The 52,685-nt window shown below is 28.5% G+C and overlaps 1 protein-coding gene across 2 annotated transcripts; it reads right to left on the reverse strand.

Annotated features, from left to right (window-relative positions):
* Positions 1 to 5,334: 5,334 nt before the first annotated feature.
* Positions 5,335 to 43,883, reverse strand: LOC107457336 (glutamate rich 3). Of its 2 annotated transcripts, XM_043056551.2 has the most exons (12): positions 43,743 to 43,883; positions 41,188 to 41,314; positions 37,736 to 37,829; positions 34,039 to 34,236; positions 30,727 to 30,939; positions 26,332 to 26,508; positions 24,655 to 24,826; positions 23,377 to 23,563; positions 20,211 to 20,305; positions 17,143 to 17,180; positions 11,723 to 11,897; positions 5,335 to 5,549 (listed from the first exon to the last, which is right to left on the reverse strand). In XM_043056551.2, exons 2-12 carry the CDS (start codon positions 41,223 to 41,225, stop codon positions 5,377 to 5,379), a joined length of 1,560 nt encoding a protein of 519 aa, XP_042912485.1. In that variant the 5' UTR covers positions 41,226 to 41,314; positions 43,743 to 43,883; the 3' UTR covers positions 5,335 to 5,376. The 2 variants fall into 2 exon arrangements, with proteins under 2 accessions (XP_042912485.1, XP_071044185.1); XM_071188084.1 differs by lacking the exon at positions 37,736 to 37,829 and having other exon boundaries at positions 43,743 to 43,853.
* Positions 43,884 to 52,685: the final 8,802 nt, after the last annotated feature.

Consider the following 52,685-nt stretch of genomic DNA (forward strand, 5'->3'; position numbering starts at 1 on the left):
GGTAAGTATACTTACCACCACGTTTTACCACTTTTAATTTAGGTTTCCATTTTTCAATAACTTCAGCTTTCTTGAAGTGAGTTTGAATAAAATTGGTAACCATTTGTCACTTTTAAAAAACGTATAAAAGTTATAAAATACATAATTCCTTTTGAAGTTTGTAGCATTTAAGGAATTTATTTTATAAATAAAGAAAAATAAAAGTCAGTAAGTTCCTAATACGTCATGTTAAATATATTTACCACCAAAAAAATGGCATTTTTATAAACTAAATCAGTTTTTTTTTTTATATCAATTACTGTTCTTAAAACAATTTCAATTCCAAAAATACTTTAATTTACCTTTACTAGAAATAAAGGGCCCGTTAAAGGGTTAATTACTGATCGGTAAGCTTAAAATTTGAAGAAGAAAAAAAGTAAAATTGTCGCCAAACCTAGTGTTAACCACCATCAGTCTATGACGAGCAGCCAAATACAATTGAAGCGGTCAATGTTAAAGGGGGTATATTACAAATCTGCACTTTCGAGAAAAACCAAAAAAAATTGTGTCAATTGTGAAAATATTGTTTTAATTGCTTCCAAATTAATGGATTCTCTTCTTTAGATAGTCCAGAAAATTACTCGGTATTTGATAATCGGTGATTGATATTCCAAAACCAACAAAAAACTTATTTTCGTAAAAAAGTTACATACCTCCTTTTAAAATTGACCGACAAAAAAGTTGCATACCTCCTTTTAAAATTTACTAAAGTACATAAACATTATGAGGGATATTGAAAAGTCAAATCACATTCAAAAAGTAACATTTTAACCAAGACCAAATAGTTCGAGTAGGGATGACGCTAATCTCATTTGCCTTATTTCTCTACTTTTAGGAATAGTGTAATTATTGTTCTATTTTTTAAAAATTCTGCACTATAAGAACAGAGTCGACAAAGTAAAGTGGCGACTTTAATTTAATAAGCAACCGGTAACTTTTCCCAATGCCGAACGGCCTGTGTAGGGGCAATGGAACTGCCCTTGCATCAGAAAGGTTCTGGGTTCGAATCCCGGGCAATGTATGTATGTTCTTTCCTTCTCTGTACTATCTGTTCTAACTGTGGGAGCAACGTTGGTCCACCTAATATGGTGCCCCTAAAAGAGTGACCATCAACAAATCTGCAATTCAGATTCCCAGGTGGGTCATGCTAAAAAGGTGGGCATTGGAAAAAGAAAAAAATTTCCAATCGTTTATTTTATTTATTTTTTTATGGTTAAACCCACTGGCGGTTTAGCAAATGGGTGAAATTAGGAGAATGTTTCTAACCAATACACTATTTCCCAATCTTATAACATTGAAAAACCATTTTATCTATGCGGAGGAGACAGCAAGTTAAAATATGTCTTTTTGCATGCAGTACCGTCAATGGGTTAATGATAAAAGTACATCAATGCAGAAAGATTATCAAAAACAGAATTTTCATTAAAATGTATCCAATATTTTGACCCTTCAGAAGCCATCGTGATGTTTTTAAACAATTTATATATTTCAAAGTAGTAATGTATACATTAAATGTATTTTGCCAACCCAAATATTTTTAATAAAAGTTCTTCAAAATCAGTATGTTTAGCTAAATTTTGTCACATATTTATATTATTTTTATTGTTGAATTAGCTTTGTATAGCTGTAGATTATGTCTAATATGATTTTCTTTAAAACATAAAATTTATTTCAAGCAAAAAAGTGTCCCGCAGTGGATTGATCGTTAAGACACAGTTCCCAACAAATCACCGAAGTCAAGCATCGCTGGCTGCTGTCCGTGTGCGGGTGGGTGACCACTTGGATCAGTCTGCGTAGGGACCGAGGGTGTGCGGTATGGGTCCTCGTTAAACTGTTTTACCGTAAAGTGCTCGACTTCGCGTGCAGGTCGTTGGGCTACCGAAACGGGGATGCCATCCCCTCTGCAGAGGATCAAAATTGTGATGGCATGTCTTCGAATCATCTTCAGGGATGTTTCCCAGACCGTCGCCAATAGCCCATTGCGCAGCTCTAGTGCGACGTAAATGAATTATAACAACAATTACAACAACCAAGTAAAAAAGTTTTCAAAAAGTAGCTATTAAATGAAGAAGGCTAATCGATATCGATTTCCGAATTATTTGGTTTGAGGGAAAAAGGAATTTACCTGTAGCCACGCCCGGTTTTTGATGAACGAAAATTTTCTTTTTTCAAAAGTTTTTCTTTTTTTTTCTAATGATAGGGTAATGCCATTTAAATTGAGAACTAGCTATCAAACTAACGTGATATTATAAAAATAGTATTAATAATTTACAATTTTCAAAATTATCAATTTCAAGAACAGTTTGTTTCCTTATTGTATAAAACTTACCAAACCTGTATTTCTATCCCATTTCCGATGTCATGTGATCGTGAAGTTTGAATATCACGGTTGCAAACTCCGAAGTTTTGTGACAATTTCAACATTTTAGTACAGTGTGAAAAACTTGCCTCTTTATTTCTCGCCTCACGTAAAAAGAACAATGTCACCGAAAAATTGCGCTCTAAGTTCAGAAATGCACAAAACTCATTCAGCAAATTTTTCAACATTTTGAAAAATTACCTGATTTCAGATGGAATAGTTATGACTAGAGCGGGGCATAAAGTGATCCTCCAAATGTTTATTCGAAATTCACGGATAGTTATAGTATCTTAACTTCAGACAACTATGAATTTCTGTAATTATATGTAATTATTTTCGTTCGCAATTTATTACCAATCTCTCGCATCTTCGAAAACTTGAAACTTTATTGATAAGTATAAGAAATCAGATGACCTATACACCTCTAAAGTTATAAAATAATCCTTTTAGTGTTTCTAGAGAAATTTGAAAACATGAAAAACTGAAATCGCTCTCATTATTCCAGAGTAGTGTGTATATATACATACATACACATGCAAGAAAAAGTTCTCACTTTAGTGCTTATCACAAATTATAAAAAAAAACCAGCAAGCATTTAATTTTAAGCAGAAATAAGTTCTAATAAAGTGTTTGGAATTCAATATTTTACTATACTTTAGATTATGAAAGTCAATGTTTAATCTCAAGGCAGGAAAATCCTGCGTTAAGCATTGAATGCATTAGCAGATTTATCAAAACATCTTAGATAAAAATAAATAATAAATCAGTAATGATCCAATATTTAATGATTTTTTTATCTATAACAACTTTTTCCAAACTCTCCCCCCTCCCAAAAAATGTAAAGAAATACAAACTTCCTTTATCATAGAAAGAAAAAATTACTTTATGATATCTATTTATTGCAAACATATGAAATTCAGTTACCCTAAAACATAAGAAAGTGAAATGAAAAAATCCAGATTTCAATTATTTTTATCAAATTAAAATAAACGTTAAAAGTAAAACAAAAATAGTTTAGCACAGAATATTATACAATGGTGGACAAAATTAAGAGATGGAAGACATTTTCCCAAATATCTCAAAAAATACTGAATATAAATAAAGGAAATTTGGTACGGATATAGCTTATTCCATGATAATAAAGTATGCAAAACAAAAATGAAAGTACCATTCAAGAAAGTCAAGAAAGTACCATTCAAGCAAGACCTATTGCCAATAAATCCAATGTAGTCTGAACTTAAGGATAAAAGATGACAGTAAAAGTGAAGCTTGTACAGTGTGTGTTGCCTCTAGTATGGTGTACGGTCACCCCTGACAGACAGACAAAATGCACAACGAGTATGCATGCTGTTAATAAGGGAGTTAAGGAGGACTTGTGGAAGACCCTCCTATTCCTCCACCAGAGCAATTTTTAACTCCAGAATGGTTCTGGGGGGGAGGTTGGCGCATCGCAATAGCTCTCCCAAGAGCATCCCAAGCATGTTCAATAGGATTCAGGTCAGGGGATTTGGCTGGCCAATCCATTCGTTGAATATCCTCGCTTTCCAGATACTCATCAACCATGAGAGCCCTATGTGGTCGCGCATTGTCGTCCATAAAAATGAACTCAGGGCCAACAGCGCCCCTGAAAAGACGCACATAGGGCTCTAGGACCTCCTGCCTGTACCTCTGGGCATTCACGGAACCATTGTCAAACACATGGAGCGGTGTGCGGGTATCTTGCATGATCCCTGCCCAAACCATGAGTCCTTCACCAGCATAATGGTCCCTTTCGATAATGTTGCTGGGATGGTATCGGGTTCCAGGTTCCCCCCATATTAATAACCGTCCAGAATCAGGACTCATCGGTGAAGAGAACATTAGTCCATTCAATATGTGTCCAATTCTGATGTTGTCTGCACCATTCTGCACACGCTCTTTTGTGGGAGGGAGTGAGTGGGATGAAAATAACGGGATTCCTGGCATACAGCCCTCTTTCATGGAGTCTCCTGAAAACTGTCTTACTCGAAATTGGTGTTCCTGTAGCAGCCGCGAGGCCCCTAGACAACTGAGTGGCTGTAGCCGTCCTCTGGCGCTTAGCTGAAAGGAACAAATACCGGTCTTCATTGGCCGTTGTAGCCCTCGAGCGACCTTGTCCTGGTCGTCTGCATACTGTCCCACTAGTTTTAAATTGACTTCACAAATTGGAAATGACGCTTGGTGTTATATCCAATTCCCTGGCAATCTGAGCTTGGGACTGGCCTGCCTCAAGTCTACCCACAATTCTCCACCTCATACCTTCGTCTGAACGATGATGTTCACTCATTTCACCAAAAAACCAGCAAGAAACAACAAGATTATTAAAAAAATGCACTAAAATCTGCAACTGAAGAGTGGAATGAGATGAACAGTTCGATGCGGACTTTTATACCTCCTGCTGGCTTAGTAACGTCCACAAGAATATGTCAACTTATCTCAGGGCCAATAGCTCTACAGTGACCATATATGGCAATCAACTGTCCAGGTTTTGTGCGGTATTTTTAGAGAAATGTGCAAAAATGCTTTCCATCTCTTAATTTTGTCCAACAGTGTATATGATTAAGAAAGATTTTAATGTTAACCAAAATCTAATGCTTCCATTAATTCATTCTTTCGTTATTTAATTAAACGTGAAATGAAAGAAATTCCTATCCTATGTAACACAAGTTTTCAAAAAATTTAAATAGCACAATGCAATGAGAGGTTAAAATTTATAAAGCCGTAATATCTTTGAAAGATAATAAACTGGGCTTTACTGCAAAAACTTTTCAAATTTTTATTTCGTAAAAAATATAATCTATAATCAAAAAATTAATTTAAAGGCCTTATTGTATTACATAAGATACGCAATCTTCATGACAGTAAATTATGAAGAAATATTTCATAATTCATTGCAAATAAAATTCATTTTCAAGAAATTAGTTTAAAGGCTTTATTGTATCACATATGTTACCCCATTTTCATATGGGTAAATTATGAACAGATGCCAAAATTACATGTTCTTTTCCATTTTCATCTTCTGAAGAATTCTCTGATTGATAACTATTTGTTTTAAAATTTCCTTGCTTAATATCATCAGAAGCAGAGTCTTCTGATGAAATAATGGATGGTTCTGAGTCAGAATTTGATTCCTCTATAAAATTAAACAAAAATGAGCCATTAGGTTAGATTCATTTAATATATCATATAAAAGAAATTAGATGATTAAAAAAAAGTAAAACACGCCATTCAATAAGTAGTCGCAATACCGTCAAGTTGCAATACCCTTATCAGGATTTAGTATATGATCTTGGTGGGTTTTGTGTAGGAAAACAAAAAAGCTTATTGATATAACAATTCTAGATGATTGATATAACAATTTATAATTATTCAACAGTAATGCATTTTAATATTTTCAAAAGTGAAGAAAGTTGAATTTGCTGTTATCAAAATAGTTTTATCTATTTATTTTTTAAAAGCTTTTCAGAAAAAAAAATTACAATCCTAATTATAAAAAAACATTATGGTTAAAAAAAAAATTATTTTACCAAATGTAATTTCCCTCTCCACCACAGTCCCAATAAAGTTCCTATGTCATAACAAGTAGAATCTAGGATTTGTGCAAAAAAAATTGTCTCATTTCTATAAATAGAAAATGTGTACTATCTCTAGTAAATAGAAGAAGTTTAAAGTTCAGTTCTTCTTCCTAAGTTATTTTGAAAATTTTTCGGTTTTGACAATGCTAAGAATTTTTCTAGTTTAATCATTCCATTTAGAAGGAGCTTCAATTAATATTTTTCGAAAATGGTGGTAGAAATTTGGTATGTATGTTCGCACAATACATTAATGCATATAGCATGGTCTTTAATGCAGAACACAAGAAATCACAAAACATTTTTACTTGTCTTGTTGTGCATGTTAGTTTACAAAATAGAAGTCAGAATTAAACTTTACATGCCCAAATACACTTTTCATGAATTATTAATAAATTAAAATACATGAATTATTAATCTGCTTAAGAGAAATAACATAACAGTATCATATTTATAAGTATTAATCATAAATATTAGGCATTATTAACAACAGAGTATTAACAAAGGAACATTAATTTTAGAACTATTAAGTATTAAGGCCAAGTTTTTGACTTTCAAAACGTTATTTTAAAATGATGTTATAAAAAGCATACCGCTCTCCCATTTGCTTTTATGATACATCAATTTTATGTATCTTATTTCCGTATGAACAGTGATAAACACAAAAAAAATAATAATAAGCATGAAAGGAGAATGAAAAAGGATAAACTACCTTAGTGATAAAAATTTTTATGTAAATTTAAAAAATTTAAGTCGTTGGAAATTCCATAAATTTTTTTCTTCACTCTATTTGGAGCTGTTTTTTGCTTCATCTGCTATCTTGGCAAAATTTGAAGGTTCATCAATCAGTAGGTATTTTAATTTAATGCTTACATCATATACCAGGCATGTATGGGTAAAAAATACATGCTTGATCAAGGAATCACAATTTTTCCATGGGTCAGGTATATTGCACAATATAATTTTCAAACTTAGCATTAATGTATATTAAGAACCTTTTAAAAAATGAAGTCAAGAAACTAGCACAACAGGAGCCATATATTAATTAAGGGAGAAAAAAAACAAAAACATTTCCTGACTATAACCATTCATTAGTAAGGAGTGAAAGTGAGATTAAAATTTATCAAAAAGTAGTCTTCGTTCAGTAGAAGTAGTTTATTTTTTACCAGTCTGTTTGCTTAGTGCTCAACTTTTCAGGAGCTGCCATTAAATTTCATTTTAAAATATACTGGCTTTAGATCATTTTAAATCCTCCTTTGCCCGCTTATTAATATGTTAGTTACCATAATGTTGGAAAAAAATGAGTTTCCTCAGCTAAATTGTTTTTTTCTGCTAATATTACTTGTAATTGTGAAATGAAATAAAGTGTAACTAGAAAATAGAGTTTTGTGTGTCTCATTGCCAGAATGGCATTGGTAATCAAGGAAGCAGTGTGACTCATATGTTGTGTCTCAACAAAATGCAGGTGTAGCTCAAAACTGTCTAAAACAACATCTGTTCAAAGCCGACTGTTATAGAATTTTCTAACAACAATCATTATATTTTTTTCAGTTTAGAGTAAATATTCAAGATGGGCGATGATGAAAAAGAAATAGGTTACTTTCTGCGGAAAAAAAAAGAACAGGCATACACATTCTGGCCCCCTACCGTCTAATTTCTAAATATTAATGCCGCAATGGTCAGCAAGACCAGTATGGCAGCACAAATAGCTGTTTTCGCTGTTTCTTACTTTATTTTGAGATGAGTACAGTTTTTTTTTTGTTACAATGACAAAAAATATATATTAAGGCTGGTCATTAAGCATCCTGTATCAAAATAATTTGAATCTAATTGTTAGACAGAGGAGCCATTTTTTTTTCCTGAGCAAAAAGAAATTATTTATTACTTTCTATAATAACATGATCATGGCAACATCATAGAACAGCTTTCAGCATTTTACAGAATTGTCCAGACATTTGAACAAATAGAGTGATTGGTCCCTGTTTGATTTTAATGTAAAGGTCTGAATTACATACTGTTTGAGGCCAGAATATATTTAGATTATTTCTGAAAACATCTCTTTTGTCAATTGTTTAGCTTTTTTTCTGTAGTTTTGTTAGTTTTTCCTGTTTCTGACCCAGATAATAATACAAACCTTACCATTGTATTAAAAATATTAATTTAGTTTTTAGCATTAAATTATTTATTGTCAAACCTAAGTCAACTTTTTGAAGCAATACTATGCTTTTAAAATTCTTACTGCTATTTTTGCATCTGTTCCTCCTTTCCTATTACAATCAACAATTACCAAGGTATGTAAATTTTTAACATTTTCTATTTCTTCACTATCAATTTTAATTCCATGCTCAGTTTTACCATTTATTCTCATAGTTTTGGTTTAATTTTGTTTACTTTCAATTCAACGTTTACAGCACAGTTTTCAAAATTAGTAGGTTATGATTGCAAATCTTAAAATTTGCTGGCAAATAAAACAATGTCATCAGCAAAATCTTAGTATTCTTATACAATTTTAAAGTTGTAAAATTCCATCTTATTCCTTTTCTTGCAACTAGGAATACATTTTTCATTATCCAATCAATTATAATTATGAATAATAACCCTGACATCACCCTATAGTTCATAAATAGTTCAGTACATTCCACATGAATAGTTTAGTTTTAATTTTAATAATTTTTTAGGGAATCAATACTTTTTTAGGGAATCATATTTTGAAAATAATGATAAAGTCTGGTTTGAAAATTGAAAGAGTTTCAAGAAAATTTTTAAGTAGTTTTTGTACTTCTTTAAAAAGAATTCAGAATGATAGGGGGTTTTCAACAAATTTCATTTGTACCATAAGACAAAATTTAATAACAAATGATTATACTGTATAATAATCATTTAAAAATGAAACAGAGATGGTATAAGGAAAGGAGAGAGGCAATATGGGGCATGATCCCCCACAATGCTGGTGTCATTTTTAATAAATCTTGTTTAATAGTAGAAAATGAAAATTTTTGGAAAATCCCTTATCATTTTGAACTTTCTTTTAAAAAGTACAAAATATTATATTATATACAATAAATATTATATATTACATTATAAATATTCAAATTAGACTTATTTCATTAGTTGCAAAATAGAATACACTAAAAAATTACGCAAATTATTTTTTTGAAATTTTCCACGCAAGTGCAGAATAAAAGAACTACTTTAAATAGTTATATTTTGTGTAGTTTTCAATGATTTTTCTAAAAAATTAAAAAAAGAATTATAATAAATTTTTAATTGCTCTAAAAATTTTGTTTCATATTAAATGTTTTTGAAGGTATAACAAGAAAAACATAAGAATTTTTTTTTTCTTTACTATAAATGTCTGTATCTCCATAAATATTTAAGCCAGGTTTATGAAATATTATGCAGTTATTGCAAATAACAGCCAAAGTAATCAATATAAATTACAAGCTAATTTCTTAATTTTCCAGCATAAGGAGTTTAAAAATACTTGTTTTCTCTTGCAATTTATTGTTGGTTTCTAAAACCTCTGAAAGTTTTAAACCTTATTGAAGTATGAAAAATTGCATAAACTAATTACTTCTTAAATTGATAAAATAATCCTCTAAGTATTTTTTGAGAAATTTAAAAAAATTTCCAAAAATGAAAGTGTCTTTTCCATTATTGAAGGGTAATGTATATAGTTCACTCACTTAAAAGAAGATTTTAGCTTTAAAATAAAATTTAAGGAACTAAGCATTTTTGTCTATTTAGAGTTCTAAAAAACCAGAATTTACATTAAATTTAGCAAAATTTGAGTTTTGGCTTACAACCCACCTGCCCAGCTACAACATAAGTATTAAAATTGGCCAAACTCAAATTTAAAAATGTGATGCCCGTCACCTTACGTTGTGTTTTAAAGTACACTGTCTGTTCTAATGCCTTAAAAACCTAACAGTTTTTGTTCCTGTCTCATTTTGGGTAAATATGGCAGAAAATCTGTCTTCTTCGAGAATTTTATTTTTTGGAGATGGCCAGTTTTGCAGCTAAACAACAAAATGGTTCTATCTTTTAAAAAAAATATTGCTAAAATTTTATTGCACATGGTTTCAACTTTTATTGAGCTATATATACAAGTGACACAGATCTACAAAGTTTCTGTTAGCTAATCCTGGGTGTATTAAAGATGACAGACCTGCTGATTTCTCTAGCTTTTAAATGAAGAATTTTTCCCAAATATTTAAAGTAGTAGCAAACATTACGCTTTTTACATTCTGTTTAAATAATTTATTCAACTTGTTATTTCAATTTTAAAACAAAAATACAAATAAAAGTCTTGTGTCTTGTTTTTCAAGCTCCAAATAATATATGATGTTATTAGGGGTTAATGAAAATTGAAAACATTTTGCTTGTTAAAGTATTATTTCACAGCCATTTTTAATGTTACAGGACTTTCAGGTTGGTATCCTCTTGAATGATTTAGTTATAAAAATATGCACATGAAAATATTTTTAGACAAGAATGTAATAAGCAGAAATTAAAAAAGTTGATTTTATTTATTATAACAATAACCCTAAAATATTCATTTTTCTCAAAAATATACGATTTCTGTAAAATTGTGTATAAAATAAGTTAAACTGACAAAGTATTTATATGGGCATATTGGAATTATTACACTACCAAAAATTAACATTTAAAACAGGGCTGTTAATCAAAAAGGAAAAACAAAATATTAAAACTTCTTAATACAATGTTTTGCACAAATTTTACATCAATACAAAATAATGCCAGTAAAGATTGAATTAGTAAAAGATTAAATTATAATAATTAAATGCATCCTGACATTTTAGATACAAAGGGTGAAAATGTTATCTGTTTTGAGTTGTATAGTGAGCCCACTAAGATTTTGCTAGTAGGTAAAGTTAAACAAAAATGTATGACTTTAAAATGTTATTACCATAGATCCCGGTATATAAGTCAACTATACAAAGTGCCAAAATTTTTACAAAAATAGAGGTTCAACATATACACCAATAGTAAAAACAGACATTGGTTGATTGTGAAATATTGATACATTATAAACAATGAGATAGATATGAACAAAAAGAACATTTCTTTAAACTTAAAGATTCTTTTTAGAAACAATACTTCAAGTTAGATTCAGAAATAAAATGAAAATAAGACAAGTTATGATAATTAATTCAAGTGTACTTAAAAAGAATATTCTACAACACAATGAAAACTTTTAAAACATTCCACAAAGCTACAAAGTCAAAAATTCCAGAGCGTCATCTGTGTTGGATTCAATAACGTAACAGTGATGTCATATGGATCCCACTCTGCAACGGATTCTAATTCAACATCATCTTTTACACTTTTTCTACGATTTTACAATAACATTTGAATTTACATTTCCCCACCTGTCTATTATCATTTATCATTTGCTCCATCTATTACCATTTATCACTTGATGCGTCTAGTATCATTATTTGAGAGGATGCCTTATAGCAAATTTATTTGAGGGCAAATGTATCATATCCAAAGAGAATAATGTGAAATATTTTTAACTTGAGAAAATTTTGTAGAGTTAACAATATTTTATATTTTTAATTTTAGAAATTTGCATACCTGATTTATTTTTAGTTGTAACTTAAACACCCAAAGAAAAAAAACCCTCAGAAATTTGCTATCTCGTGATCGAAAATAGGAGATTGACTGATACACCGGGATATATAGTAATTAATATTTTATCCCAACTTACCAGCAACACTAACATCAGTTTCTTTTACTTCATGCTCTTCAGGAATCAGGGCTTCTGACACAGAGTTCTGTATGTCAGATCTTACAGACAAATTTTCTTCAATATCTTCATCAAATTTAACACTAGTTTCTGACCTTATTGAGATATTAGAGCCATCTAACTGTGATGAACTATTCTATATAAGAAAGGACGTAAACATTTATTTATTGAGGAAAGGGCAATAAAAAAATTAGGAAATTGAAGCATTTTTTAGAGAAAAAAATATCATTTTTAATTAACTTATTAACATAATCACATTGTTTATCATTGTTTTTTATACTAAATTAGAAGAAAGCAGTGTAGTGCTACAAGTAGAGCAAAAGCATTAAGTTAGTTCTCTTCCCAGGATGAAAAAAATAAAAATTAATCATGTTTTTCTTCTTTACATCAAATTATTGAATGGGTATCAATAGTTTTAGATATGTAAAGAAAGGTTACAATTTTCCAGATTTTTATGATATACAATTTTAACATTATCTGTATACTTATGACATGTGTATATTTATTATAGATCAATTCTTCATTTCTTAACTACTTCATAAGAGGGTGAAAGTTTGTAGTAAGTTAAATTGACAGCAGGTTTCATGTAGTTTTAAGAGCAAGTTAAAACTCTAGACGTTTTATGAAAAGAAGAAAAATAGATTGGCAAATTTTACACCTCAAGTTACAAAGGAAGAAATACTATAAGCAGTGGCATTGTTAGAAAAATTCTCAACAGAGTCTTAATATAAATAGGTATAAAATCCATAAATTTTCAATAAAATACAATAAATAATAAGTTTAAATAAGAAAACTTTTAAATTATAAACGACAGTAAAGCCTCCTAACACTATGCCAATGTTACCGGTGTTAAAAGGCGGCCACTATTCAAAGTTTGTTATTCAAAAAAGAAAGAAAAAACGATATCAAACAACAAAAAGGTTTAAAAAAAAGCATTATGACGTAAAAAGGAACTTGAATAGTAAATTTAACTATATCTTATTACTTTATAGTCAACATTTACAAAAAATCAGTTATTTGTAGCTATTTTTTTATTTTTAAAAACACATGTTTTTCCTTCAAATTACTGACAATGTCAATAGTTTTATCTTACAGTTCATTACCATTATTGAGAGCAAAAGTCTGAATGTGGCTAGAATTTTTCAGTACAGTGAGTCAAAAAGGTTTCTGTACACTATGAGGTTCTAAAAAAAATAACATTAAAAATATTCTTAATTTACGGAAATAATTTTTCTACTGAAATTTAGGTTTTGTCAAGTTATAACAATATTGAAACACATTTATATTTCTTAAAATTCATGTTAGACAATATCAAACAACAGTAAAATAATTTTATTTATTCAAGTTCTTGCTCTGAAATGGGTATCTATACGCTCGTGTCTCAGTATAAACTTATAAATACATTATGAGTTAATCAAGGTTGTCAAGACTTGAATTTTTATGGTAAACAACATTTCAAGGAAATTTAAAGTTATTTCTATGTTGTTCAAAGTTGTCGTAACTAGTTGAAACTTGCATTTCAATGAAAAATAATGTTTCAAGGCAGTAAAAAAGTTTTATAACATGAATATAAATACCGAGAAAAATTTTCATATTGTTTAAGGTCGTTGTACCTTGTTCAAACTAGTCAAAAGCTGCATGTTGAAATTTAAAGATATTTTAATATTGTACACGGTTGTTGTAACTTGTCAAAATGTGAATTTTTATAGAAAATAATGTTGTAAAGTTATTTTAGCTTTTCAAAGCAGGAAATCGAATAAATAAAGTTATTTCACTGCTGTTTAAGATTGTCTAACATGAATTTTAAAAAATATAAATGTCTTTCAATATTGTTGTAACTTGCTAAAACTTAAATTTTAATAGAAAAATTATTTTAGGGAGCTGAAAAATTTACAAATTGATTTCTTTTAATTTATTCAGTTCATTAATTTCTTCTGCTTTCTTTTTCATATGGCCGCTAGCTCCTTTTGCCTCTGCTTTGTTTTCAATCAATTCTTTTATTGTGTCATACATAGAAAAAAATGTATCAACATATACAAAATCACTAAGAAGCATATGTTTGACTCCAACTGATGTAAATATTTGAGTTCTTCTTTGTCTTCCTCACTTCCAGTTATTTCACTCAGCGATTAGATCTCAGAGGAAATTTTGAATCCTGCTTTAAAAAAGGGTTTCTGAACAATTTCAAGTTTCACTTTTTTGATGGCCATACTAATTCACTTCACTGCATCCAAGACATTTAACTATATAGTAAATCCAACTACAGATGCAGATTTTGGCTAAAAAGAAACAAATTTTCTGATTTGCATCTTGCTTTATAGTATCTTAAAGGCCTGGATTATACCTTGATTTAGTGGTTGATAATGGGTGCTTGTAGGCAGAAACACAGCTTTAACATCACTGAAAATTTTATCTGCTGGATATTTAGCATTATCCAAAAAAAGAAAAACATATTTCTTTTTTTCTTTCTTTAGTTGCTTATTTAGTTCCAAAAGTCATTTGGTCATAATCAACTGTATTATCTAAGACTTGCAATTACTTCAACAGATGACAAGAAGTTTAAATAAACTTGTTTTTGAAACATCACGGTTTGGCTGCTTTTCCAATAACGAGTGTCTTTTGGAAATCTTCAGCCATACTGCAGCATAAGAGAACAATCAAGCATTCGTTTTTGAATATTTCTCATCTTCACATAAATCACAACGTTTTGTCCAAAATAGTCTGAAAAAGCAATCCCTTCTTGTCACAATTTTAGACGTTTTGAGCATCAAAATCAGCAATTATCTGCTGAAAAGTTTTACTCCAGCAATTTGCTTTTTCTATAGCATTAACTACTGCTTCTTCATTTAGAATATGGTAGACGATGTTGTGTCTTAATCTAAATTTTTCCAGCCATCTCAAATTTTTCCATTTGATGCTTTAAACTTTTCTATCCCTAACTTTATTGCAATTTGCAGAGCATTTTCAAGTAAAATTGGTCCAGAAATTGACAAATCTTTTGTAGGGCAATTAGTTAACCAATCAAGCAGAATTCCATCCAGAATTTTGCTGCCTGTCTTACGCAGCTTGATTTTTTAATCCAATTTAATCCACTAAAATACTGATCACTTCTTTTTAAAGATGCCGCTGATTTGCGCTTTTTCACAGCCATTTAGTCCAGGTAACTTTTGCGTGCTTATTCAATTTTTAACTATACTCAATAACTTTAATTTTATCCTTTCATGTAAAACATTTTTATTTGAGATTAACATTCATATTTTCATTATTCACATATTAAAGTTCAAACTCAGACTACCACTCTTAAAGTCTTTAAAATATGAATAAACAAAATGATATCGCTCAACAAATATTGGTCAGGTGTATGCACACATTGCTTCTTTCATGCACGAGCTAGCACTTTCTACAAACTGCTTAAATTGAAAACTGACCAATGAAACATCAAGAATAAAGACTCATATTGTATGTTAGAACAAGATACCTGTGATTCCTACAGACCACCCATGAAAGATGCACCTTATCTGTAGTAGACTGAATTGAACTGTCAAATATATGATTAACTATTGTAGAGATACCTAAAAACTGTTTACAATGACATGAATGAGATGATCAATGGAAAAAATAATCAGTTAAAATTATTATTGTAGACAAGAGATGAAAAAAGTTGACTAAGTTACACCCTGATACAAAATTTATGCCAACAATGAGTGGTCTGGTCATTGTTCAGAAATCGCTGTTCAGAGGTTTCTCATTATGTAAAACTTGTAATATGTGGTACCATAAACATATGATTATTCTTCAGGAGTTACTATTGTTTAAAGGTGATCCTTAAAGGAAGTTTTACTGCATTTATAACTTTAATCACTGAATTATTTATATCTATTAACCAAGGCTAAAAACAATTGTGTCATATGCAAAATATTTTATAGAGTGGTAGACAATTAAAAACTAAAGCTTTTAGAACTTTTGCCAACATTTTGAAAGCCTAACCACAAAAGATCTGGAACGCATTTAATATGTAATGTTGAATGATTTTTATGCAGTAGTTTGGAAAATAACTATAAATCAAATATATATAAAACAAAGAATTATGTGTCAAAACAAAGTTAGCTACCTCTAGTAGAAATATTACCGAAAAGCAAAGAAAGCAGGCAACCCTTTTATAAACTGACAAGTAAGGGAGAAAGGGTTACTGAGTACAATATTTACAAATTTACTTAATATTTCTAGAACAATTGTACAACTACCTATTATTCTTTTTATGAAAATTTGAAGTGTTCTTTATCTATAATCATACATAATGGACTTACCTATTTTAATTATTGGAATATTTTGATCATATTTTTAACTATTGGTATGTTCAGATAAGTAAAAATTGCGCGTCTTTTTTCCATGATCATCAAGCAATTAGTATTTGGTGACATATTGCAGTCACTTGATACATCAAGATAGAAGAAATGAGCAACAGAAACATTTGCTTATTTTAATACTTCAAGATGTTAAAGGAAAATACTTGTGTCATTAATTTTTGTAAGGACACTTTTTTACCATAGTTTCTTATAAATCATATCTCTTTTCTAATCTATTTTCTATCATATCTGATTTCAATCTATTGGTATCTAATCTATTGGTAGCTACAGAATTAATGCTTAAGGATAATTCTTGGAACAGTTTTTGACCCTTAAAATCCCCTCTTAGTAATGCAATTGGCCGCAAACTGTGGATATATTAAGTGGAAAAATTAAACAATTTGTTCAAAAACATTAGAAATTAATCTAAAATTATTATTTTTTTTTATCAAAAATGCAATGAACCTATTAATATTGTTGACTTAAACAAATAACAATGAATTCTTCTGTCAAATGTATTTTGTGTAAAATGGTTTTTAAAAGAAAACAATTTACAAATTAAAATTTTATAACATACAATTTTTTTCCTTAATTACATTAATGATAAACGTGATTCTTGATAATAAACTTGATGGATTCTTGGAAAATGGATTCTTCATAAATCAAACCTTTCTCCTGTCCTCTTAATTTTGAAATTTCAAGTTTTGACTCACTCATAATATGATTCATAGTTGTACAAATAGCAAATCTTGCATATAGATTTGTATTTCAAACCAATAACAGTAAGCCATATTTTGCAGAAAAAATGTTTTAAAAACAAACAAGTTATAATGTAACAACTTTTAATGTGAACAAACTCATTGTCTCATTCCATCTTTTACATTAGATCATTGACATTGCCTCTTTAATGGCTTTAATAACAAAATTTAAATAGCCCTCGCCACATTGTGCTTTCACTGTATATGAAAAACTATATATGAACAACTATATCTTACCAAAATATATAAAATACTAAAATTAAATTCATACACTTACTTCAATATCATGAATAACTTCCTTAGTACTTTCTAACTCTGAAAATATGAAACACTAAAATTAAATGAAAGTTAACATTTTAACAAAATGAAATTTTATTTCTATTTTATGGTACACAGTCTCAATTGAGTTTGAATAACATGTTTCAGATTTGTTGGCAAAGTTTCACACATAGTGAATTTGGTGGAATATGATTTTTGTTTTCAATTATGATTAAGTGCAAGTTTAATGAAAAGTCACAACAAAGATTTAACAAAGATAGGTAGCTGAAACATGCTAAAGTAGGCTATTGATAATCTCTGTATAATCTGGAAATAGGGAGAAAGCGTAACTTGGTCATGTACCACATTACTCATATAAAGCATGAAGGTATTGAAAAACAGTGACTCCCATCTGGTGGTCCACAGTTCTTTATACAGGTCATTAAAAATTAGTCTGAATCAATAAAAAACTAATTTCCATAATTAAATTAACTTTAATTAAAAAAATTAATTCATTATCAATGATCTTTAAGTAATTGTCATAAATTTTTCATTAAATAGCATAATTAGACTCAAGAAATTTGGAAAAAATATGTAAATAAAAAAAAAACTCTTAAATAAAATGTAAATTGTAAATGTAAAATCTGCAGCAATATTGGGAAAAATGAACAAGAATAATATTCTTAGGGGAAGTATTGGAGTGATGTTGGATTTTTATATAAATTCATAAAAACTGAATTTTCAGTTTTCAGAAATGCTGACCATGCTGCTGATATGAAGACTATGCATTCAACATCCATGATGTTTTCAATTAATCCTTGTGGAATATAGAGCCTATAACAATAACATAGTAGTCTTGATTACAACAATCTGTTTCTATTTCCCCAACAAAAGCTAAATATATATGTTGCAGCTAGCAAAGCTGCTAATGAACTTATTTGCCTTAAGTTACTTTTCAAAGAGATAACTAGATAAAATGGGAACCCCACTCACTATATTGACAATCAAAGGGCTATAAGACTCACTCAAAACCCTCTACACCATCGAAAATCAAAGCACATTGATGTGCAATTTCATTCAATCCAAGGAAAAGTTGAATGAACAATCGGAACTTACAATACCTACCGTCAGTAGATCAAATAGCAATATCTTAGTGAAGCCTCTCACGTCTGTCAGATTTACGAACTTAAAAATTAGACTTGAAAACAGTAAGAATTTAAATTAAAGTTGTGTTTACATGATATTATGTTACATTTTAATAAATTGTTTGCTTTTACATTGTTTAATGTTTTGTTTTTATGATAAATATTTCATTTTTATGAATATGTTTTATTTTTATGATATAAATTGTTCTTGATATTGAAAAGGAGTGTTGAAATTAGCAATATCACAGGAATTCTAGTTCATGCTTGTTTAGCACATTTTGACAACAGCTGTTTGTAGTTAATTACAAAGATACATAGCCAGTAGACGTTTGGTAGCTCTTCTGGTTAGATGTTAATGTTTGTCTCTCCACGTTGAGTGTAATGATTTTTGTTTTTGTTATTAAAAATGTTACTGATTTACATTAATGTGTTCTATCTTCCTTTTCATACCTAACGAAATCTCTTCAATCAACTTCCATTCTTTGATATAATAAATAATAGTATTAAAATCACTGCTACCATGAATCTTCTCTTGATTTTTTATTAAAATCATACAGTAGAATTCATTATCTAGTAAACTCCAAAAAGAGAAAGAAAGCTTTTGCTCTTCCTCAGTATCTTAAGCCTCAAAAATACCTGTTGTGTTTGATCTTGGGGAAGAACGTCTGTGACTGGCCTATGATGAAAAGATGAGTAAAATGACAAAAATGGAAACCAATATTTTTTTTGAGGGTGGTGTTTAATAAGATAATTTGATTTAGCAATAATTCACGCTTCTGAGGAAAAGAGAAGGGGAAGATAAAGAAAGAGGTTTCATTTTTCCAGCTAACTCCTTTTCTTTTGATAAGTGTTTGGAATTTTTTTTAAACATATTGGTTTTCACATTGATAGGTCTAGTTTTTCTTATTATTTTCCTACCAAAAGAAATTTAAAAAAAAAATGCTTATTTTAAAAGCGTGTTTGTTAAAATTGTACATTTTGAAAAAACAAATTAGAACAAAATATTTTTTATCAGGAATATAAAGAAAACTATGACCAAGCTCTGATCAATGATCCTTGTAAATTAAATACAGGCAATCCTTTAATACTTAGTGAAAAATTTTCAAAGGAGTAATAATCACTCTTAATTAGCATCTTTAAAAAATCTAAATAAAAACAATTATTGTGTTAGTTTTGAACGTTCTCAAATAAACATCATACATTCATTTGCAAATATTAAGTCAAAAAAATTTCTCCTCTATATTTAAATAAGTACTCTTAATTTATTTTACTTTTAGTTAAAGTTAGTCAAATTCTTATAACAAAAATTTAAATAACGTCAGTTTTATAAAATATTTAAGATTTTTGCACATCTTGCATATAAAAAAAAACACTTAAGTGAAAAAAAAACTAACTCTTTTAGACAAAATGAAAGAGAATCACCAAAATTGATATTTTGGGTTGGAAACTAAGTTTCCACAATTTTAACAATGAGCACATCACTAAACATTTTTGGTACAATATTTTAGATAATTCAAAAGAGGATGTTTTGCTGAACCAAAATCTATGTTGTTTTTAAGCCAATTTATGCTAAAAATGTAATGTCAAGTTAAAAAAAAGAGCACATTTCGCACCTTTTTACTTTTAATCAAGGTTCTAAGGTAGTAATAGTTGCTGGTGACACTTGTGCTACGTATCGTGAGGGTGCCATAACTGAAAAAGCAGCTTGCGTTTGGCAAGGTAAGTTTAAAAATTTCACCTCAAAAAATACACATCATTCTGGCTGTAGTTGAATATAACAAATTCTAACATGAAATTTTTTCTCAAATGACATAGGAATTGACAGAAAAAATGGAATGCTCCTACAGTTTGAACTTTAAAAAATTTTTAAAATTGCAGGAGCTTAAGAAGCCAACCCAATATATTCAAAACAATTCCTTAATAGTTCATATAAAGATTTTACTTTCTTCGATGGATTTTTCCTGTTGAATGTCATCAATAGTCTCATCTATTGTCTTTACAATCTTGGAGGATTTCATAATTTCAAGATATTGGCATCTGAACAAAAAAGTTTCCTCATTAATAAAACATGCATTCAGTGGCAAAATTAGGCACAAGAAAATTCTTAAATGCAAAAATTTTTTTATTAATAATGCATAATAATGTACAAAAATATATATGCAGTCTGTCCAAAATGTAATGAATCTGATTTTCTAAATACACCCCAATAAACTGAATCGCATGTTACTTTGACATGACAACTCCCAGTGACGCTTCTTTAGATATTAAATATGATTTTATTTTTACTTCAGTTGAATTGGCTAAAAATTTAATTATTTAAGTCCATACAATAAATAGAGTCAGGCAAAAGATTCCAGATTGTATACAAGCAAAAAGAAATCAGTCATACTTGAAAGAAATTGAAAGATCTTGCTCGACACTTACTGTTAATTAAGAGGAAAAATATGTGATAATAAAAAGTTTCCATAAATTCAAGCATGATAGTGTAAACAATTCAAATAACACCTGAAACCATAACTATTAACATAATCTTCATTAAATAATAAATATCCATGTTATTTTACTAACAAATGATGTACCAATTTTTAAATATATTCTGGCATTTTATTTTGACCACCTTTTATTATAGTTATTGATTCATTATAACCACTGATACATAAAGTCCAATCCCATTGATACAATGCTAAAACCCGTTAAAATTAAAATTCTTCCATTACCAAAAAATTACTTCAAAAACAAGTACAGTGAAACCTCTCGAGAGTGACCACCCTCTGTTCCACAGTAAAATGCTCGTTAATGGAGGATCATTCTTAGGGGTTAACTATATGGGTTAATAATATTCTAGGGGTAAGTTATATTGTTATCCAAAATACATGATTTTTCACAAAGAATTTTCATTTTAGCCAGTGTCATTTTCTTGGTGCGGAAATGCCACTTGTGTTGGTATCATGAAAACCAGATAGATGAATAAAGTATAGCATCAATAAAAATGATCACAACTGATATAATTAAAAGTAAAAACAAATTTACCAATTATGAATAATAGAATTATTTTAAATAAATAAACAATTATATATTTTAAGATTGCATTTAATTTCATAACATAAAAATTAATTAGCTTTAAAAGATAAGATGAGATTTGTTTGCTAGAGATGCTTAGTTTTTTCTAAAATAACTTTTCTTTCTAATTTAACTTTCTAGTCTAAAATTGAATAATTGATAGTATCATCTTTATTGCTTTCTGACTGCAACATGAAGTTGTAAATGTCTTTAATAGATCATCAAAAGGAGCTTTCTAAATAAAAGACTCATACAAATATTTTTAATACATTTTAATCTACTTATTTGTTTTGTTAAGATTTTTTATTTTGATATTTTTTTGTTTCCTTATTTTGCCTTTTCCGCATTTGGTGCAGAAATTTGCCCGGTCACTGAAAGAGGTTGTCATGGTCTCTTCTAAAGGTTTTCTTTAACACAAAGTCTATGGAAAAAAATCTGTGCCTCCCGAAAGTGGTCATAAACAACATAGTTTTCTACATAGAGGTGGTCTTTTCTGGAGGTTTCACTTTATTAGGTTATATAAATTATAAAAAATGTTTTGATTTAGAGATAATTAGTTGATATAAAGGCTTAAAGAAATTTTTTGGAATACTATTTCATTTGATGTTACTGTATAATATGGAAATATTTTGACAATGCAATAATAAAAAAATAAAACAATGAAATATTTTGAATACTAATACAATAATGAATCATTTCAAATCCTTTTCAGGTGAAGGAAGTGTGGTAAAACCAAACAGAGCTTTTACTCAAGGTAGATTACAGTCACAAATTAGGAGGAATAACCAAAACTTATCTAACATCGATAATAAATTAAAATAGGATTTTAAAAAAAACTCAAGAGAGCACACAGATACTCAAACGTAATCATTGTGGATGTAGATATTATGAAACATTCAAAACACTTTGTTTAGACCAGATTTTAAGGTTACTAAGCAGAATTAGAAAATGCCATTTTCAGCTTTATAAGAAATATCATACCTAATGTGGTCATTTTATTACTAAATTTAGTGGGAAAAAAGTATTAAATGCAATTTGAGGGAATTTAGAAAAATAAGCTTTACAGAAAACCTTCTAACAAAATATTGTTTATTACTAAAACCAGCCTCATTGCCTAAGAAAATCATTTTAATAAATATTGCATAGCATAATACAAATTAAAAATCAAAAGTCTGAGTGTTTTAAGACTGGCACTAGGAACGTTTTTTCATTAAGTTTTTTAATTAATGCTTAACAGATCATATAAATAAATCTTTTTATCAAGATATAGTACAGGGGTAATAAACCTCTTTTTGCCAGTTTGTCAAAAATGATATAAATTTGATATTATTAAATCTGCAATATTATACTACAACACACTTGATTTCTTCCCATTCATTGCATAAACATAACATTAAACATAACTCTATAGACGATATAATCTTCATGTATAAAACTGAAACATATTTGCAACAAACTAATAAAAAATTTCGTTTTGGTAAATTAATGATACCCTTTGATTATCTTATACTTAGATTCTTTTAGCTACAGGCATTTTGAACTAGATTCATTTATCAATACATTTCTGAAACTACTGTTTGCAAAATGAGTTTATAAGACTTATAGAAGAAAAGCTTTTTAAATTAGAATAAATGCCTGGATTCAACAAAACAAAAAGAGTTTTATTCATAGTTCGCAATTTAACTTTTATAAATTTAAAACGTATGCATAAATTTGGAAAAAAATTCTATCATCCTGGTAGTATTATTATTAATAAAAACCAGTGCATATTTTTACACAGAAAAGGAAGTATTATGTTGCCATACAAGGAAAAGAGTAGAAACATTAGGTAACTGTAATTAAACATTAAAAAATTTTACAACATTCTGAAAATACTGCCAATGAAATTCTTTTGAAAAAAAAATCTTTTATTCCCTTTTTTTTAATTTGCCCACAAAACTATTTTCTTGTCAGTCTTGTCACTCGTGCCAAACGTTTACCACTCTAGATATAGTAGATTAAAATAATTTTGCAATAAAATATGAAAATATTTTAAATAATAATAATACTTTAAACATTTCTTTCCACCAGCAATGTTATCAATAGAAAAATTGCCACTTAAACCTCCTAGGCGCTTTCTTAACATGTATCGAAAAACGCAGCAGGAACTCAGTTTTAAGTCACGAATTCCATCAAGAAATATGGTCACACTAAACGGAAAACCATCATGAGTTAAAGATGTGAAAGTAATCGTCTCTAGAAAAAAGAAAGCTTAGTTAAGAGTCATAAAATGATTCATAAATTACTAAAATGATAGTAAGAAAAAGGTTTAAGAAATAAAAGGTGAAAAAAAGAACAGCAAACCCCATTATGCTAACCACATTTATTATGCTGTTCACCTGTCTGAGTTGACTTAACCACTTATCCAAAAAGGTGGTTAATTAGGACAGATCAACATCACTGGATATCAAAAGTAACCGAACATCAACCCCATATAGGCCAGTTTGTGGGTTGGTCAACACACTTCAAGAGATTCCAAGATTTGGCGCCTGCAACCGCTCGAATCAATTTGGGCTTAATTTTGATATGCACTTCAGCTTGACATTAGCATGTTTAAAGATGCTCAAAAATATTACATTATTGAATTCAAAACGTGAAAACAATATTATTAATTGAAATAAACATATATATTTGCTCATAAAAGCTTATGTGAGTTAAGATTGTGTTTTTGAAACTAAATATGCAAAAATTTAATATAAAGTAATTCTAATGACAAAATATATGGTTCATAAATTGGTTAACAGACATATAACCAATAAAAAAGAATATTTAACCCCCCTCGAGCGATATCAGTTAGAAGCGCAGTTTTCATTGCATTGTCAGTAGTCATTACGTTTCTTCACTTCAAAGTATAAATAAGACTTTTCTAAAGCATTTTTGACTAGCTTCTCTATTATTTTAAAAAGTTCTATTTTCTAGAATATATATATATANATAATGAAAATGTTTATAGCATTGGAAGCGAAAATGTTACAAAAGAAAAAATTCATCAAAAGGGAAAAAGGAAGTTTTTTTAACATTGAGTGCTTAGAAAATTATAAGGAATTCTTTTTCACAAGTCATCAAAATATTGTACAAAACTGAAGCATTTTAGAGTTACTGTTAATTTTTTAGCTTTTAGAAATCCTTATTGCAATTTATAATGAAATAGTTATAAAGCTAAAAAATTTCTAATGAAATGGCTAAAACCAGTAAAAAAAATAATTAACTTCTTTTTACAAAGCATTAAATATTTATTTAATAATTAAACAAATTTGTGACCTGAAGAACAAAGCTATTAATATTACCATTTGGTGCAATATCTCCTTTAAATACAGTGACAGATGTACCACCACAATGTTGTTGCTTAATAACTATTTCTTTTCTAAAGAAATTTTGAAAATTTACAACTCCATGTCCATGATAAAATAAAGTTACTTTGCACTGATCCAAATTTATATTCTTTACAGATGAGGATACCTAAACAAGTTTGGAAAATCATAGACAATGAAAGAATAATAAATCAGAATAACAATAACAATACAAAACATATACTGACAAGGGTGCAACATTCATTAAATAAAAACTGTTTAATAACTTTACATTCTGTGCAGAAAAATTTAAATAAAAAAGTTTAATAATTTAACACATAAAAAGTTAACAAGTAACAATACTATGTAAAAATACTTTTAAATAAATATTAAATTTTTCTATTACAAAAGATACATTAAGAATGATGAAAAGTCTTGAATGGGAAAATCAAAATTTGAACAGAATTTAGTATATATTTATACAGAAGATATATTTATATATATTATTTATATATATAGAATAGATAGATATATGGAATATTATAGATATATATTAATTTATAGAAAATATATTTATTTAGTATATTTCTATTTTAGAAATTTCATCACTTAGGAGCTATTTCACTGATTTGGAGCTATTTCACTTTTTTTTTCTTTTTTCGAATTATAGATTCTGTTAATTTATACGCAAATAGAGATCATTTAAAGATTTGTCTACTTCAAAGTCTTTTCACTAATTAAGTACATAATTTACAACTTAAGTCACTTCCAACAAATAAATAATAAATATTTATTAAAGATAATATTTTGTACAACACTGGAATAATAGAGTTTTAATGATGAAATGCAAACTTTTTTTGCTTTGTACATATGATTTTAGAGAAGTGATAAAAATATTATTAAAATTTGCATAACTTTATTTTTTTTATTTTTTTTTAATCAATAAAAGCAATTAAAAAAATATAATAAATAATTAATAAAAATTATTTTTTACATATAATTATCTTTGATAAGTATCTTGCCAATTTTTGTTACTAACCAAATTCTCATTATTTGCTTTTTTTTTTTAAAAAAAACGTGGTATTTTAAGACGCAATTTTGATTTTACACACAGTTATGTATCAACTATGTATTTCTCAGTATTAAAAATAAAGTTTGTAAGCAAAAGTCTGAAGAAAGGATATTTTTTTGGATATCAGTATTTAAAATGTTATATAGCTTCATGAACCTTCATAAGGAGATGATAAGCTGAATTTTTTCTTAGATAGAAAAGAAAAAGCCTCATGCACAAGAATAATTCTGATTCTATCTTAAATATATAGTGTAAAATTATGTCTAGTTCTGGATTTTTACAGAGGAGTTGTCATTGAGTTATAATGACTGTAACAGTTTGATATTTTTCCAAATCAAATTTAAAAGGATCGAAAAATGATTATTTTTATCAAGGTCTAATAACCTTTAAAGCTTTCACTTTCTTTAATAAGAAAACTACATGTAAAAAAAGTGTTTTGTTTCATAGAAAAACAAGCAAGTAAGAAGACAGTTTTCTATACAAAATTAAACATCAAATTTCAATTAAATATCAAATTTTCAATTACAAAATTAAATATCAAACAGCATTAAAATAAAAGTAAAAAGAAAAGTTAAAACTGTTATGATTAATGTATAAATCACCTTATTTGTGAAGTTTGTTGACTTAAGTTCAGGCCCTAAATTTGAGTGGAGTTTTTTACGCTTCTTTCTTTTTATGAAGTTGACTCCAGTGTGAACAGAAAAAGGAGCTTGATTTTTATAGCTACACCAAAACATGGGAAGAGTATAAGGAGATGAATCTTTTGCAGAATAGCACCTCTAAGGAAATAAAAGTCATTAAATAAAATACTTTAATACAGATATTTCACATTTATCTCTTTATTTAAAAAAAGAAAAGAAAAAAAAAACTACCAGTGATACTTTTCCTTGTAGTTTTTCCTAGCTATAGGAAAGAAAATCATGGGTTTTTCTCTGCTTTGTGACTAATTAGAAAAACATTTTGTGAAATGGAATTTTCACAAGCATTGGAAGCATTTAAAAGTTATATATCAAGAACAGACATTAATAGAGATCATTACACATTAATTGAGAAAGTATAAGAAGTAAAGTTCTAACAAATAACTTATGGAACTAACTTACTTATCTTATATATCTATTTAGATGCAATTAATAGGTCAAACATACAAAAAAGAAATCTAAAAAAAAAAAGGTTAGATACAAGATAGGAGAAGCAAACAAATATTATTTTGAAAGTATTAGTTTATGCATTAAAATTTTTATTATTTTTTTCTCATTTAAAAATGTCTTTCTCCTAGTAATGAATATGTATATAATAATTTTAGTTTACTTAACTAGAGATTTAGTTTATGAACAAAAGCTACTATCTTAAGTTTTAAACAAAGCAGAACATAGAAAAATATAATAGTAAATTTATTGGACATAATATGGCTAAGTGCTCAAGTTTGTTTTTTGATAGATCAAAATATTGAAATAATCTTTAATATTTAATAATATCAGCTAATAAATACTTACAACGATTGGAGTTAAGAATATTGTTACTAACAATTTAAATAAAATGGAATATAATACAGCGTTAAAAATCGACAACAAAACTTCTATGAAGAATGCTAAAAAGAAATTATCCAAAAATTCCTTATATTTTCAAAAAATTTAATTCTCTCTTTTTTTTGTAGTATCTTGTTTGATGGTAAAATCTAAAATTACTTTTACAGATAATTACCAATTTTAAAAAACACTAAAATAAAAGGGTTACTCAGCAATTAACACTGATAAACAAATTTTAAAAAAATGGTAGATATCTTGGCATCTAGTGCGTTTTCTAAAGCAAACAAACCATGCTAATTCTCCATCATCCACCATTTTTTAGATACACGCCTTGAACCATTTTTATTTTACCAATTCAATTTACTTTCGCAGAGAAAACTCATGAACATAGCTTCAGTTAAGAAAATAGTGAGATTAAGTTACATGACCATTATACTGTATAAAAATATGGAATTCTAGATATAATGCACACATAAAATCTGTGCAAATTGAAAATACTTCCTTAATTTAAGGTGTGTTGGGTAGGAAGTTTTCAGATGTAACTATTATGTACTGCATTAGCGCTGAACATTATCACTATGGAGTACCCAGCAGTAGTCAGTCCTGATGTGTCTACTTCAACAGATAGAAACTCTCAGTGATGAACATTCGTGAAAACATTAACCATGTTCATCACTGACTGAACCTAGGTTTTTGCAGCTGAAGTCAAGATGTGAGTCAAGGAGATAAGTTTTAAGGGACAAGTTAATCCCCAGCTGTTTGTGCACACTTTCAAAAATGATCTAACTGATATTAATACCCCCATGTATTTCTTTTAGTATCAATCAGTAAGTTTGGGAAGTGGGTGTCAGCAATTTTCTTCATTACTTGAGGCCTTTTAAACACAATTTCACTTTTACATAAATCAACTTATTAAACTTTTCTGCACAGGTACCGAAAATTATCTGAGTAGTTGTCTAGTGATGGCACAAATTTCTTCATTCGCTCAAGTTTGGTGAAAAGTACTGGTATGGTAACTTTGGCACAGTCATTCAACAGCACACCAAGTACATTTTTATTTCCTGGCTGCATTATGTTTCTGATTTGATCTGATTTATGATTTGACTCAATCTTCACTATCCCACTCAAAGATAGAAAGTACATGGTGTACCCTATCTACATTCCCATAAGAATGGTGGTAGCTGTTAAATCATGTTATGATGTCAATAAAGGCATTACATATTTCCTAGCTTTTATATTTCCTTTACTTCATAAATTTAATCATTTTCTTAATAGTTCTTTAAATAAATAAATCAGTTCAATCTTTTCAATTTTATAAAGAGTGCATATAAATATTTTTATTCTCAATAAATGCAAGGGATAACTTTTTACTTCAATGCAAGTGTACAACTAATTACAATTCAATGTCATGACAACTAAGCATCAAAATCTATTTTTAACATTTCTTTTTTCAACTACATTAAACAATAACATAGACTTAATTAGGTTTACTTTAATTTTCAATGAACTTTTTTGCATTAAATCTTCACCCAAACTATTTAAATATCAACATGACTTGGCTTCTCTTTTGCCAGTGTCATTTTTCAATAACGCGTCTTTGATGGATCTCTCCAGTACTCTAAAAGCATTGATTAAAAACTATTTTTGAATTGGCTTTTGATCAGGCAAATCGTGGGACATTTATCTCCCATGGTCTGTCCCTATTAATAATATAATGCAAAATTTATTATTTTATATAAAATATCACTTGGATAACAATATTCTTTTTATTTTGCACCTCGAGGTGCACAAGGAAATAAATTACTATGTTAATGATCCTGTTTTCATAATCTTTCATCAGAAATCAATCAGACATCTTCCATTATTTTTTTTATTTTAGCCATAATTAACAAAATTTAGTCTATTTCCATGAACACTAACTGCCACCGAATTCTCCATTACACAGATAAACCATTCATAAATGTGACAGAGTATGATTTCATACATCTCTTTCAGGTGGATAGCATATCCAATTGCTATTTATTTTCATTGTATAATAAATACTATTTCAAACTATTTTTCATTGAGACAATGAAATATCGCTGTGGTCCAAAGTTGTATTCAACCCTTAGGCTTGACATTAAACATAAAAAGTCCATACAGTAGTAAATAGTGTCCTCCGTTGAAAATAACTACACAAGTTCTCTATGCCTGAGGAAAAAGTGCATAGTTGTTATACTAGGAGCAAACAGAACATTTTTAAGGTGTGAACTGAATAGCTCAGCTTGATCTTTTGTTAGTACCCGATCATGTACAAAGTCATAAGGGCAGTCTTGTTTATAAAATAAATATGACTTATACAAGTGACAAAATCATGCGTAATTGGTTTAAAAAATGACAGTGTGCATAGATACTTTACAGAGGCTAGAGTTTTGTAGGAATTATAATTAACTGATGCCAATAGTCAACCTCTTCAATTTTAACTGAAGACAAGGAATTTTTATGGGATTGCATAAAAAATTAATAAAAGCATTGTGACAAACAAAATTGATGAACAGTGGTTATAAAAATTAGTTTTTGTCAATATCTTCAAAACCGGACATGATAGAATAAAACTGTTTTCAGATATGAAAACAGCATGACAAACTACATTAGAAAATGTTAACACCATGCCATATATTTATAGCCAGTTCATCAGTGTTATCAAAAATCCTTTATTGAAGAAATTTACTTCGAAAATATTATTTTGCTTTCTACTTACAAAAACAGTATTATTAAATTTCAGAAGAAAAAAAATTTTTTGCTAATAGCTGAAATATGTAAAATAGTTAAATAAAAATATTTTATTTTATAAGTTACAAATTATATCCTTTAACAATCTTATCCCTAGCATATTTTAGTAAACACAGCATTCTATAAAATATTAAAAAATGTTTACAAATTTAGGTAAGTATAGAGAACTATTTCAGTTTATTTAAAAATTAATTATGCATTGCAATTTTAGATTCAAATACATATTTAAATTTTAAACATGCTTTGGAAGGCAATAAATTTTTATTCATACAAAAAGAGCAAATAATGCAACACCTTAACATTTTTTTATTTTTTACAAAAAACTGCAACTCCTGACTCATTATAACATGTAAGTGCATAACTGAGTTTCATAGTATCTAGGAATTGCATTAGGAATTGAGTAAAAAGTCCACAACTTCATTATAGAAAGTAAACACACACAGTGAGAAATATTTATAATCAAAATGTTTTAATGTATTTGGAGTGGCAATAGTTTTTCATATCTCATATAACAGAAATAGTTCATTGTAATGACTTACAAGAAGTTAATTTTCTTTTTGAACATGCTAAATTTTCTTACCATCACAAAAATTCCTAAAACAAAATTAAAATATACCTGAAATTTAATCCATATTTTAACAAGGAAGTCATACAGGAAATTTTAATCACTAAATACATTATTAATGATCGTATACCAACCTTTGCTTTAGAAATATTTGATTGAGGAAAAATGCCATTTTTCCGAGAATATTCAGCAAATGAAAGTGCAGACCTAGGTAGTTGAAATCCGTCATACTTTTTGTGTACACTTTTTGCATTATCTGGCATTCTACTAAGATGACTAGGAACAATTGTAGCTTTCATTTTATTCAAAGAAAGAGATAGATTTCTACCGTACTTCTTTTTATCTACCTACAAAAATTTAATTTATTATTTATCTTATATTAGGTAGTTTAAATTTTTAAAAGATACAAATATTACGTAACACAAGAGGAAAGGGTTTTTTCCCGAAATTATGGTTAAAAATATTACCATGATTTTGTGATGAAAATTGTAGTTTAATATTGTCTTGTATCATCCTATTACATAAATTGATCATATAGAAACTGTGTTCACAAACTTGACACAAATTTTTGCACATGCAGATGATTTAGTTATTCTGCATAAACAATAAATAGTTTGATACAAGTAGCAAAAGAATTCAGGGATAACAAAAATGAATATTAATGAGGAAAAAACAAAGTACACAATGATGTAAAACTCTTAGAAACAAATACAAATACAGAATATAGCCATTAATAATAAAAAGTAAAATTTTCACTTAAAGTGAAAGATACCAGCACTTTATCCACCTAAGCAACAAAATTAATAATAAATGTGAAATACATATAATAAATATAGTATAAATAAGCAAATAGTATGAATAAACAAATATTATAAGTAAACAAATACAAATGAAAATGAAACACTATGTGTAAATCATAAAATATTAAAAAGAAAATTTACTTCAAGAAAATATAAGATGTATGCATACAATACCTTAATTATACGAACAGTTACATAGGAATCTGAAACATAAGTCTTTTCCAATAGAGATCAAAATATAGTAAGAAAATTTGAATGCAGAAAGAAGAAACTACAGACCTATAGCTGTAAATAGCACGTGGAGGACAAGACACAATCATGAAATTGAAAATTTACTTGGAACATGAGAGTTACAAGACAAGAGGGAATACAGTGACTAGCGCACATAGAAAAAATGAAAGAAACAGATATGCCAAAGAAAATCATGAAAGGAAGACTTTATAACTACAGAAAAATGGTAAATCAAAATTAAAGTGGCTGGACTAGATAGAGGTCCTTAAGGTAATGAAAAAAATCAGGAGCTTGTAAAAGAAAACTGGTGAGAGGATGTATTGGAAGTATGTAATATAAAAAAGTCAAGGGACAACAAAGGTTGGAGAAAAAAAGATACAGTAGAACTTCGATCTATCCTTTCTGAGACCATTCATTGCAAACGATAGAGGCATGAAAACGATGAAAATATAAAACATTAAGTAATGATTTGAAAATATATGAAAAGCAATAAAGAGGTGACAAGAATTGAAATGAAATTTACTATACGTATAAAAAAAAAAAATTTTAAAAAATGCACATGATGCAGAAATACTTCTGATACAAAAGAATAAACAAATTTATTTTTTAAAAATATTCGAAAATCTTGGATTGAATGCACTCTTTTAAGCAAAAAAAAAATGAATTTTTGACTTTTGTAATAGATTGCTGTTAATTTTCTGTATGCTTGTGTGAATACAGAATGTTGCTCATTGTTTCAAATTTCGCGAATTTTTCTGCAAATGTTGGCACTGGTTAGGGTTCTGTTTTGTCTTCATTGAAATTACTTTGCACTTCTTCAGCTTTAGTAACCGATTATTGAACCAACAGTACCACACGTTTTAACATTTTCAGAAACTAATGCATAAACATCATACCTGCTGTTTAAAGCAATTTGCCCAAACTGTAATAAATTCTTTTCTTCTTCATCAATAGCATAAGCTGCACTTTTGCTTCTCAAAATGAAATAGCTTTGATGCTTTTATGTTGGAACAACTTCTAAACCATAAATGTGGGAAGTACATTGTTTCTAAAGTGACCTTAACAGGTATTATTAACCTCAAAAGAACAGCATTTGTGATGTGATAATTAAAACAATACATACAGAAAATGATGCAGGAACAATGGATTGAAGTTGGACTGTATTTGGATAATTTATAACTTTTTTGATAAGTCCCTGTCTTTTGCAAATTTTTTAAATCTTGTCTCCCTTACTGTAATAAAAGATAATAACTAGTGCAATACATTGGAAATTTCTTTCTTTTTGTTTAAGGGGATTTCCCATTATATCAACTATGTAACCTTTGGTGGCTTTTCTTTAACCTCCCCTATAATTTTTTTAATTGATTGTGACCAAAGAAAAATTATTCCCCCTTATCTTTGATACTTTACTATACCACAGTAATAGTGTTTCAAAGTGGGAACAGGTAAATATATATATATATATATATATATATTGAAGTTGATGGCCTTTGGATGCTTCAACACAGGAGAAATCCAGAGTGAATTCTCTTTCATCTACATAAGTGATTATTTTAGAGCAATTTATCAAGGTTTTCTAATGTTTAAAAAGAATCAAACACAGTAAGAAACAATAATGCTAAATATAAGTCAACATTATATATGCTTTAATGATTTGAGGAAAATACAAATGAATGTAGAAAAAAAGATACATAACTGATTAAATATACAAATTAAAGATAAATAAAAATAAAAATCAATTTTTATTTAAAGCAATAGAAAAAATAGTGTTTTCACTACAGCGCGAGAAACTCGCATATTTTTTTCTTTTCTCGCATTAAAAAATTATTACCACGAGAAATTCGCGCATTCTATAAATTAATTTCAAAATTCGCGAATTTCTCGCATTTTGGAAAAAGCTTCGAATTACGCCATTTAGAATAAAATCCGTTTCACTTTTTTCTTCCTTGATCTTTCATTATTTTCAACATCTGCCCCGTTATCTAGTTTCCCTATTTACCAGTATGGTTCAGAAACTTTTCCAACAACAGAACACATTTCTCTGCAACCACCTGTTTACCGTAAGGTTTCTTCATGTAAGACGTTTAAATTTTTTATGCACTAATGTAAGGTGGACAAATACCTTGTAAAGGCAAAATCTTCTATGATGATATACCAAAAATATTCAATGCTTTAAAAAAAAGAAGACGTTAAAAATGTATTATAATTAAAGAAATGATTTTTTTTTCAAGAGTTTTTGTGTTTTTTTAGTTTTTAGAAATCTCACTTAACTTTTTGTAATCTCACCTTGTTTCTGAGAAAGGGTGAGAAATTCTCACCCATTTTTTTTCTATGATGAAAACACTGAAAATTATAATTAAAATATGAAATATTCATTGTTGTACAAAGTGTTTTAGTCTGAAAAATTAAGCTTACTTTAGTATTCTCAACTAATTGCATCTTCGAAATATCTTCTAGGTAGTTGAAAAGTTTTTTATTACAACAGCTTTCATCAAGAGCAGCATTTTGTATGATATTTCGAGCTAGAAAGTCATAAAGATGTTTTTTTCTCTCGTGCTTCAGGGTCTCTACTTTGTATGTTTGTTTTGGAATGATAGCACCATCTTCAGTGATCTGAAAGGAAATCAATATCTATATACACTGGAACTCCAATTTTACGTCCTCCATTTTGTACATTATTTCTACATTATTTTCTGCTGGTCCATGAAAATTGCCTATGCTGATAATGTTAAATTATCCCAAATTTTACGTTACTCTTTTAAGAAAATTCGTACATTTTTCCTAACAGATCAAAAAACATTTCTTTTCAACAAAGCTTGCACAAACTTTATCTAAGTTTTCCTTTTTTCATGTTGTTTGTGCATTTTCTGACATTTTTTTGATTGTCTCATTTTCACTCTAATATGTCTGTTAGAGTGGATTTGCTCCTTGAGTTAAAATCAGAAAGATGGTGGAATGGGAAAAGCACATGAAGGGTGCGATTTAAGGAAGTATGGGAGATTAAATTGCACAATTGGCAAATGGAATTTTTTCTCTGAATCTTGGAATCAACAAATTGCTTAAAAAACGTTACACTAAACTATTGGTTAGATAATCATCTCTTTTCCTTGATTTTGGCACTTGCGCGATGCTTCGAAGACAAAAATTAACATTCGAAGGCAAAAAAACATTCTGAAACTCTGAATATGATTTCTATAGTGTTGCACAGTCTCGACTAATATTCATTACAAATGGGTTAAATAAAGCCCTTTGTTATAGAATAGAAAGTAGCATAAGAGCTTTTTGCTTTTATGTAAAATTTTACCAAAAAATTGGGCAATATATAGAATATTTTAGGCACTATGGAGACAATAAACAAAAATAATTCTAAATTACTTCAATCATTCTGAATTTTCACACAAGATAAACATTTATGACTAACACTACTATCAGACAGTCAAAAATTTCAAATAAATATGATTTTACGTTTTATTATGACTCCAATTCTATATAACACTGGTTCTGACAAAAGATTAAATAGCAAATAGACATACAATTACCAGAATTAAATTTTATTTTCTCTCTGTAAGGTATTTCAAATATCTGGAATGGATTTGCAGAGAGGAATTAGCTCAGAAACTGGACAAGCAAAAATGTCCAAAAGAGTTGAGGACAGAGTTTAAGAATAATACAAATAGATTTTGTAGTTGAGTGGTCTATCTCTTTAGTTTAATAGCATTTAACCTTATTGGGTACTGAAGTTTTGTGCATTGTTATCCATGAATATTAGAGGACTTTTCAACAAAAATCTTCTAAACAAAGAACTGTGAACTTCATAAGATTTATAAAATTATTTAAATATATTGGAAAGGATTCATTTTGATATGCAACACAAATTTCTAAAAGCATTTAAAACAATTATACTACATTATATGAAGTCGTCGTTTAAAATGCTGTTTAGACTCAGAGACTCTTATACTGGTCTATTCAAGCATATTCAAGCCTTTTCAACAATTTAGAGGAAATAAGATGCAGTTAAAAATTTAATGCAGATACATTTTCTTTCCTAAATATTTTCATTGAAAACTTTGGATTCTTTTTTAAGCTTTTAAATCCTTTTTTAAAGGGGTTTACATAGATATATATTTTTCACATTTGCTTTTGATACCATTTTAAGAAACTAAATATATGCTGCAATTTGAAAGCTTTAGTTTGAATTTAAAATTCTTATTTATCTTTTTCCTTCTTATTTTTAAATTAATGAATTTATTATTCATTAATGTAAAATATATAAAATTGTTTTTTCCCTTCAAGTGAAATGCTCAGTCACCGATTTCTTTTCCCTCAGCTTGTGTCATTTTCATAAAAGATTCAAATGTACAATAACTACTTCTAAAAATTGCAGTTTTACAAAATTAATTTCTTTTTTTAAAAAATTAACTATCTGTAAGGTTGTATTATTTTGCCAATGCATTTTCCATTTTCTCATAGTTAAATAATTTCTTAAATTTCATTTTGAAATAAATACAAAACAATAGCAGTAGGCAATTCTAATATCTTTCTGCTTTAAAAGTAAATGCATTTTCAAAGTTTATTTTAATTTGCATAAATACTAAAAAAATGCAGTGAGGCTATAATTTTGTGGAACACTACATGCATATATGTATTATTATTATTATACAAATAGGTAGTAAACAATAAAGTCACATGCTTTTTATGCTCTACAGCATGGGCTTCCAGTGATAATATCAGAAAACAGTTCTGTTTTCTGAATGTATATATAAGTCAACTGTGTGTATACATAAGACATACTTCATGCACCCTTCATGCTACAATACATAAAGTCTGCCTTATTTATATACACAGAACACACTCAAGTGAGTCTCTGTTGAACAGCCCTTAACTTAAGGACAGTCTTTATTTTGAAACAATAAGTTACAGTTTCATTTCTTTCACAGTACAAAAATCATTATTTAATGACTGAGTTCCTGTTTAAAGATGAAATTCTTCACAGCATAGAATTTCGTTTTTAAACCTTTTTATCTCAGCAAGGAGATTTTCTGAGTGAGGAAACAAATTTAGTTGTACTAGGGTTAATGAAGAAAAGAAAAAGTTTAATGATTTCTATTTCTTCAGTTGTGATGAATATATTTTAACAACTGATTTAGATCAAAAAAATTTTGAAGATATTGTTAATGAAAATGACTTTGAAGTTGAAAATGAAACAATATATGAGTCATTACTGTTTTCTTATACAGATGTAACTACTGCCACTGATGTCTTAAGAAGTTATATCATTTCATTCAATAAGGAAGATGGCTCTAACAATATGCTCAAAAAACAGGAAAAAGTTAAACAAGACCATGATTGAAGCAATTAATTTTTTTTTTCAATTGATTTTATTCTTATACTATTTTATTCTGGTTATTCTATTCAATTCTTTTATTAGAGTAGACTTTGTGCACTAAAAATATAAATGTGCTTATTTCTTACAAAATAAATTGATAGTCCCAAGTTTACAAGAGTGGAAAAAGTTTACAAAATATAAATTTTTCACAAATTCTATTTAAGAATGCACATTATTCATGGAAAATTATTCCTGGTCCCTTTAAAATAGTTAAACTAAGAGCCAAGTCTGTGTGTATATATTCATATATATGCCATTTCCCCATTGTCAAACTTCACTGTATTTAACTTTTATGTAAATAAATAAATACATTCTGATAAATAAATAGGAAGATAAAATTCTGAAATAAAATTGAAAAAATTCTATAACAGCTTTTGCTCAGTCAGTTGCAATAATTAGGATTTTGCCAAAGCAATGTACAAAAGAAAATAAATATGTCAAAGGATTAATTTAAGGTATTACTGATTCAAACCTATAAAAATAAAAACAAATTCATAAAGAAGTGCATTAAAGATAGCATTTAAGGAGAAAAACTCCTTTTCTGATTTTTCAGGACACAGTTTTATATTGTAACATGTTATTAAACCTTTTCTACCAAAGTAAGTATAGTTACATTTTTAGCCCAAGGATGAGTGAGATAATTTCATATATATATTAAGATTATTTTCTCACTAACAATAATAATATATATACAGACAAATAAATAAAAAAACACAAACGCATTACCAAATTTGCTTCCTTGAGATGCGATAACTTTGCTGGACTAGAAAAATAATGAGCTAAATGAATATCTGTCAAGCCATTATATGATCCCAACGGTCTGAAAAATTATTGAAAAATAGTTCGCATTTTGTCTTAAAAGCAATTTAAAATCTAAATATAGTAAAAAATTAAAGTATAGTATAGTAATAATGGAAGATAGCAAAATTTTAAAGTTAATAGATTACAGCTTTGAAACTGCCTCAATGAGAAAGTTTAAAAGAATAATAAACATCTTTACAGCTTTGATTCGATTTTAACAAATAAATTAGTTTTTTTAAAAACCTTGTGAGCTTGAACTTTTTAACATCCCATTTCCCCCCTTTTTCTCACATTCATCAATCAAGTTTTCAGAGGCATAGTGTAAAACTCATTTTCAGTCATTAGGAGGAACTTAGTATCAATGTTATCAAAAGGTTTCATTGACAGTTTATCACTTAATAAATCTCCAATTGCAGAATTTATTGAGTGGAATACAGAGTATTAATTAGAGCTGAATTTCGTATAATTATACTAAAAATTAAATGATATCATAGTTTTAAAAAACCAATCCAGGCAGGTTTTATTAGGGCTTTTTGGGGTTTTTTTAAAATAAATTAACACTTTTTAAGTTTAAATTTTAATTCAAAAGAAACAATTTCAGTTTCAAAGAAAACTTTCATACGAAAATAATTAATTAAAATAAAGAATAAGTTTAATTTTAATGTAGTACCGACTTCTCATACTGGTAATTATAAAAGGCTCTTAAATTATTTCCTTCTTTGACTAGAAATAAAAACATAATATTAGGGTCAGAGAAATATGTTGTTATCTGTTTTATTTATTTTTATTTGCTATTTTAAATTAACAACCTACAAAACAAGTGTTTATTTAACAATTCTTTTAATAGTTGTTTGAATTGCTCTTTAACCTATGTATTTAGAATTAGTTTGGCAGTGATTTCAATAATTAATGTGAATAAAATAATTAATCTATCATGTTTTATTAAATAAAATTTATAATATTAATTTCATATTATTCAGTATTTATACATGGTTTGATCTTTAATGAATTTTGATATTTAAATTATTATTTAGTGGCATTAAAATATAACTACTAACAAAATATTTTAACCCATCCATTAATAATTTTATAAAATAAAAAATTTCTCAAATTCTATTTTTAATAATACATATATATACTTATTCTATTCATATTCGAAAACTTATTTATTAAGGAGATAAAAGAAAGACTAAGTTATTCCAGTCTATACTCAGCGCCTGTTCAGTTCAAAACAAAAACATTGCAAAAGCTCAAATTTTTTTTTTTAAGTGATTTTTCTTAATTTCTATTTATAAGTCAAATAAAAAATAACAATTGATCAAAGGGCAGATTTTGGTTATGTCTCGTATTTATTTGGTTTGAGGATGGGTCAAAAAAACCTTAATGTTATACAATGATACTTACAGTCAAATATAATACAATGATGTTAACAGTTAGACAGTGTAAAATTAAGAAAAGCTTTATGTAAGTAGGTGCAAAAATGAACATAACTGTATTTATAACCTGTAGACTGTTAGTGAACTGAAGAGGTTCAATAAATTGTTTAAAAAATACATTGAAATCAGTACCACACTTGCCTGGATAGCAATGTTAGACATATAAATATGTATGAGTCAAAATTTAATCTTTTTTTTTACAAGGAACTTAAATACCTTCTGAACTATTAAATATATTGACTTGGTTGTGATTTCTTTCAACTCAGTATAAAAAATTAGATCACAAACATTATATTGCTAGCCTAAATTGCAATAAGTTTCACATTTTCCTTCTCGCATCAGTATATTCTAAATAACAACAAAAGCTCACCTCGAGGGAAGGTGTAAACGTTAATTTCAGATATGCATAATAGGCCAAATAATATTTCTTAAAACAATTTATAGATTTCCCATAATTGCTTTTGTATTCAGTTACACAAGTAAAGACCTCAAGGTTTAGGATCATATTATATAAAAGTTGGATCAGTAACTATACATCTCTGAATTGATTTTATTTCTGCTATATTTATTTAAGGCTTCTTTTCCAGCGTACTTGTCTAGTTTTTAAGAAGGACCTTAAAAGTTGGGAGAAATTTCCATTTCTTGCTACTTTAAGGTCAATTTTAATGTTACTCCAATTGCACACTATATGCATACAGATCTTTTTAGGTACTACTGATTAGTATGCTTTCACAGAAATATATACCTTTGTGGTTCACTGTTGGTATAAGTAGAGATTGAAGGTTGAAATTGTTCTATTTCAAAAAATTTTGAATGATCTTTGATGTTAAAGTCTTCTGAAGGTGCTCATGTATTGTTAGTGTGGAAAAAGTAGAACTCAAAATAATAGTGAGTGCTTTTGTTCACTCATAAAAAAAAAGTAACATCACATGTAAAAAGAATGCATGTTTCTCAAGACTCTAGAGGATCTACAATTTCAATACTCCCAGTGTTTTCACTACAGCGCGAGAACGCGAGAATCTCGCATATTTTTTTCTTTTCTCGCATTAAAAAATGATTACCGCGAGAAATTCGCGCATTCTATAAATCAATTTAAAAATTCGCGAATTTCTCGCATTTTCGAAAAAAGCTTAGAATTATGCCATTTAGAATAAAATCCGTTTCACTTTTCCTGGATCTTTCATTATTTTCAACATCTGCCCCCTTATCTGGCATTTTCGAAAAAAGCTTAGAATTGTGCCATTTAGAATAAAATTTGTTTCACTTTTCCTGGATCTTTCATTATTTTCAACATCTGCCCCCTTATCTGGCTTCCCTATTTACCAGTATTGTTCAAAACCTTTTCGAACAACAGAACAGAACCCCTTTCAGAACACATTTCTCTGCAACCACATGTTTACCGTAGGTTAGGTTTCTTCATGTAAGACGTTCAAACTTTTTATGTGTTAATGTAAGATGGACAAATACCTTGTAAAGGCAAAATCTTCTATGATGCTGCACCAAAAATATTCAATGCTTTAAAAAATAGAAGACATTAAAAATGTATTATAATTAAAGAAATGATTTNCCTCAAACTTCCAGTAAATATTAAAATTCTATTTTGAATAGTTTTTTCACAAAATAGATGTTTGCGTTTTTTGATCAGGAATTTGGTACCCCAGGTCACCCTACAATTCCAATACTCCAAAATGTTGAGAAAAAAAAAATTTGTGAAAAAAAGATGAGTTGAATAGTTTCACATAAAGAATATACTCTGAAATTTTCAATAAAATTATAAATGTAAAGTATCCAACCTTGCCTGATTTGCCCAATATATTAAAAAAGAAAAGAAAATACTTAGCTTCTAAACAGAATGTTCATGTATAAATCTTTTCTCTTAAATTATAATAATGAACAATCATAATAGTATTTTTTATTTAGAAAAAAAGAAAAAGCCCTTACCCTTGTAATCTTTTGTTGGCTGCAGCAATTGTCCACATTTCTGCCAGCTAACACAACTCATCAATTTAACCATTAGAAAACCAAAATTTATTTAGTTTTCCTTTGAACTGGATAAGCATCAATAAATCTAATATTAAAACAGAAAAAAAAGAGAGAATTAAGTTAAACGTTTTACCATTGTAAAAAAGGTTGATAAGAACATATTAATAACTTTAGAAAAATAAAAATGCTTAACCTACATGAAAAGTTAGCAAAAACTATTTCACAAAATGAACTATTTAATCTCTTCAAATACTAGCACTTCTATACAGTAAACTACTTCTAGAAATGTGTTAAATAGTATCAAGCTGTTAAATTAGAATGTTAGATTCATTGTATTTTTCAGAGCATAATAGTTGAATGTGACCCTGTTAAACTAAACACATACTCTTCAACTACTATAGAATTTCAGTAGTTTCAGAAAATATTTTTCTTAATTAAGGCAAAAATAATGAACCAGTAATACAACAAATTAAAATTAAAAGAACTTTGGGGGAGACTGCCCAATTGCGATCTGCAGGATAATAATCACCAAATTTTGGCAACATTTGGCCAGTAGCCCATGAAATACTAAAAGAAACATCACAAAAGGGGCTCAACTCAAACATTATACAAGCAATTAATTCTCACTTGGGCCGGATCACGCTATTGGTCGAAAATGACATCACTGTTTGGGGAAGGGATATACTGTGTATTGCATAGTATTTTGGCGACAGATCTTGATTTGGCGACAGATCTTGATTTGGCGACAGATTTTATATTTAGTTTTCAAATGTGCTCTATTTACACGTGGTATTAATGTTGAGTAATAAAGACAATATTCACATTTTGCACAGTTTTGTGGTTAATTTTTTATTAGAATCTAAGTAAGTGAAATTAAGCTATACTGCTTTTACGTCATTAGCAACTGGGGCTGTTCTAGAAATGCAGGGGGGGGGGAGAGTAGCCCAGAATTTTGATCATTACTTCAAACTAAATTTACGTGTTGCTTGATTATGAAGTTTTTAAAATTATTCATAACACAACTAAATTGCGATGCATGAGTAAATTTGAGCTTATGTTTATTTCAATTTTTGTTACTTCATAACTGCAAAAGATAATTCTTATGGAAAAACAAACAAACGAGAAAAAAAAACTTATTTGTAATATTACTATACCATCTTATATTTGTAAAAACATTTTCATTATTTTCATTGCTTTTAGCTTTGACGAATTTAAATCAATTAAAACATAAATATTGTCTGAAATGCTGAAGTGGACATTTACCTATCTCCCCACCCTAACGACGACATAATATTAAGTAAACATTTGCAAGCAATAAATAAATTCCGAGCGAGCAAGGGTGCATACGAAATTTGTCGCCAAACTCATACAAACACCAGCCAACAGCCACCATCTCCCTTCCCCCAAACAGTGATGTCATTTTCGACCAATAGCGTGATCCGGCCCAAGTGAGAATTAAAGCGCTCTTAACATTATACCTTGTAGCCATCCTTAGGGAAACTTCTACAGATTTTTTTTAAATTGCAAGTTTAAATAAAATCAATTTGGTGCTGTTGCAATTGTAGTTGGCGTAACAAATAACGTAAGAGAATAATCCCTGAACTTAGTCTGCAACTTGAAAACAATTTAAATAAATACATAAAAGAGTCAATAGACAAATATTTAAGTTCTTAATTTAAGCTTCTTAAAAGTTTTGTTAAATTTAAAAACTTCTGCTACAGTTAACTACCACTAGAAAAATGATTTTGCAAAAATCGCAAATGTTGGGGGGTATATAAACATAGGAAACTGAAGTTATTACAAAAATGAAACAATACTTCAAACTACATTTTAAGCAGAAATAAAAGCAAGAAGATTTTCGTATTGCAATCTGTGGCAAAATAATCACCTAGCTTTGGCCAGTTCCGGGCAGCGGCCTCTGAGAAACAAAAATGAAACTTCATAGAAGGGGACCAACTGGAAAAATACTCCCAAATAAACATTGAGTTGTTTGCTTAAAAAATTTGTCAATTAAAATCCATTTATCACTTTCATAATCATAGTTGGTGTGACAGATCTTATATGGATATATCCCTAAAGCAAGGATGATAAAAACAAAAAGAAGGAAAGGTTATTGAAAGTTCATCCTAATTTTTTGGGCACAATGCAGGACAAATTTTCCGGAAAATATTAATTCTATCGGTAGTGAACTCTACCAAATATTTTTAAAACAAATCTAATTTTTCTACAATTAGATCATCATGACCATTTCTCAACTTGGCCTTGTATATAACTGTTAAAATTAATTCTATAGATGGATAGAATTCTTTTAATTCTAAAATATTAATTTATTACTTTTTCAACCCTTTAAGTTCAGGGAATTAAATCAAATACTACACAAATTCCGTAGATGTTGGAGGTTTATGGAAGAATTTTAGAAAATGTGAATAAATATTATAGATTGAATAGTGAAATAAACACAATAGTTAACAATATATTCAAAATATTGTAATATAAGTTACAATATTACAAACCTATAAGTTCTCAAATAATGAATAAGAATGTTCTTCAATACAAACATAAGTACATGTCATTGACACAAGTATAAACGCGCGACTATTTATTCGTAATATGCTGTCAATAAACAACGTGGGTTTCCATAACAACCAATACATGTTTCCGCCTGTCTATTTCTACCTAGTTGATTTAGACAACGATTAGAACGGAACCGTTCTCACTGAATGCAATTCACACACCTCCAATCGCTATCGAGAGAGACAGACCCATGTAAAACTAAGCACAGATGGCGCTAGGGGTTAAAACTCATCCTAAAACTTCCCATACACTCCAACCTCCAACTGCTACGGAATTTCCGTAGTTTCAGAAATCTTCTTTTCAGACGGTAGCAAAAGTCATATAAACACTCAAAGGANTAATTTTAGCGTAACTTGTCCACTATTACTTATAAAAGTGCAGGCCATATGGCTAGATTCTTAAGTTCTGATAAAAGTTTTATGAGAGATCCATTTGGCTTAAAAATTTCTACTTTGGTTCGCTACCACTAGAAAGAATTATTTTCAAAATCCTCATAACTTGGAGGGTATGACTTCCGAGTTACTACCGACAGATTTTTACGCTTAAGCTTGAAAATATGCACCATCTAATATTATTATAATTGTAGTGTTTAAAATATAACGCGTTCTTATTTCAATCTAACTCTCAACGAAACAAATGAATCCGGAAGACTTCGCGGGCTTGCTATGATGCTACCCAAAAAATAACAAGCTATTTTACACAAATATAGCGAAATCAAGGATAACACTCTAAACAGGGCAAACCTTACACTTTTTTATGCTATGATATTGATTTTCTTTATTTTTTTAGGCTTACGACCTGTTATAATTTACAAATTGTAGATAACTCTTATAAATGGTGAAATTACGCGTAAATTTGATTTTAAAAAAATGACAAGAATAAAACTTAGAATATTAAGTCTTAAAACACATTAGGACTTTCATAGGTAATCTAACTGAATTCGAAGTGTTCGTTAGTGAAATTTGATGAAAAACAAAGAACAAAAAGTTTATTAAAAACCTTTTTTAACATAAATTGAGAAGATAATAGTTAATTTAAATTCACACTACCTAATAAATTGATGAGCAAAATTTTTTAGTTAATCTTAATATAAAATTTAATATTTGATTTTTTTTAAATCCATTATGATAATAAAACTAAAAAAGTATTTTTTTTTTCTTTTTTTTTTACAAATTTCGGTATTTTCGGTTACCGGGCAAGGAAATTCAACAACTTTTGTTAAACTTTTTTTTTTAAAACGTCCATTTTGTTCAGTATTTAAAATAAATAGATAAAAATAAAATTCAGCTTATACTTCGATTTAAAAAAATTGTGCTAGGTTACTAATTATATTATTAATCAACTAAAGTCTGTTTTATTGTGTGAAGGTGCAGCAAATTCTATAATATGATGCTCAAGATTTACCCGTAAACAAATATTCTGTTACTAAACACACAAAGTCAAATACGTATGTAATACATGCAGATTTAAAATCTATTACTGATGCTATATGGTCAATCCTGATAAAAAAAAAATTATTTCAGCTAAAGGTAAATTTGTAATGCAATAATAAAATTGATAGAGTCATAAATAGCTCTCTAGCCTTGTATTGTTTACATAATTTTGTCTGATTTTGTGATAAAATATTTCTTAGTAAATAAAAACCAAATTTATGCTTACTCTGCACACAAAATTTAACTAAAAATCTCAACTATTTAAAAAAAAAATAATAACATTGTTAACTGATAAAAACCTACTTAATATGAAAAATCTTTCTTTCAATATGAATAACTTTTATGATTAGCACTTTGCATTCTACACTTCCCAATCTCTCTAGAATATTTTTTTTATTTATAATAAATTATAAATTATTTGCAAAACATTGAATTTCTAGATAAAAATTGATATCGAAAAAATTTAAATTTGTCTTGCAAAATTAAATGATCTAATATTGTTAGATTATTTTTACTTTACGTTCTGAAATGTTCGAATTAATTTATTCATAAAATTATGGGATGGAAAGCATAAATTTACTCTTTATATTAGATAATTTATTTTAGAAAAATCAAGGTTTTGAAGAACTAAGATATCTCTCAAATATCCAGATATTTTATATGCAAATCATATCTATTAGAAGCCCCTTAGATATCAATGTTATAGGCTGAATATCTAATGGATATCTGTGACAAGTCAGATATATCTGTCAGATTTCTCTTGGATATACAGCAGATATCAATATCCAGTTATCTACTAGACATCACACAGATGGAACCTCTGGATTTCATGGATATTCAGATATCTTCAGGTCTGCTAGATCTGGAAACATCCATTTTTTTTTTTTTTTTAAATCTAAGAGACATCTCAACGATGTCTAGTTGATATTTGTGGCTGTGTGGGCCGGAGTAAGGGAAAAAGTTGAATTGATGCGTGAAGGTTTTTGAACAAGCACGGGAGTGTGGGAAATAGTGTTGCGAAATGTTTGCTAAAAGTGCGGGAATGTGCGGGAGTGAATAGGGTATTGAAAGTTTTTGCAAAATCTCAAAAAATGTTATCGTAAAGTTTTTTTTTCCAAGGCGATTGAGGTTTCCGAAAATGTTATAAATACTCTATTAAACGAATTAAAAAAATTAATGATTATAAATACCAGAATATCTTTTCATCATTGTGCTTTTGTTTTTAATTATAATTTTAAATTTTTTGTGGTAATTCTAAAATAGAGTGCACTTTTAAATCTTGATGAGAGATCGTACTTAAAACTACGTACACCACTGATTTAAAGCATGTTTAATTCATTTTTAGAAAAAGGTGCGTTATTTTTTCCTAATTTTACTTTTCTGATATTTTTAAGGGTTCTGAAGACATCTATAAATTATTAGTAATTCAAATGGAGTTATAACGTTTTTTTAAGAAATGTTCTAATTACGGTTTTTTTTAAAAATTTGAAGCGGTTTATTAACAAATTCAATTTCTTAACACTGTATAATAATTCCATTTAAGACTAATCAAATATTTTTATGATGGATTAAAATTGCAAGTTCTGTAAATAGAGTAATAAAAGAAATAAATCAATATATAATAATAAATAATAAAACTAGTGCTCAACTGAATGATTTGGCCAATGATGCATATAGGCACCATTTTATTTCTTAAATAAAATATTATTTTTCATTCAATAAACTTTATTTGTGTTTTAATTAATGCAATTTAAGATTTAAGACTATTTCAATTAAAATAGCACATTTTATAACATTTCTATGCTTGGCTTTGCAATTTTGCAGAGAATCAAAATTGCGATGGCATGTCTTTGGATCATCCTCCGGAGTGTTTCCCAGACCGACGCCGATAGCGCATGGTGCAGTTCTGGTGCGACGTCTATAAAAGTACCTGCCTTCTATGCTTGGCCTGAAATAAGTTAATGAAGTTTTGAGTTCTTTATATCAAGACAGAACCTAGCGTACCTCCTAAATCTATTGATGTTGTTGTTAATTTACGTCGCACTAGAGCTGCACAATGGGCTATTGGCGACGGTCTGGGAAACATCCCTGATGATGAGCTTCTCACGAATCCTCACAATTTTGATCCTCTGCGGAGGGGATGGCACCCCCGCTTCGGTAGCCCGACGACCTGCGCGAAGTCGAGCACTTTACACACAGGTAGCACAGTTTAACGAGGACCAATACCGCACACCCTCGGTCCCTACGCAGACTGATCCAAGTGGTCACCCACCCGCACACTGACCGTAGCCAGTGATGCTTGACTTCGCTAATTCTATTGATTATCCGAGCTATAATGGGGTCACTTCTCATGACATCAAAGTCACGTGATGCTTACACTTCGGAGGTAGATATAGCATTTTTATCAGTGCTTCACTTCATTTTTCGATGCTATTTTATTAACTATCATTGTATTTAGGAAACAGATTGTTGAACAGTCAGTGGTAATTACGATATAAGAAAAACGTCATTACAGAATCAATAAAGGTTTTAAATAATATCGTTTGCTAACGTTAGTTATTACTGTTTCTCTAATTAACTTAATGATGCAAAACAAAAGAACAAAAATTGTTATCTATTACTTAAGTGTGATACTTACACTTCGGAGGTATAGATATAGCATTTTTAACAGTGCTTCTTTTCAATTTTCAATGCTATTTTAATAACTATCATTGTATTTAGGAAACAGATTGTTGAACAGTCAGTTTTAATTACGATATAAGAAAAACGGCATTACAGGATAGATTTTTAATAATTTCGTTTGCTAACGTTAGTTATTGATGTTTCCCTAATTAACTTAATGACGCAAAACAAAAGAACAAAAATTGTTATCCATTACTTGATTGCTGTATAATTCTTCATATATTTTTCCAGCATTGTTTTTGTTTGTTATTATTTTTATGCGAATCATAACCACTTGTTAATTTTGAAACATTGAATAGTTTTTTTCTATGAATGATTTTATTGACTGAATGACTGCAATGTTCAGCACATGTTTCGCGCAGATTTTTTTCTTTTTAGATTTCTTAAACGAATGAAATACCAAATAAATTTATTTCTTAAAGTGCAATTTAAATTAAATTATCGTTTTATTTAATCCCATGATCTTCATTGTCAATGTCAATGCTATGTAATTATCTTATATGATAAAAAATATATTTTTATTTTTTGAAAACAATTAAGATAATTTGAAAAATGCTCAAAAATTTAAAACCATCAAACAGTTTGACTGTAAAAAAATAATTTAAAAAGTTGTTGTAAAGGGAAATGTATATAATTTATAAAAGTAACAGTCAGTAACAATTTCTAAGCTACCGCAGTTCATCAAAATCTGGTCTGTGTTAAAGAGAATCATATTAAATATGAAATTTAACACTAAAGCCTTGAGACGAATTTGAATAAAATTAAATTTAATTGATTAGTCTTAAGCAAATTGTTTGAAAATTTTTAATTATTTGTAAATATGTTTGGTAATCAAGATAAATATCATTTTATGATCTGTCAAAATTCATAAAAGGAAATTTATAAAGCAAAAAAAATTTAAATGATTACTTCAATTGTGATCTGTAATGATAAAATCTTCATGAGAAATTTTTTTTAAAATTGCTGATATTTAATTTTTTTTAAATTTAAAATTGTAATGTTTAAGTTAACTAAATTTGCGATCAAAATGCATATTATAAGTTCGCTTAGAAGAGCAACCTACTGTAAGTTGCGCTGTACATTTAACATCAGAGTAATTCTGAGAAACGCTCTAAATGCTCTACCATCTTTTAAAAATTACTATTGTTCTAAATATTTATCACTGCATAATTTAGAACTACAAAATTCTAAATACTTAGATTTGTGCCTTAGTTATTTGAGGCAAAATATTTAATATACTGACTGTTATTCAACTGATTTACTAATTTAATACTTATTTCTGCATAACTCGAAAAACATTATTAATATAGTGAAAATATTTTTGAATTTCATATCATAATATTTCTAAAATTTTGGTACGGAAAAGCTTCAAACTTCACTCTTTCCCTTCATATTCGTCCGTTCATCTATGAAAACTATTTTATTATTTATTGTGAAAGATATATTACTTAAAAATATTTATCTTCTACATTTATAAACTTAAAATATTCACTTAATGAATGAAATTCCTTCATCTTTATATTTCACATTCATGTAAAGTATTAATCGTATTTTTAATGTCCTTTAAAAATAAGATTTCGTAAATTATTTGTAATCTAATTTTTGAAAATTATAATTTGAGGAAAATAAACTATTCATATTGTGTCCAAAATTCTTTATTATTCATTTTTTTTTCTGAGAGAAAATGTAATTAAATGCAGCTACAACTGCTGATAACGATTAAAAAATTTGTTAAAGAAAAAAATAATTCGCAAAAAATTACATTTGACTGTGTGAATAAGCCTTTATTTTATATGGATGGTGTTTTCTACACTAGGGAACGCTGCAAGCTCGGTATCGCCTAAATTTCCGGGTTACTGTTTCCGTTGTATTTTAAAGCCATTTGGCATCATTGTGTTTTGAGATTCCTACAAACAATGTATTTGATTACTTATTACTTGTGCTTACAAAGCTAACAATACTGGTGCTTACAATGCTAAAAGTGTTAACACTAACGTAAGATGGTGCACAGCTTGCAACAGGAACAAACAGTAATAAACTTATGGANCCAATAGAAAAAATTGCCTGTGTTTACAAAGCTAACAATACTGGTGTTTACAATGCTAAAAGTGTTAACACTAACGTAAGATGGTGCACAGCTTGCAACAGGAACAAACAGTAATAAACTTATGCGAAGAGGCCATATCAAGACTGCCAAAAAAGCGAGTTATTCAAAATCTAGCAACCATGTCACCTTTTTTAACAATATGTCTCTAAAAAACTAAAACAAATTTTCACTTCAAACTCACCAGAATTTCATATTAACATTAATATCTTATGAAATATGGCCAATTTGAGTTCAGAAATTATCTAATTTATTTCTTTTATTGAAAACAAAATTATCCGTTTGAAAACATCGCCTATCAGAATAACCTGTAGTAAGCAGCTGCAAACTTTTTAACCGGAACTACAGTAGGTGCCGAGCTCGAGATTGTTTACATTTCTATTGAAAACTTCATCCATATACTAATGAGTTCAATCGTATAAGAATACGAAACCAAAATGTTTGTATAGTTATCACGTGATACTCTGCAGAGGCGACACCTAGTGATAAATCGTCCCCATATTGAAGGCATGTCAAGCGTTGCCATACGTCAGGAATTCCTCTAATGGCCATTTGGATTATTATTCATTTTTTTCTGCGAGAAGACGTATTAAAATGCAGCTACATCTGCTAATAATGATTTAAGAAATATTGAAGAAAATGCTAATTCATAAAAAATTACATTTGGCTGTGTGAAAATAGGTATTTATTTTACATAAACTATTGAGTTCAATCGTATTGGAATATGATACCGAAATATTTATATAGTTATCACGTGATATTCTATAGAGACGACACCTAGTGATAAATTGACCCATATTGAAAACATGTCTAGTGTGCCATAAGTCTGGAATTTCACTAATGGCCATCAGTGTGCCATTTGGATCACGAATATAAGAAAGGATCGTTTCGGATTGTGATGTTCCAGAATGAGTTACTCATAAGGCACGGTTCCCAGTAGATCACCAAAGTCAAGCATCACTGGTAGCGAGCGGGTGACCTCTGTGATCAGACTGCAGAGGGATCAAGGGAGAGCGGAATCAGTACACTTTAAACAGTTCTACATTAAAGAACTTCACTTTGTGCTCAAACCGTCGACATATCAAACCAGAGGAAAGTCTCTCAAGAAGATCTGATGGAATGTCTTCGGATCCTCCTCAGGGATGTTTCCCAGACTGCCAGCCCACTGCGTCCCTCTAGGGGCGACATAAATAAAGTACAACTACTACTACTCGAATTACAATATTTCAAATATAAGTAACCGTATCAAACTGCAAATCTGCAAATGGATATTCTAGTTATAACATTATCAAAACAAGTTTTTGGTGAAAAAAATGAATTATTGACTATCGGGGAATACCGCGTAGAGTAGCAGAAAAAGTATTAATACTTCTTACTGTGATGCTATAATACTTCCTAGATGCTTAAAGTATTCATACTTCCTAGATGCTTGACTTCTGTTAAGTATAGCTGGTATCGCTATTCCAGCCTGCAATAAGTGTCAATACTTTTTTTGATATTTTTCATTATAATTTTAATATTTTTATGTCTCCCAGTTGGTATGGAAAGTAGAATCTTCCCCTTTTATCAATTATATAATTATGTCTCACTGTTTCTAATTGATTTTAAATCAATTATAAATCAATTAAAATTTTTAATCAATTGGATTTTTAATTAATTATATTTTTTTATGGTTTTTCTTTGGATAAATGTACTTTATGACTGAATATAAATGTTTTTTGTTTCTCTTAGAAAGCTCCCGAGATATGGCGAAATAAACAAAAAATAAAATTAACATTAAGGAGTCCAATCTTTTGATAAATTTTCTGTCCGAACCTTTTTGATCATATTTTCCAAAATTGCGGCTACCCTCACAGTTTGATGATCAAGAAACAATATCCATCTAAAAAAAATGTTTATTCAGAGAATGTAGGTTTTTGAGTCTGATTTCGTAGCTTAAAATATTGTTCGAAGGAATAAATTAGTATATTTGAGGTTAGGATGTTGAACCATTATGATTGAGTCCTGGTCAGTAAAAATCCGATTATTACATCAAAAGTTATTCAAAGTGTTCCGTTTTTTCTTTATTTTACATTTAAAGGGACTTTTCCATGAATTTATTTATATCTTACATAAAAAATGTGAAGAAATTATTAAAAAAAATCTTAAATTGTGAATATTTATTTATTTCTAATTACGTGAATAAACGATGCTTTAGAAAGTGTATTGTTTTAGATTGAAATTTAGCATACGTTGTTTGCAGAGTAATTAAAGTTTGAAATAAAAATATTTTAATATAGGATATACAATGTATTCGACCATATATTTTTAAAATCTTTCTCAAATTGAAGACTAAAAATTATTCACTTAAGGGTCCAGGATATTTAAGTGAGGGAAAAAAGAACTACTGATATCTCACAAAGCACTACTAAAATAGGTGAGTGTACAAAGCCTGTTATAAGGCCAGTTCCAACTTAAGAGAGATAAATACGGCTGGAATGTTGATATCCTGAAAGTTCTTAAAACATATTCGTGAAAAATGCAACAAAAAAAGGAAAAAAAGCCTCTAAAAACCACAGAAAATGGCCTTAAAATAAAAAATAATGCCTTTTAAATTTTCGACGCCGTTAGCTACTATAATACACACACACACACACACACACACACACATATATATATATATA

This window comes from Parasteatoda tepidariorum, chromosome X2 (assembly GCF_043381705.1).
Source record: "Parasteatoda tepidariorum isolate YZ-2023 chromosome X2, CAS_Ptep_4.0, whole genome shotgun sequence".
Lineage (NCBI taxonomy): Eukaryota > Metazoa > Arthropoda > Arachnida > Araneae > Theridiidae > Parasteatoda > Parasteatoda tepidariorum.

What these genes read in the sequence shown, in the direction of transcription:
- LOC107457336 (XM_043056551.2), bottom strand. Translation starts at nt 41,225, where the DNA reads ATGTGGACAATTGCTGCAGCCAACAAAAGATTACAAGG. An exon ending in ATCTCAAGGAAGCAAATTTG is followed by an intron (nt 34,237 to 37,735) that starts GTAATGCGTTTG and finishes ATTTCCTTTCAG; the next exon opens with ATCACTGAAGATGGTGCTAT. An exon ending in GGAAAAATCCATCGAAGAAA is followed by an intron (nt 17,181 to 20,210) that starts GTAAAATCTTTA and finishes TCATATTTTCAG; the next exon opens with AGTTAGAAAGTACTAAGGAA.